Source organism: Procambarus clarkii, chromosome 70, assembly GCF_040958095.1.
Source record: "Procambarus clarkii isolate CNS0578487 chromosome 70, FALCON_Pclarkii_2.0, whole genome shotgun sequence".
Taxonomy (NCBI): domain Eukaryota; kingdom Metazoa; phylum Arthropoda; class Malacostraca; order Decapoda; family Cambaridae; genus Procambarus; species Procambarus clarkii.
In genome coordinates this window covers 12,392,555-12,464,643 of record NC_091219.1, presented here as the reverse complement: position 1 = coordinate 12,464,643, position 72,089 = coordinate 12,392,555, and positions in this window count along the sequence as shown.

Below are 72,089 nucleotides of genomic sequence, written 5' to 3'. Positions count from 1 at the left end.
TTATTTTCCCGTGTTGGTTCCTTAATGTGTTGCGTAAGAAAGCAATCGTCAATTAATTCTAGAAAATCTTCTGCTTCACTATTCCCTGTTTTGTTCAACCAGTTTATTCCACTAAAATTAAAGTCACCCATGACATAAATACTGATAGATCTAGATGCTCTAGATATTTCATCCCATAGATGCTTTGCTTCCATTCTGTCTAAATTTGGTGGCCTATATATAATTCCTATTATAATATTATTAACTTTTTCGTTTAATTCTATCCAAATAGTTTCTGTGTGTGGCTCAGTTTTGATTTCCTCTTTGAGACTACATTTCAAATTGTTCCTAACATATATGGCTACTCCACCTCCTCGTCTAATATATCTATCTGTGTGAAATAGTTTAAATCCATTTATTTGATATTCAGCTATGATCGGGATTCCTCCCTTGCTCCTAACTAATTCAATGGCTGTCCTGAATCTCTGTATTAGTTCCTCACTCCTAACTCGCCCAACATCATTACCCCCTGCACTAATACAAATAATGGGTTTGTTCCCATTTCCCGTCATAATATCATTCATGTTTCCAACAATATCACCAATTCCAGCTCCCGGATAGCAAACCCTTAATCGGTTCCCCCTATCTCTGGCACAAAACGTTCTGTCTAAATACCTCACCTGGGAATCTCCCACAACCAAAATTCGCTTCGATTCTCCCTTTTCCTTAAGGGAAAGTTTGAGGGACCTGCGCTTCAACGCTCCTCGTTGCTTTGCCTCCTTATTTATTTTCCTCTATCTCTAGGTTAAGAACATAAGAACAAAGGCAACTGCAGAAGGCTAACCCAAAGGAAACAGAGTTAGTATAAATGGGGTTAAGTCAGAGTGGGATAATGTTGTTAGTGGAGTACCTCAGGGCTCTGTCCTGGGACCTCTGTTGTTTATAATATATAAACAACTAAATGTTTATAATATATAAACAACTAAATGTTTATAATATATAAACAACTTGTTGTTTATATTTGATTTAGATTAAGTCTAGAGTACCAACATCTGCAAATTTGCAGATGACACAAAAATCGGTAGGGAAATTAACACGGAAGAAGACTCACTATCGCTTCAAGTTGATCTAAATAGGGTTTTGAAATGGTCAAAAGATTGGTAGATGCAGTTTAATGCTGATAAATGTAAATTTCTGTGGCTAGGTAAGAACATAAGAACAAAGGTAACTGCAGAAGGCCTATTGGCCCATACGAGGCAGCTCCTATTCTATAACCACCCAATCCCACTCATATACTTGTCCAACCCGTGCTTGAAACAATCGAGGGACCCCACCTCCACAATGTTACGCGGCAATTGGTTCCACAAATCAACAACCCTGTTACTGAACCAGTATTTACCCAAGTCTTTCCTAAATCTAAACTTATCCAATTTATATCCATTGTTTCGTGTTCTGTCCTGTGTTGATACTTTTAATACCCTATTAATATCCCCCCGGTTATGTCCATTCATCCACTTGTAAACCTCTATCATGTCACCCCTAACTCTTCGCCTTTCCAGTGAATGCAACTTAAGCTTTGTTAATCTTTCTTTATATGAAAGATTTCTAATTTGGGGAATTAACTTAGTCATCCTACGCTGGACACGTTCAAGTGAATTTATATCCATTCTATAATATGGCGACCAAAACTGAACTGCATAATCTAAATGGGGCCTAACTAGAGCAAGATATAGCTTGAGAACCACACCAGGTGTCTTGTTACTAACGCTGCGATTAATAAATCCAAGTGTCCGATTTGCCTTATTACGAACATTTATGCATTGATCCTTTTGTTTTAAATTCTTACTAATCATAACTCCCAGATCCCTTTCGCAATCCGACTTCGCAATCACAACACCATCTAGCTCGTATCTTGTAACTCTATCATCATTACCTAACCTCAGAACTTTACATTTATCAGCATTAAACTGCATCTGCCAATCCTTTGACCATTTCAAAACCCTATCTAGATCAACTTGAAGTGATAGTGAGTCCTCCTCCGAATTAATTTCCCTACCGATTTTCGTATCATCGGCAAATTTGCAAATGTTGCTACTCAAACCTGAATCTAAATCATTTATATATATTATAAACAACAGAGGTCCCAAGACAGAGCCTTGAGGCACTCCACTTACAACATTTTCCCACTCTGACTTGATTCCATTTATACTAACTCTCTGTTTCCTTTGGTATAGCCATGCCCTAATCCAGCTTAATATAGCACCCCCAATACCATGAGACTCTATTTTTTTTAATCAGTCTTTCATGTGGCACTGTATCAAAAGCTTTGCTAAAGTCAAGGTATACAACATCGCAATCCTTACCACTATCAACTGCCTCAACAATGCTAGAATAAAAAGATAACAAATTTGTTAAACATGAACGGCCATTTATAAAACCATGTTGCGACTCAATTATTAATTTATGTTTTTCAAGATGAAGACGAATTTTATTTGCTATTATAGATTCGAGTAACTTTCCCGCAATAGACGTTAGGCTAATTGGTCGATAGTTAGACGCAAGTGATCTATCTCCTTTCTTAAAAACTGGTATCACATTAGCAACTTTCCAAAACTCTGGCACTCTGCCTGACTCTATTGATTTATTAAATATGGTTGACAGTGGGTCACAAAGCTCCTCTTTGCATTCTTTAAGCACCCTAGCAAACACTTCATCCGGCCCTGGGGATTTGTTTGGTTTGAGTTTTACTATTTGTTTAAGAACATCCTCCCTGGTAACTGCTAAACTCGTCAACCTGTCCTCGTCCCCACCCACATAGACTTGTTCGGCTGAAGGCATATTGTTAAGTTCCTCTTTAGTAAATACAGATACAAAATATTTATTAAAAATACTACTCATCTCTTCATCACTATCTGTTATTTGACCTGTCTCAGTTTTTAATGGACCTATCCTTTCCCTAGTCTTAGTACGATATAACTGAAAAAACCCTTTAGGATTTGTCTTTGCTTGCCCTGCTATGCGAACTTCATAGTTTCTTTTTGCTTTCCTTATCTCTTTTTTAACATTTCTAACCACTTGTACGAATTCCTGTTCGAAAGTGACCTCCCCATTTTTAATCCTTTTGTACCAAGCTCTCTTTTTACCTATAAGGTTCTTCAAATTCTTTGTTATCCACTTTGGGTCATTAGTATACGATCTATTCAATTTGTATGGTATACTACGTTCCTGTGCTTTGTTTAGAATATTCTTAAATAAGTTATATATTGAATCCACATCGAAATCCCCATTTAAGTCACCTATCGCTGGGTTCATGTCTCGCTCCAAGACCGGCCCACACCCCATACCCAAGCCTTTCCAATCAATTTGACCCAAAAAATTTCTTAGGCTATTAAAATCAGCTTTTCGAAAATCTGGCACTTTAACAGAATTTTCTCCTACTGGTCTATTCCATTCTATGCTAAATCTGATTTCTTTGTGATCACTGCTCCCTAGCTCACTCCCTATTTCGATGTCATTAATTTGCGTTTCCCTGTTAGTTAACACTAAATCTAAAATATTATTTTCCCGTGTTGGTTCCTTAATGTGTTGCGTAAGAAAGCAATCGTCAATTAATTCTAGAAAATCTTCTGCTTCACTATTCCCTGTTTTGTTCAACCAGTTTATTCCGCTAAAATTAAAGTCACCCATGACATAAATACTGTTAGATCTAGATGCTCTAGATATTTCATCCCATAGATGCTTTGCTTCCATTCTGTCTAAATTTGGTGGCCTATATATTACTCCTATTATAATATTATTAGCTTTTTCGTTTAATTCAATCCAAATAGTTTCTGTGTGTGGCTCTGTTTTTGCAAATTTGCCGATGATACGAAAATCGGTAGGGTAATTAATTCGGAGGAGGACTCACTATCACTTCAAGTTGATCTAGATAGGGTTTTGAAATGGTCAAAGGATTGGCAGATGCAGTTTAATGCTGATAAATGTAAAGTTCTGAGGTTAGGTAATGATGATAGAGTTACAAGATACGAGCTAGATGGTGTTGTGATTGCGAAGTCGGATTGCGAAAGGGATCTGGGAGTTATGATTAGTAAGAATTTAAAACAAAAGGATCAATGCATAAATGTTCGTAATAAGGCAAATCGGACACTTGGATTTATTTTCGCAGCGTTAGTAACAAGACACCTGGTGTGGTTCTCAAGCTATATCTTGCTCTTGTTAGGCCCCATTTAGATTATGCAGTTCAGTTTTGGTCGCCATATTATAGAATGGATATAAATTCACTTGAACATGTCCAGCGTAGGATGACTAAGTTAATTCCCCAAATTAGAAATCTTTCATATGAAGAAAGATTAACAAAGCTTAAGTTGCATTCACTGGAAAGGCGAAGAGTTAGGGGTGACATGATAGAGGTTTACAAGTGGATGAATGGACATAACCGGGGGGATATTAATAGGGTATTAAAAGTATCAACACAGGACAGAACACGAAACAATGGATATAAATTGGATAAGTTTAGATTTAGGAAAGACTTGGGTAAATACTGGTTCAGTAACAGGGTTGTTGATTTGTGGAACCAATTGCCGCGTAACATTGTGGAGGTGGGGTCCCTCGATTGTTTCAAGCACGGGTTGGACAAGTATATGAGTGGGATTGGGTGGTTATAGAATAGGAGCTGCCTCGTATGGGCCAATAGGCCTTCTGAAGTTACCTTTGTTCTTATGTTCTTATGTTCTGTTTTGATTCCCTCTTTGAGACTACATTTCAAATTGTCCCTAACATATATGGCTACTCCACCTCCTCGTCTAATATATCTATCTGTGTGAAATAGTTTAAATCCATATATTTGATATTCAGCTAATAGTTCTCTATTTTCTACATTCATCCACGTTTCGGTAAGTGCAATAATATCTATTTTTTCTGTGCAGACAAGAGCATTTAATTCGTTAATTTTATTTCTTAGACTTCTACTGTTAGTGTAATATACCCTAAGTGAATTGTTATTTTGCGGACCTTCTCTTTCCCTGATCGTTTTGCCAATTCCTTTCTCCCACAAACACATACTTTTATTACCTCCTTCCTCCAAATCAATTCCCATACCTCTATCTACTAACAGTTTAAACCCAAACAAACACCTCTAACCACTTCTTCTAGCGAGTTCGCAACAGCAACAACCCCAGCTCTCGATAGATGCACCCCATCACGAGCATACATTTCATTTCTTCCATAGAAGTGTTCCCAGTTGTCTATGAAAGATATTGCATTTGATTTGCAATATCTTTCCAGCCGGCAATTGACACCAAGTGCCCTCGATATCCATTCATTTCCCACTCCCTTTCTTGGAAGAATGCCACATATGATCGGGATTCCTCCCTTGCTCCTAACTAACTCTATGGCTGTTTTATACCTCTGAATCAGTTCCTCACTCCTAACTCGACCAACATCATTTCCTCCCACGCTAATGCAAATAATGGGATTGTTCCCATTACCAGCCATAATATCATTCATGTTGTTTATAATATCACCAATGCCAGCTCCGGGATAGCAAACCCTTAACCTGTTCCCCCTATCTCTAGCACAAAACGTTCTATCCAAATACCTTATCTGGGAATCTCCCACAACTAATGTTTGCTTAGGTACTTCCTTTACTTTCTGAGGGGCCTGCGCTTCCTTTCTCTTCGTTGCTTTCCCTTTTGCGCGATCCACAGTCTCTCCACAGCACTCGTCCTCCAAAACGTCAGATGAATTTGAAGTTGCTATGGCGTTTGAAGGCGGCTTTATCAAAGTCTTCTTAAGGCCCCTGTCTTTCGCAACTCTCCAAGACGAGGTCCCTTTACTGCTGGTCTCCTCCTTCGTTACTTCTCGTTGTTTTTTAAGCTGACGCACCTCCTCCCGCAGAGAGTCCAACTCTGTCCTCAGGGCTCCCACTAGAGTCACCAGGTCCTTCACTACAACTTCCATATTGCTATGATAATATAACAACACTCCAAATAATATAACAACACTGATAATATAACAACACTGGATAATATAACAACACTGTGATGATAGAGTTACAAGATACGAGCTTAACGTAATGATGATAGAGTTACAAGATACGAGCTTAACGGTGTTGAGATTGCGAAAGGGATCTGGGAGTTATGATTAGTAAAAATTTAAAACAAACGGATCAATGCCTGAATGTTTTAATAAGGCAATTAGTACACTGGGATTTATTCTTCGAAGCGTTAGTAACAAGACACCTGGTGTTGCTCTTCAGCTATATCTTGCTCTTTTTAGGCCCCATTTAGATTATGCAGTTCAGTTTTGGTCGCCATACTATAGAATGGATATAAATTCACCTCAATATGTCCAGCGTAGGATGACTAAGTTAATTCCCCAAATTAGAAATCTCATATGAAGAAAGATTAACAAAGCTTGACTTGCATTCACTGGAAAGAGTTAGGGGTGACATGGTAGAGGTTTACCATAACAAAGGGGATATTAATAGGGTATTAAAAGTATCAACTCAGGACAGAACACGAAACAATGGGTATAAATTGGATAAGTTTAGATTTTGGAAAGACTTGGGTAAATACTGGTTCGGTAACAGGGTTGTTGATTTTTGGAACCAATTACCAATTGTGGAATTAACGTGGTGGAGGTGGGGTCCCTCGATTGTTTCAAGCGCGGGTTGGACATGTATATGAGTGGGATTGGGGGTTATAGATAGGAGCTGCCTCGTATGGGCCAATAGGCCTTCTGCAGTTGCCTTTGTTCTTCTGTTAACCCAAAGTACCGGAAGAAAGATCCACTGCGATATGGTATGAACAAGCCACTGGTTACTCCTCTTTCAAGCCTGACAAAAAGATATTCAGAGACATTGTTGTAGCCATACATAGACTCAGGCTTGGTTAAAAGTGCTTTTTAGGGGTAATGAGCCAAAGAGTGTCACATCTGAAGCTACTGAATCTGAAGCAACATTAATCCAACGACAGAAGCTGCATTAGATGCCGCATCTACAATGATCAGAAAATTCTATTCACTCACTAGTGAGCATTCTGCATCTACATCCGCCACCAAGATAATGTTAATAAACTAAAATCAGTGCACTAAAACAGAAGCGATAAACAAACGGGGAAAAAGGATGAATCCCCTCCTCCATTTTAAACCTAGACCCATATATCAAATTCTAGACCCATATATCAAGTGCTTTTTGGGGGTAATGAGCCAAAGAGTGTCACATCTGAAGCTACTGAATCTGAAGCAACATTAATCCAACGACAGAAGCTGCATTAGATGCCGCATCTACAATGATCAGAAAATTCTATTCACTCACTAGTGAGCATTCTGCATCTACATCCGCCACCAAGATAATGTTAATAAACTAAAATCAGTACACTAAAACAGAAGCGATAAACAAACAGGGAAAAAGGATGAATCCCCTCCTCCATTTTAAACCTAGACCCATATATCATAGAAAGAAGGTTATCGCGAATAACCGAACTCAATTACGGGCTCACCATAGCCCGTGCTACATGGACACTTCGTTCTGATCTGAGCAGCTAAATCTGAAACAACAACAGCTTAGCAAATTTAGGCTTTATTAATCTTTCTTCAATAATTGATCATTAATCTTCATTTATTTTTTTTTGGTTTTAAATTCTTAATCATACCTCCCAGATCCATTTCGCAATCTCAACACCATCTAGCTCGTTTCTTGTAACTATCATCATTACCTACCTTCAACCTTACATTTGTAATCATTAAACTGCATCTGTCAATCTTTTGACCATTTCAAAACCTTATTTAGATCGTCTTGAAGTGATAGTGAATCTAATGAAAAAATCTACAAGGGCCGTGACGAGAATTTGAACCTGCTTCCGGAAGCATCCCAGACGCTGCCTTAATCGACTGAGCTACGGCATGGTAAAAGAGTTGAAACCGGAGTTCTTCTGAACTTACTGCCTCACCGAGACACAAACCAGGGTTTTACACAACTCTATGCACTCCAGCTGTAAATAGGAGGGAAGAAATATGGGGGAGTTGTGAAAAACCCTGGTTTGTGTCTCAGAGACACGCTGCAGGATCCAGTAAGTTCAGTAGAACTTCGGTTTCAACTCTTTTACCATGTCGTAGCTCAGTCGATTAAGGCAGTATCTGGGATGCTTTTGGACGCATGTTCCAATCATCGTCACGGGCCTTGTGGATTTGTTCATATGATACATCACGCTATTGTGATTTCTGTGTGTGATAGTGAGTCTTTTTCGTGATTATTTACCTCCTGATTTTTGTATCGACAAAAATTGCCGATTTTTGCGACAAATTTGCAGCTCAAACATGATTCTAAATCATTTATATGTATTATGAATATATATATATATATTATGAATATATATAAATGAATATATATATATATTATGAATATATATAAATATATATATAAATGAATATATATAAATGAATATATATAAATGAATATATATATATTATGAATATATATAAATGAATATGCAAACAAGCCTGAATGGTCCCCAGGACTATATACAACTGAAAACTCACACCCCAGAAGTGACTCGAACCCATACTGCCAGGAGCAACGCAACTGGTATGTACAGGGACGCCTTAATCCGCTTGACCATCACTACTTGGAAACTACTAAACTAGCCAACCTGTCCTCTTCCCCACCCACATAGACTTGTCCGGCTGAAGGCATATTGTTAAGTTCCTCTTTAGTAAATACAGATATAAAATTTTTATTACAAATACTACTCTTCTCGTCATTATCTATTGTTCGACCTGTCTCAGTTTTTTATGGACCCAATCTTTCCCAAATCTTAGTTCGATATAACTGAAAAATAAACTTTAGGATTTGTCTTCGCTTGCCATGCTACGCGAACTTCATAGTTTCTTTTTGCTTTCTTATCTCTTTTTTTTTTAATTTCTAACCAATTTTACGAATTCCTGTTCTAAACTGACTTCCCCATTCTTAATCCTTTTGTACCACTCTCTCATTTTACCTATAAGGTTTTTCAAATCCTTTGTTATCCACTTTGGGTCATTAGCATTCGATGTATTCAATTTGTATGGTATACTACGTTCCTGTACTTTGCATAGAATATTCCTAAATAAGTTATATTTTAAATCCACATCGAAATCCCCTTTTACGTGACCTATCGCTGGGTTCATGTCCCGCTCCAAGACCGGCCCACCCCCCATGCCCAAGACTTTCCAATCTATTTGACCCAAAAAAATTATTAAGCTATTGATATCAGCTTTTCGAAAATTTGGCCATTTAACGGAGTTTTCTCTTACAAGTCTACTCTATTCTATGCTAAATCTAATTTCTTTGTGATCAATGTTCCCTAGTTCACTCCCTATTTCGATGCCATTAATTTGTGTTTCCCTGTGAGTTATCAACAATAAATCACAAGTATTATTTTCCCCGAGTTGGTTCCGTAATGTGTTGGCTTAGAAAGTAATGGTCAATTAAATCTAGAAAATCTGCTTCATTATTCCCTGTTCTGTTAGACCAATTTATTTCACTGAAATTATAGTCACACAACAACTGCAAGGCCTAGATGCTCTAGATATTTCCTCCCATAGGTGCTTTGCTTCCATTCTGTTTAAATTTGGTGGCCTGTATATAACTCATATTTTTAGATTATTTGCTCTTTCGTTTAAGTATGTGGCTCAGTTTTGATTCCTTCTTTGAGACTACATTTCAAATTTTCCCTAACATATATGGCTACTCCCCCTCCTCGTCTAATATATCTATCTGTGTAAAATAGTTTAAATCCATTTATTTGATATTCAACTAATAGATCTCTATTTTCTACATTCATCCAAGTTTCGGTAAGTGCAATAATATCAATTTGTTCTCTGCAGACAAGAGCATTTAACTCGTTTATTTTGTTTCTTAGACTTCTACTGTTAGTGTAATATACCCTAAGTGAATTATTATTTTGAGGCCTTTTTCTTTCTCCTAATCATTTTGTCAATTTGTTTCTCCAACAAACACTTACTTTTATTACCTCCTTTCTTCAAATCAATTCCCATACCACTATCTACTAACAGTTTAAACCCAAACAAACACCTCTAACCACTGGTTCCAACGAGTTCGCAACAGCAGCAACCCCAGCCCTCGAACAACAACCCCATGGATATGTTCTAACTCGTCACGAGAAACAATTAAGTATTTCAGATAGCATTCATTTAGAATGTTAACAGTAAAGAAAACTTTAAAGATTCTTATAATGTTAAGGAATACTTAACAACAAGCATTAATTAACATTATAAAACAGCCGTAAATGAAAAGACTGTTGAATTTCGAAATTAAACTGGAAAAGATCATTTATCAAGATCAAACTGGAAAGTCAAGGTAAATCAAGAACATCTGACAAGCTGCTAGCTTATTTTTATCGTCAAACCCATCATGTAAATCAGGAAACGATATGTCCCAATTCGTCACGAAAAAGAATTATGATATAAAATATAATTTATTTAAAATATTAACAGTAAACATAACCTAAAATATTCCTTATAATCTTAAGGATTGCTTAACAATAAGCATTTCATAACATTATAATTAAAATATTGCTTTATCGACAATATAAAAAGAAAAAGAGGTAGGTAAACAGTAATTAAAAGAGATAAGAAGAGGCACTGGCATTAACTCCGGCCTTAGGTAAGTATGAGTTAATATGCGCATTAATTATAATATATAAATTCCTTATTTCTGCCATATCGTGCAGTAATATTACTGTGTTGAAATCGTGCAGTGAAATTATTTCACGACTCTTCTCTTTCCATGGTGTTCTCAATCTGATGAAAATAATTGCGATATCCCAGACTATATACAGACTAAATGAGGTGTACAGAGGTCATACGACTCTTCTTTTTCTATGGTGTTCTCTATCTGATGAAAATAATGGTGAGATCCCAGACTAAATGAGGTGTACAGAGGTCATACGGATATGGTCATAAGATCCTCTTTCTCCTAATAATAAGCATTCATAAGATTATACAAACATAAGATATCTGAAAGGTTTAGAAGGTCTGCTGACCAGTTGGAGCCAGCTTCAAAAGATATTTACCATACTCATTCATTAATATAAAACCACAAGAGCTTAAGAATGATGGTAAAGGCAAAACGTAAGAAACATATGAATGAATGTAAATGCAGAAGGCCCATTGTCCAATACAATGCTGCTCCAATTTATATAACCTAATCGCATGCATATATATGTCTAACCTGCGCTTGAAACAATCAAGCGATCTTACTTGTATTATGTTATGTGATAGTTGGTTCCACAAAACAAAACCCCTTTTATCGAACTCGTATTTACCCAGGTCTTTATTGAAATCTTTCAGGAAAGATTTCTTTCCGAAATCTAAACTTATCCAATGTATAAATATTGTTTCGTGTTCTGTCTTGTGTTGATACTTTTAGTATCGCCTTTGTTATATCCATTCTTCCACTCATAAACCTCTATTATGTCACCACGAACTCTTCGCCTTTCCAGCAAATGTAATTTACTCATTGTCAAGCTTTCTTAATACGATAGGTTTCTAATTTGGGGGATTAACTTTGTCATTCTAAGGTGGAGGCGTTCTAGTGAATTTATATCCATTCTGTAGTACGGCGACCAAATCGGAACTGCATAATCTAAATGGTGCCTCACCAGAGCAAGAAATAGCTAAAGAAGAGCAACACCAGGTGTCTTATTAGTAACACTTCGATTAATAAATCCCAAATGATGAAAAAGAATGTGCAAATGATGAAAAAGAATGTGCAAATAAAGCTAGTCGAACATCTGGAGCAAAAAAAACTTTTTAAAACAGCATCAGCATGGGTTTAGGGATGGCAATTCCTACGTTAAGGGATTAATTGAATTATGAGACAAGGCAAGAAACAAAAAATTGGGCAGACTGCATATTTCTGGGTTGCAAAACCCTTTGATACAGTACCATACATGAGGCTAATGCAAAAGCGAGAGATTCAGGCAGGAGTGAAAGGAAGGGTACTCGATTGGATAAAAGAGTGCTTAAGCAAATAGAACTGCTACAATGAGTAACAGAAGAGTCACTGTGAGGGTTGAGGTCTCAGATTGGCGAGGCGTCACCAGTGGAGTGTCTTATAGTTCAATCAATGAATGGTCCAACAAACGGCTACTAAAGTTCAACCCGAGTAAATGTAAGGTAAGTAAACCAAGCGTTGCAAACTGGAGGCCACACACAGGAAACTGAATAGGAGATAAAGTCCTTCATGAAAAGGACAGAGAAAGATCAAAGACTTAATATCTCAACAAACATGTCTCATGAAATCCACCTAAAAAAAATAACTGCTGCGGCGTATGCAAGGTTTGCTAATATCAGAACTGCTTTCAGGAACCTGTGTAAGGAATCATTCAGAACCTTGTGTACCACAAAGGGAAGACCAATCCCGGAGTATGCATCCCCAGCATGGATCCTCGTATCCACAAGCACAAGACGCTTGACTGAAAAGCTGGAAAAAAAATCAGCTTCTGTATGCCACTAGGCAAGTCCCGGAACTAAGAGGCATGACTTACGAGGAAATGATGCGTGAGATGAACCTCGCGACACCGGAAGAGAGACACCAAAGAGCCAGAGCTCTACCTCGTCTTGCACAACTAGGTTCCTACAAACAAAGAGCAACGTTTTCTAGCTCGAGAAGCCACAATTTTCTCATAATAGGAGAGAGAACAGGTTATGCTTTTTTCGCCACACGGCTACAAACCAACGGAACTGCTTAGTCGCCGAAGCCGTTAGTTCAAAGAATATAAAGTTTCAAAATCAAACTAAAATAAAGTGTAAAGACGTATCGGGGACCGCTGGCTTACTTTTATCGTCAAAACTATCATGTAAATGAGGGAACGATATGCTCCTATTCGTAAAGAAAAGGAATTATGAAATCAAATAAGCATTCATATAAAATATTAGCAGTAAAAAAATACTTAATATTAACCGCAAAGAATACTTAAAATATTCCATACAATGTTCAGGAATGCTTAACAATAAGCATTCCTTAACATTATAATTAAAATATTACTTTAACTATAATGTAAAAAAAAATCAGGTTGTTAAATTGTAATTCAATGAGTTATGAAGAGGCGTAGGAATTAACACCAGCCTTACTCAAATATGAGTTGATATGCACATTTTATAAAATATATAAATACCTTACAACTGCCATATCAGTGTTAAAAACGTTCAGTCCATTGTATGACTTTTCTTTCCCTGGTGTTCTCAATTTCATGCAAGAAGCCACAATGTTTGTTGCATTGTTTTCTAATCATAGAACTGAGAACAGACGAAGCTTTTTTTCCACAAGGCTATAAACATATAGAACCGCTTAGCCGCCGAAGCCGTAAATAGAAAGAGTTGAATTTCAAAAACAAACTGGAAAAGATCAAAGATCAAATTGGAAAGTCAAGGTAAATCACGAACCTCTGACAAGTCGCTAGCTTATTTTTATCGCCAAGCCCATCATGTAAATCAGGAAACGATATGTTCCAATTCGTCACGAAAAAGAATTATGATATAAAATATAATTAATTTAATATATTAACAGTAAAGATAACCTGTTGTTCACCTGAACCTGTTGTTCAACGAGGTGGCAAAGACAAAGTAACGAGGAGCATTGAAGCGCAGGTCCCTCAAACTGCTCGAAAGGAAAAAGAGAGAATCGAAGCGAATTTTGGTTGTGGGAGATTCCCAGGTGAGGTATTTAGACAGAATGTTTTGTGCCAGAGATAGGGGGAACAGATTAAGGGTTTGCTATCCGGGAGCTGGAATTGGTGATATTGTTGGAAACATGAATGATATTATGACAGGAAATGGAAACAAACCCATTATTTGTATTAGTGCAGGGGGTAATGATGTTGGTCGAGTTAGGAGTGAGGAACTAATACAGAGATTCAGGACAGCCATTGAATTAGTTAGGAGCAAGGGAGGAATCCCGATCATATGTGGCATTCTTCCAAGAAAGGGAGTAGGAAATGAATGGATATCGAGGGCACTTGGTGTCAATTGCCGGCTGGAAAGATATTGCAAATCAAATGCAATATCTTTCATAGACAACTGGGAACACTTCTATGGAAGAAATGAAATGTATGCTCTTGATGGGGTGCATCTATCGAGAGCTGGGGTTGTTGCTGTTGCGAACTCGTTGGAAGAAGTGGTTAGAGGTGTTTGTTTGGGTTTAAACTGTTAGTAGAAAGAGGTATGGGAATTGATTTGGAAGAAGGAGGTAATAAAAGTATGTGTTTGTGGGAGAAAGGAATTGGCAAAATGATCAGGGAAAGAGAAGGGCCTCAAAATAACAATTCACTTAGGGTATATTACACCAGTAGAAGTCTAAGAAATAAAATTAACGAATTAAATGCTCTTGTCTGCACAGAAAAAATAGATATTATTGCACTTACCGAAACGTGGATGAATGTTGAAAATAGAGAACTATTAGCTGAATATCAAATAAATGGATTTAAACTATTTCACACAGATATATTAGACGATGAGGGGGAGTAGCCATATGTTAGGGACAATTTGAAATGTAGTCTCAAAGAGGGAATCAAAACTGAGCCACACACAGAAACTTTTTGGATAGAATTATACGAAAAAGCAAATAATATTATAATACGAGTTATATATAGGCCACCAAATTTAGACAGAATGGAAGCAAAGCATCTATGGGATGAAATATCTAGGGCATCTAGATCTAACAGTATTTACGTCATGGGTGACTTTAATTTTAGTGGAATAAACTGGTTGAACAAAACAGGGAATAGTGAAGCAGAAGATTTTCTAGAATTAATTGACGATTGCTTTCTTACGCAACACATTAAGGAACCAACACGGGAAAATAATATTTTAGATTTAGTGTTAACTAACAGGGAAACACAAATTAATGACATCGAAATAGGGAGTGAGCTAGGGAACAGTGATCACAAAGAAATCAGATTTAGCATAGAATGGAATAGACCTGTAGGAGAAAATTCTGTTAAAGTGCCAGATTTTCGAAAAGCTGATTTTAATAGCCTTAGAAATTTTTTGGGTCAAATTGATTGGAAAGTCTTGGGTATGGGGTGGGGGCCGGTCTTGGAACGAGACATGAACCCAGCGATAGGTGACGTAAATGGGGATTTCGATGTGGATTCAATATATAACTTATTTAAGAATATTCTAAACAAAGCACAGGAACGTAGTAAACCATACAAATTGAATAGATCGAATACCAATGACCCAAAGTGGATAACAAAGAATTTGAAGAACCTTATAGGTAAAAAGAGAGCTTGGTACAAAAGGATTAAAAATGGGGAGGTCACTTTAGAACAGGAATTCGTACAACTGGTTAGAAATGTTAAAAAAGAGATAAGGAAAGCAAAAAGAAACAATGAAGTTCGCATAGCAGGGCAAGCAAAGACAAATCCTAAAGGTTTTTTCAGTTATATCGTACTAAGACAGGTAAAATAACAGATAGTGATGAAGAGATGAGTAGTATTTTTAATAAATATTTTGTATCTGTATACTAAAGAGGAACTTAACAATATGCCTTCAGCCGAACAAGTCTATGTGGGTGGGGACGAGGACAGGTAGACAAGTTTAACAGTTACCAGGGAGGATGTTCTTAAACAAATAGTAAAACTCAAACCAAACAAATCCCCAGGGCCGGATGAAGTGTTTGCCAGGGTGCTTAAAGAATGCAAAAAGGAGCTTTGTGACCTCCTGTCAACCATATTTAATAAATCAATAGAGTCAGGCAGAGTGCCAGAGTTTTGGAAAGTTGCTAATGTGATACCAGTTTTTAAGACAGGAGATAGATCACTTGCGTCTAACTATCGACCAATTAGCCTAACGTCTATTGTGGGAAAGTTACTCGAATCTATAATAGCAAATAAAATTCGTCTTCATCTTGAAAAACATAAATTAATAATTGAGTCGCAACATGGTTTTATAAATGGCCGTTCATGTTTAACAAATTTGTTATCTTTTTATTCTAGCATTGTTGAGGCAGTTGATAGTGGTAAGGATTGCGATGTTGTGTACCTTGACTTTAGCAAAGCTTTTGATACAGTGCCACATGAAAGACTGATTAAAAAGATAGAGTCTCATGGTATTGGGGGTGCTATATTAAGCTGGATTAGGGCATGGCTATACCAAAGGAAACAGAGTTAGTATAAATGGAGTCAAGTCAGAGTGGGAAAATGTTGTAAGTGGGGTGCCTCAGGGCTCTGTCCTGGGACCTCTGTTGTTTATAATATATATAAGTGATTTAGATTCAGGTTTGAGTAGCAACATTTGCAAATTTGCCGATGATACGAAAATCGGTAGGGAAATTAATTCGGAACAAACCGAGAACAAACACCTTGCATTAAGGGAAAATACTGGAGCCAAAAAACGAAAATTGAAACATTTGCTCCTTTTCTCTCGAAACAACGAGACACTATGTCGACAATTCGTCAATACTCGTCTGTAGGCTCCTTCGCATGTTCTCTAAAACAGCATATTACCCATGAGGAATGTGCAAAAAACACCTATATGAGTCTACCCGATATGTATCGATTACGTTAAGGTCATGTCATTAAATCGTTCATTTGAGTTTCAAATGTTCGGCCAGTAAGCACCCTGCTCAGAACATATAACGAAAAAGTGTGATGTACCACATTCGATTTCTAGAGAAAGGTAAATTTTTCGGTTCGATTTCCTCCAGAATAAGCACATCTAAGTGAGGTGCGCACATGATGGCGACCGCACCGGAAACGAGAACTAGCACCTTGCATTGAGGGAAAAGACTGGAGCATAAAAACAAAATAATGGGAAACATTTGCTCCTTTTCTCTAGCAACAACGAGACACTATGTCGACAATTCGTCAATACTCGTCTGTAGGCTCCTTCACATTGTTCTCAAAAACATCAGATTACCCATGAGGAATGTGCAAAAAACACCGAGTCTAACCTATATGAATCGATTACGTTAAGGTCATGTCATTAAATCGTTAATTTGAGTTTCAAATGTTCGGCCAGTATGGGATGCAAACATAGTGTATAATATAGTTTATGTTTGAATTGAGATTCCCACCAAAGTTTACCACAACGAAACAAATGTTGCCAATACGCCAGTATCTGTCTGAAGGCTACCTCTCATGGTTCTCTCAGACAGCAGGTTACCCGTGCGGAAAATGGCAGCGACACCGAGTCTACCCTATATATATCTAATACGTTAAGGTGATGTCGTTACATCGTTCAAATTAGTTTCAAATGGTCCGTCAGAAGGCTCTCAGTCAGCAGGTTACCCGTGCGGAAAATGACAGCGACACCGAGTCTACCCTATATATATCTAATACGTTAAGGTGATGTCGTTACATCGTTCAAATTAGTTTCAAATGGTCCGTCAGAAGGCTCCCTCGCATGGTTCTCTCAGACAGCAGGTTACCCGTGCGGAAAATGACAGCGACACCGAGTCTACCCTATATATATCTAATACGTTAAGGTGATGTCGTTACATCGTTCAAATTAGTTTCAAATGGTCCGTCAGAAGGCTCCCTCGCATGGTTCTCTCAGACAGCAGGTTACCCGTGCGGAAAATGACAGCGACCCCGAGTCTACCCTATATATATCTAATACGTTAAGGTGATGTCGTTACATCGTTCAAATTAGTTTCAAATGGTCCGTCAGAAGGCTCCCTCGCATGGTTCTCTCAGACAGCAGGTTACCCGTGCGGAAAATGACAGCGACCCCGAGTCTACCCTATATATATCTAATACGTTAAGGTGATGTCGTTACATCGTTCAAATTAGTTTCAAATGGTCCGTCAGAAGGCTCCCTCGCATGGTTCTCTCAGACAGCAGGTTACCCGTGCGGAAAATGACAGCGACACCGAGTCTACCCTATATATATCTAATACGTTAAGGTGATGTCGTTACATCGTTCAAATTAGTTTCAAATGGTCCGTCAGAAGGCTCTCAGTCAGCAGGTTACCCGTGCGGAAAATGACAGCGACACCGAGTCTACCCTATATATATCTAATACGTTAAGGTGATGTCGTTACATCGTTCAAATTAGTTTCAAATGGTCCGTCAGAAGGCTCCCTCGCATGGTTCTCTCAGACAGCAGGTTACCCGTGCGGAAAATGACAGCGACACCGAGTCTACCCTATATATATCTAATACGTTAAGGTGATGTCGTTACATCGTTCAAATTAGTTTCAAATGGTCCGTCAGAAGGCTCCCTCGCATGGTTCTCTCAGACAGCAGGTTACCCGTGCGGAAAATGACAGCGACACCGAGTCTACCCTATATATATCTAATACGTTAAGGTGATGTCGTTACATCGTTCAAATTAGTTTCAAATGGTCCGTCAGAAGGCTCCCTTGCATGGTTCTCTCAGACAGCAGGTTACCCGTGCGGAAAATGACAGCGACACCGAGTCTACCCAATATATATCTAATACGTTAAGGTGATGTCGTTACATCGTTCAAATGAGTTTCAAATGGTCGCCCAATAAGCACCCTGCTCTGAACATATAAAGAACACTTAGTAAGCCAACCAGAGGCTTAGGGCCCGCGCAGGAATATCCCTCCTAAAAAAATTCTTTTAATAAAGCACAGTACTTCAGCTTTGCAGCTTACATGTGCATACCTCACCGATTGCAATTCATCCACTTTTCATGATGTTGTATTCAGTGTATTTTGAACTTTGTATTTGAAGTCTTTAAATCTTTGCGCTGCATAAAATTTGAGGCATTAATGATTCAACAAATTTTACTCCATTAAACATTGGATGAGGGAAGTTTTTACTCAGTCTAAGCATACTCCATTGTGAATTGTGTTAAGAACATTTATATTGCGACATGGAATTGATAAGCTCTTTATTTTGAGGATGGGATGCAAACAGTGTATAATATAGTTAATGTTTGAATTGAGATTCCCACCAAAGTTTCCCACAACGAGACAAATGTTACCAATACGCCAATATCCGTCAGAAGGCTCCCTCGCATGGTTCTCTCAGACAGCAGGTTACCCGTGCGGAAAATGGCAGCGACACCGAGTCTACCCTATATATATCTAATACGTTAAGGTGATGTCGTTACATCGTTCAAATTAGTTTCAAATGGTCCGTCAGAAGGCTCTCAGTCAGCAGGTTACCCGTGCGGAAAATGACAGCGACACCGAGTCTACCCTATATATATCTAATACGTTAAGGTGATGTCGTTACATCGTTCAAATTAGTTTCAAATGGTCGCCCAATAAGCACCCTGCTCTGAACATATAAAGAAAAAGTCTGATGTACCACACCCGATTTCTGCAGAAAGGTAAATTTTTCGGCTCGATTTTCTCCAGAATATGCACATCTAAGTGAGGTGAGCACATGAACGCGAATGCACCGTAACCGAGAACAAACACCTTGCATTAAGGGAAAATACTGGAGCCAAAAAACGAAAATTGAAACATTTGCTCCTTTTCTCTCGAAACAACGAGACACTATGTCGACAATTCGTCAATACTCGTCTGTAGGCTCCTTCGCATGTTCTCTAAAACAGCATATTACCCATGAGGAATGTGCAAAAAACACCTATATGAGTCTACCCGATATGTATCGATTACGTTAAGGTCATGTCATTAAATCGTTCATTTGAGTTTCAAATGTTCGGCCAGTAAGCACCCTGCTCAGAACATATAACGAAAAAGTGTGACGTACCACATTCGATTTCTAGAGAAAGGTAAATTTTTCGGTTCGATTTCCTCCAGAATAAGCACATCTAAGTGAGGTGCGCACATGATGGCGACCGCACCGGAAACGAGAACTAGCACCTTGCATTGAGGGAAAAGACTGGAGCATAAAAACAAAATAATGGGAAACATTTGCTCCTTTTCTCTAGCAACAACGAGACACTATGTCGACAATTCGTCAATACTCGTCTGTAGGCTCCTTCACATTGTTCTCAAAAACATCAGATTACCCATGAGGAATGTGCAAAAAACACCGAGTCTAACCTATATGAATCGATTACGTTAAGGTCATGTCATTAAATCGTTAATTTGAGTTTCAAATGTTCGGCCAGTATGGGATGCAAACATAGTGTATAATATAGTTTATGTTTGAATTGAGATTCCCACCAAAGTTTACCACAACGAAACAAATGTTGCCAATACGCCAGTATCTGTCTGAAGGCTACCTCTCATGGTTCTCTCAGACAGCAGGTTACCCGTGCGGAAAATGGCAGCGACACCGAGTCTACCCTATATATATCTAATACGTTAAGGTGATGTCGTTACATCGTTCAAATTAGTTTCAAATGGTCCGTCAGAAGGCTCCCTCGCATGGTTCTCTCAGACAGCAGGTTACCCGTGCGGAAAATGACAGCGACACCGAGTCTACCCTATATATATCTAATACGTTAAGGTGATGTCGTTACATCGTTCAAATTAGTTTCAAATGGTCCGTCAGAAGGCTCCCTCGCATGGTTCTCTCAGACAGCAGGTTACCCGTGCGGAAAATGACAGCGACACCGAGTCTACCCTATATATATCTAATACGTTAAGGTGATGTCGTTACATCGTTCAAATTAGTTTCAAATGGTCCGTCAGAAGGCTCCCTCGCATGGTTCTCTCAGACAGCAGGTTACCCGTGCGGAAAATGACAGCGACCCCGAGTCTACCCTATATATATCTAATACGTTAAGGTGATGTCGTTACATCGTTCAAATTAGTTTCAAATGGTCCGTCAGAAGGCTCCCTCGCATGGTTCTCTCAGACAGCAGGTTACCCGTGCAGAAAATGACAGCGACCCCGAGTCTACCCTATATATATCTAATACGTTAAGGTGATGTCGTTACATCGTTCAAATTAGTTTCAAATGGTCCGTCAGAAGGCTCCCTCGCATGGTTCTCTCAGACAGCAGGTTACCCGTGCGGAAAATGACAGCGACACCGAGTCTACCCTATATATATCTAATACGTTAAGGTGATGTCGTTACATCGTTCAAATTAGTTTCAAATGGTCCGTCAGAAGGCTCTCAGTCAGCAGGTTACCCGTGCGGAAAATGACAGCGACACCGAGTCTACCCTATATATATCTAATACGTTAAGGTGATGTCGTTACATCGTTCAAATTAGTTTCAAATGGTCCGTCAGAAGGCTCCCTCGCATGGTTCTCTCAGACAGCAGGTTACCCGTGCGGAAAATGACAGCGACACCGAGTCTACCCTATATATATCTAATACGTTAAGGTGATGTCGTTACATCGTTCAAATTAGTTTCAAATGGTCCGTCAGAAGGCTCCCTCGCATGGTTCTCTCAGACAGCAGGTTACCCGTGCGGAAAATGACAGCGACCCCGAGTCTACCCTATATATATCTAATACGTTAAGGTGATGTCGTTACATCGTTCAAATTAGTTTCAAATGGTCCGTCAGAAGGCTCCCTCGCATGGTTCTCTCAGACAGCAGGTTACCCGTGCGGAAAATGACAGCGACCCCGAGTCTACCCTATATATATCTAATACGTTAAGGTGATGTCGTTACATCGTTCAAATTAGTTTCAAATGGTCCGTCAGAAGGCTCTCAGTCAGCAGGTTACCCGTGCGGAAAATGACAGCGACACCGAGTCTACCCTATATATATCTAATACGTTAAGGTGATGTCGTTACATCGTTCAAATTAGTTTCAAATGGTCCGTCAGAAGGCTCCCTCGCATGGTTCTCTCAGACAGCAGGTTACCCGTGCGGAAAATGACAGCGACACCGAGTCTACCCTATATATATCTAATACGTTAAGGTGATGTCGTTACATCGTTCAAATTAGTTTCAAATGGTCCGTCAGAAGGCTCCCTCGCATGGTTCTCTCAGACAGCAGGTTACCCGTGCGGAAAATGACAGCGACACCGAGTCTACCCTATATATATCTAATACGTTAAGGTGATGTCGTTACATCGTTCAAATTAGTTTCAAATGGTCCGTCAGAAGGCTCCCTCGCATGGTTCTCTCAGACAGCAGGTTACCCGTGCGGAAAATGACAGCGACACCGAGTCTACCCTATATATATCTAATACGTTAAGGTGATGTCGTTACATCGTTCAAATTAGTTTCAAATGGTCCGTCAGAAGGCTCCCTTGCATGGTTCTCTCAGACAGCAGGTTACCCGTGCGGAAAATGACAGCGACACCGAGTCTACCCAATATATATCTAATACGTTAAGGTGATGTCGTTACATCGTTCAAATGAGTTTCAAATGGTCGCCCAATAATCACCCTGCTCTGAACATATAAAGAACACTTAGTAAGCCAACCAGAGGCTTAGGGCCCGCGCAGGAATATCCCTCCTAAAAAAATTCTTTTAATAAAGCACAGTACTTCAGCTTTGCTGCTTACATGTGCATACCTCACCGATTGCAATTCATCCACTTTTCATGATGTTGTATTCAGTGTATTTTGAACTTTGTATTTGAAGTCTTTAAATCTTTGCGCTGCATAAGATTTAATGAGGCATTAATGATTCAACAAATTTTTCTCCATTAAAAATTGGATGAGGGAAGTTTTTACTCAGTCTAAGCATACTCCATTGTGAATTGTGTTAAGAACATTTATATTGCGACATGGAATTGATAAGCTCTTTATTTTGAGGATGGGATGCAAACAGTGTATAATATAGTTAATGTTTGAATTGAGATTCCCACCAAAGTTTCCCACAACGAGACAAATGTTGCCAATACGCCAATATCCGTCAGAAGGCTCCCTCGCATGGTTCTCTCAGACAGCAGGTTACCCGTGCGGAAAATGACAGCGACACCGAGTCTACCCTATATATATCTAATACGTTAAGGTGATGTCGTTACATCGTTCAAATTAGTTTCAAATGGTCCGTCAGAAGGCTCCCTCGCATGGTTCTCTCAGACAGCAGGTTACCCGTGCGGAAAATGACAGCGACACCGAGTCTACCCTATATATATCTAATACGTTAAGGTGATGTCGTTACATCGTTCAAATTAGTTTCAAATGGTCCGTCAGAAGGCTCTCAGTCAGCAGGTTACCCGTGCGGAAAATGACAGCGACACCGAGTCTACCCTATATATATCTAATACGTTAAGGTGATGTCGTTACATCGTTCAAATTAGTTTCAAATGGTCCGTCAGAAGGCTCCCTCGCATGGTTCTCTCAGACAGCAGGTTACCCGTGCGGAAAATGACAGCGACACCGAGTCTACCCTATATATATCTAATACGTTAAGGTTATGTCGTTACATCGTTAAATTAGTTTCAAATGGTCCGTCAGAAGGCTCCCTCGCATGGTTCTCTCAGACAGCAGGTTACCCGTGCGGAAAATGACAGCGACACCGAGTCTACCCTATATATATCTAATACGTTAAGGTGATGTCGTTACTTCGTTCAAATTAGTTTCAAATGGTCCGTCAGAAGGCTCCCTCGCATGGTTCTCTCAGACAGCAGGTTACCCGTGCGGAAAATGACAGCGACACCGAGTCTACCCTATATATATCTAATACGTTAAGGTGATGTCGTTACATCGTTCAAATGAGTTTCAAATGGTCGCCCAATAAGCACCCTGCTCTGAACATATAAAGAACACTTAGTAAGCCAACCAGAGGCTTAGGGCCCGCGCAGGAATATCCCTCCTAAAAAAATTCTTTTAATAAAGCACAGTACTTCAGCTTTGCAGCTTACATGTGCATACCTCACCGATTGCAATTCATCCACTTTTCATGATGTTGTATTCAGTGTATTTTGAACTTTGTATTTGAAGTGTTTAAATCTTTGCGCTGCATAAGATTTAATGAGGCATTAATGATTCAACAAATTTTACTCCATTAAACATTGGATGAGGGAAGTTTTTACTCAGTCTAAGCATACTCCATTGTGAATTGTGTTAAGAACATTTATATTGCGACATGGAATTGATAAGCTCTTTATTTTGAGGATGGGATGCAAACAGTGTATAATATAGTTAATGTTTGAATTGAGATTCCCACCAAAGTTTCCCACAACGAGACAAATGTTACCAATACGCCAATATCCGTCAGAAGGCTCCCTCGCATGGTTCTCTCAGACAGCAGGTTACCCGTGCGGAAAATGGCAGCGACACCGAGTCTACCCTATATATATCTAATACGTTAAGGTGATGTCGTTACATCGTTGTCAGCAGGTTACCCGTGCGGAAAATGACAGCGACACCGAGTCTACCCTATATATATCTAATACGTTAAGGTGATGTCGTTACATCGTTCAAATTAGTTTCAAATGGTCGCCCAATAAGCACCCTGCTCTGAACATATAAAGAAAAAGTCTGATGTACCACACCCGATTTCTGCAGAAAGGTAAATTTTTCGGCTCGATTTTCTCCAGAATATGCACATCTAAGTGAGGTGAGCACATGAACGCGAATGCACCGTAACCGAGAACAAACACCTTGCATTAAGGGAAAATACTGGAGCCAAAAAACGAAAATTGAAACATTTGCTCCTTTTCTCTCGAAACAACGAGACACTATGTCGACAATTCGTCAATACTCGTCTGTAGGCTCCTTCGCATGTTCTCTAAAACAGCATATTACCCATGAGGAATGTGCAAAAAACACCTATATGAGTCTACCCGATATGTATCGATTACGTTAAGGTCATGTCATTAAATCGTTCATTTGAGTTTCAAATGTTCGGCCAGTAAGCACCCTGCTCAGAACATATAACGAAAAAGTGTGATGTACCACATTCGATTTCTAGAGAAAGGTAAATTTTTCGGTTCGATTTCCTCCAGAATAAGCACATCTAAGTGAGGTGCGCACATGATGGCGACCGCACCGGAAACGAGAACTAGCACCTTGCATTGAGGGAAAAGACTGGAGCATAAAAACAAAATAATGGGAAACATTTGCTCCTTTTCTCTAGCAACAACGAGACACTATGTCGACAATTCGTCAATACTCGTCTGTAGGCTCCTTCACATTGTTCTCAAAAACATCAGATTACCCATGAGGAATGTGCAAAAAACACCGAGTCTAACCTATATGAATCGATTACGTTAAGGTCATGTCATTAAATCGTTAATTTGAGTTTCAAATGTTCGGCCAGTATGGGATGCAAACATAGTGTATAATATAGTTTATGTTTGAATTGAGATTCCCACCAAAGTTTACCACAACGAAACAAATGTTGCCAATACGCCAGTATCTGTCTGAAGGCTACCTCTCATGGTTCTCTCAGACAGCAGGTTACCCGTGCGGAAAATGGCAGCGACACCGAGTCTACCCTATATATATCTAATACGTTAAGGTGATGTCGTTACATCGTTCAAATTAGTTTCAAATGGTCCGTCAGAAGGCTCTCAGTCAGCAGGTTACCCGTGCGGAAAATGACAGCGACACCGAGTCTACCCTATATATATCTAATACGTTAAGGTGATGTCGTTACATCGTTCAAATTAGTTTCAAATGGTCCGTCAGAAGGCTCCCTCGCATGGTTCTCTCAGACAGCAGGTTACCCGTGCGGAAAATGACAGCGACACCGAGTCTACCCTATATATATCTAATACGTTAAGGTGATGTCGTTACATCGTTCAAATTAGTTTCAAATGGTCCGTCAGAAGGCTCCCTCGCATGGTTCTCTCAGACAGCAGGTTACCCGTGCGGAAAATGACAGCGACCCCGAGTCTACCCTATATATATCTAATACGTTAAGGTGATGTCGTTACATCGTTCAAATTAGTTTCAAATGGTCCGTCAGAAGGCTCCCTCGCATGGTTCTCTCAGACAGCAGGTTACCCGTGCGGAAAATGACAGCGACCCCGAGTCTACCCTATATATATCTAATACGTTAAGGTGATGTCGTTTCATCGTTCAAATTAGTTTCAAATGGTCCGTCAGAAGGCTCCCTCGCATGGTTCTCTCAGACAGCAGGTTACCCGTGCGGAAAATGACAGCGACACCGAGTCTACCCTATATATATCTAATACGTTAAGGTGATGTCGTTACATCGTTCAAATTAGTTTCAAATGGTCCGTCAGAAGGCTCTCAGTCAGCAGGTTACCCGTGCGGAAAATGACAGCGACACCGAGTCTACCCTATATATATCTAATACGTTAAGGTGATGTCGTTACATCGTTCAAATTAGTTTCAAATGGTCCGTCAGAAGGCTCCCTCGCATGGTTCTCTCAGACAGCAGGTTACCCGTGCGGAAAATGACAGCGACACCGAGTCTACCCTATATATATCTAATACGTTAAGGTGATGTCGTTACATCGTTCAAATTAGTTTCAAATGGTCCGTCAGAAGGCTCCCTCGCATGGTTCTCTCAGACAGCAGGTTACCCGTGCGGAAAATGACAGCGACACCGAGTCTACCCTATATATATCTAATACGTTAAGGTGATGTCGTTACATCGTTCAAATTAGTTTCAAATGGTCCGTCAGAAGGCTCCCTTGCATGGTTCTCTCAGACAGCAGGTTACCCGTGCGGAAAATGACAGCGACACCGAGTCTACCCAATATATATCTAATACGTTAAGGTGATGTCGTTACATCGTTCAAATGAGTTTCAAATGGTCGCCCAATAAGCACCCTGCTCTGAACATATAAAGAACACTTAGTAAGCCAACCAGAGGCTTAGGGCCCGCGCAGGAATATCCCTCCTAAAAAAATTCTTTTAATAAAGCACAGTACTTCAGCTTTGCAGCTTACATGTGCATACCTCACCGATTGCAATTCATCCACTTTTCATGATGTTGTATTCAGTGTATTTTGAACTTTGTATTTGAAGTCTTTAAATCTTTGCGCTGCATAAAATTTGAGGCATTAATGATTCAACAAATTTTACTCCATTAAACATTGGATGAGGGAAGTTTTTACTCAGTCTAAGCATACTCCATTGTGAATTGTGTTAAGAACATTTATATTGCGACATGGAATTGATAAGCTCTTTATTTTGAGGATGGGATGCAAACAGTGTATAATATAGTTAATGTTTGAATTGAGATTCCCACCAAAGTTTCCCACAACGAGACAAATGTTACCAATACGCCAATATCCGTCAGAAGGCTCCCTCGCATGGTTCTCTCAGACAGCAGGTTACCCGTGCGGAAAATGGCAGCGACACCGAGTCTACCCTATATATATCTAATACGTTAAGGTGATGTCGTTACATCGTTCAAATTAGTTTCAAATGGTCCGTCAGAAGGCTCTCAGTCAGCAGGTTACCCGTGCGGAAAATGACAGCGACACCGAGTCTACCCTATATATATCTAATACGTTAAGGTGATGTCGTTACATCGTTCAAATTAGTTTCAAATGGTCGCCCAATAAGCACCCTGCTCTGAACATATAAAGAAAAAGTCTGATGTACCACACCCGATTTCTGCAGAAAGGTAAATTTTTCGGCTCGATTTTCTCCAGAATATGCACATCTAAGTGAGGTGAGCACATGAACGCGAATGCACCGTAACCGAGAACAAACACCTTGCATTAAGGGAAAATACTGGAGCCAAAAAACGAAAATTGAAACATTTGCTCCTTTTCTCTCGAAACAACGAGACACTATGTCGACAATTCGTCAATACTCGTCTGTAGGCTCCTTCGCATGTTCTCTAAAACAGCATATTACCCATGAGGAATGTGCAAAAAACACCTATATGAGTCTACCCGATATGTATCGATTACGTTAAGGTCATGTCATTAAATCGTTCATTTGAGTTTCAAATGTTCGGCCAGTAAGCACCCTGCTCAGAACATATAACGAAAAAGTGTGATGTACCACATTCGATTTCTAGAGAAAGGTAAATTTTTCGGTTCGATTTCCTCCAGAATAAGCACATCTAAGTGAGGTGCGCACATGATGGCGACCGCACCGGAAACGAGAACTAGCACCTTGCATTGAGGGAAAAGACTGGAGCATAAAAACAAAATAATGGGAAACATTTGCTCCTTTTCTCTAGCAACAACGAGACACTATGTCGACAATTCGTCAATACTCGTCTGTAGGCTCCTTCGCATTGTTCTCAAAAACATCAGATTACCCATGAGGAATGTGCAAAAAACACCGAGTCTAACCTATATGAATCGATTACGTTAAGGTCATGTCATTAAATCGTTAATTTGAGTTTCAAATGTTCGGCCAGTATGGGATGCAAACATAGTGTATAATATAGTTTATGTTTGAATTGAGATTCCCACCAAAGTTTACCACAACGAAACAAATGTTGCCAATACGCCAGTATCTGTCTGAAGGCTACCTCTCATGGTTCTCTCAGACAGCAGGTTACCCGTGCGGAAAATGACAGCGACACCGAGTCTACCCTATATATATCTAATACGTTAAGGTGATGTCGTTACATCGTTCAAATGAGTTTCAAATGGTCGCCCAATAAGCACCCTGCTCTGAACATATAAAGAACACTTAGTAAGCCAACCAGAGGCTTAGGGCCCGCGCAGGAATATCCCTCCTAAAAAAATTCTTTTAATAAAGCACAGTACTTCAGCTTTGCTGCTTACATGTGCATACCTCACCGATTGCAATTCATCCACTTTTCATGATGTTGTATTCAGTGTATTTTGAACTTTGTATTTGAAGTCTTTAAATCTTTGCGCTGCATAAGATTTAATGAGGCATTAATGATTCAACAAATTTTTCTCCATTAAAAATTGGATGAGGGAAGTTTTTACTCAGTCTAAGCATACTCCATTGTGAATTGTGTTAAGAACATTTATATTGCGACATGGAATTGATAAGCTCTTTATTTTGAGGATGGGATGCAAACAGTGTATAATATAGTTAATGTTTGAATTGAGATTCCCACCAAAGTTTCCCACAACGAGACAAATGTTGCCAATACGCCAATATCCGTCAGAAGGCTCCCTCGCATGGTTCTCTCAGACAGCAGGTTACCCGTGCGGAAAATGACAGCGACACCGAGTCTACCCTATATATATCTAATACGTTAAGGTGATGTCGTTACATCGTTCAAATTAGTTTCAAATGGTCCGTCAGAAGGCTCTCAGTCAGCAGGTTACCCGTGCGGAAAATGACAGCGACACCGAGTCTACCCTATATATATCTAATACGTTAAGGTGATGTCGTTACATCGTTCAAATTAGTTTCAAATGGTCCGTCAGAAGGCTCCCTCGCATGGTTCTCTCAGACAGCAGGTTACCCGTGCGGAAAATGACAGCGACACCGAGTCTACCCTATATATATCTAATACGTTAAGGTGATGTCGTTACATCGTTCAAATTAGTTTCAAATGGTCCGTCAGAAGGCTCTCAGTCAGCAGGTTACCCGTGCGGAAAATGACAGCGACACCGAGTCTACCCTATATATATCTAATACGTTAAGGTGATGTCGTTACATCGTTCAAATTAGTTTCAAATGGTCCGTCAGAAGGCTCCCTCGCATGGTTCTCTCAGACAGCAGGTTACCCGTGCGGAAAATGACAGCGACACCGAGTCTACCCTATATATATCTAATACGTTAAGGTGATGTCGTTACATCGTTCAAATTAGTTTCAAATGGTCCGTCAGAAGGCTCTCAGTCAGCAGGTTACCCGTGCGGAAAATGACAGCGACACCGAGTCTACCCTATATATATCTAATACGTTAAGGTGATGTCGTTACATCGTTCAAATTAGTTTCAAATGGTCCGTCAGAAGGCTCCCTCGCATGGTTCTCTCAGACAGCAGGTTACCCGTGCGGAAAATGACAGCGACCCCGAGTCTACCCTATATATATCTAATACGTTAAGGTGATGTCGTTACATCGTTCAAATTAGTTTCAAATGGTCCGTCAGAAGGCTCCCTCGCATGGTTCTCTCAGACAGCAGGTTACCCGTGCGGAAAATGACAGCGACACCGAGTCTACCCTATATATATCTAATACGTTAAGGTGATGTCGTTACATCGTTCAAATTAGTTTCAAATGGTCCGTCAGAAGGCTCTCAGTCAGCAGGTTACCCGTGCGGAAAATGACAGCGACACCGAGTCTACCCTATATATATCTAATACGTTAAGGTGATGTCGTTACATCGTTCAAATTAGTTTCAAATGGTCCGTCAGAAGGCTCCCTCGCATGGTTCTCTCAGACAGCAGGTTACCCGTGCGGAAAATGACAGCGACACCGAGTCTACCCTATATATATCTAATACGTTAAGGTGATGTCGTTACATCGTTCAAATTAGTTTCAAATGGTCCGTCAGAAGGCTCCCTCGCATGGTTCTCTCAGACAGCAGGTTACCCGTGCGGAAAATGACAGCGACACCGAGTCTACCCTATATATATCTAATACGTTAAGGTGATGTCGTTACATCGTTCAAATTAGTTTCAAATGGTCCGTCAGAAGGCTCCCTCGCATGGTTCTCTCAGACAGCAGGTTACCCGTGCGGAAAATGACAGCGACACCGAGTCTACCCTATATATATCTAATACGTTAAGGTGATGTCGTTACATCGTTCAAATTAGTTTCAAATGGTCCGTCAGAAGGCTCCCTTGCATGGTTCTCTCAGACAGCAGGTTACCCGTGCGGAAAATGACAGCGACACCGAGTCTACCCAATATATATCTAATACGTTAAGGTGATGTCGTTACATCGTTCAAATGAGTTTCAAATGGTCGCCCAATAAGCACCCTGCTCTGAACATATAAAGAACACTTAGTAAGCCAACCAGAGGCTTAGGGCCCGCGCAGGAATATCCCTCCTAAAAAAATTCTTTTAATAAAGCACAGTACTTCAGCTTTGCAGCTTACATGTGCATACCTCACCGATTGCAATTCATCCACTTTTCATGATGTTGTATTCAGTGTATTTTGAACTTTGTATTTGAAGTCTTTAAATCTTTGCGCTGCATAAAATTTATGAGGCATTAATGATTCAACAAATTTTACTCCATTAAACATTGGATGAGGGAAGTTTTTACTCAGTCTAAGCATACTCCATTGTGAATTGTGTTAAGAACATTTATATTGCGACATGGAATTGATAAGCTCTTTATTTTGAGGATGGGATGCAAACAGTGTATAATATAGTTAATGTTTGAATTGAGATTCCCACCAAAGTTTCCCACAACGAGACAAATGTTGCCAATACGCCAATATCCGTCAGAAGGCTCCCTCGCATGGTTCTCTCAGACAGCAGGTTACCCGTGCGGAAAATGGCAGCGACACCGAGTCTACCCTATATATATCTAATATGTTAAGGTGATGTCGTTACATCGTTCAAATTAGTTTCAAATGGTCCGTCAGAAGGCTCTCAGTCAGCAGGTTACCCGTGCGGAAAATGACAGCGACCCCGAGTCTACCCTATATATATCTAATACGTTAAGGTGATGTCGTTACATCGTTCAAATTAGTTTCAAATGGTCCGTCAGAAGGCTCCCTCGCATGGTTCTCTCAGACAGCAGGTTACCCGTGCGGAAAATGACAGCGACACCGAGTCTACCCTATATATATCTAATACGTTAAGGTGATGTCGTTACATCGTTCAAATTAGTTTCAAATGGTCCGTCAGAAGGCTCCCTCGCATGGTTCTCTCAGACAGCAGGTTACCCGTGCGGAAAATGACAGCGACACCGAGTCTACCCTATATATATCTAATACGTTAAGGTGATGTCGTTACATCGTTCAAATTAGTTTCAAATGGTCCGTCAGAAGGCTCCCTCGCATGGTTCTCTCGGACAGCAGGTTACCCGTGCGGAAAATGACAGCGACACCGAGTCTACCCTATATATATCTAATACGTTAAGGTGATGTCGTTACATCGTTCAAATTAGTTTCAAATGGTCCGTCAGAAGGCTCCCTCGCATGGTTCTCTCAGACAGCAGGTTACCCGTGCGGAAAATGACAGCGACACCGAGTCTACCCTATATATATCTAATACGTTAAGGTGATGTCGTTACATCGTTCAAATTAGTTTCAAATGGTCCGTCAGAAGGCTCCCTCGCATGGTTCTCTCAGACAGCAGGTTACCCGTGCGGAAAATGACAGCGACACCGAGTCTACCCTATATATATCTAATACGTTAAGGTGATGTCGTTACATCGTTCAAATTAGTTTCAAATGGTCCGTCAGAAGGCTCCCTTGCATGGTTCTCTCAGACAGCAGGTTACCCGTGCGGAAAATGACAGCGACACCGAGTCTACCCAATATATATCTAATACGTTAAGGTGATGTCGTTACATCGTTCAAATGAGTTTCAAATGGTCGCCCAATAAGCACCCTGCTCTGAACATATAAAGAACACTTAGTAAGCCAACCAGAGGCTTAGGGCCCGCGCAGGAATATCCCTCCTAAAAAAATTCTTTTAATAAAGCACAGTACTTCAGCTTTGCAGCTTACATGTGCATACCTCACCGATTGCAATTCATCCACTTTTCATGATGTTGTATTCAGTGTATTTTGAACTTTGTATTTGAAGTCTTTAAATCTTTGCGCTGCATAAAATTTATGAGGCATTAATGATTCAACAAATTTTACTCCATTAAACATTGGATGAGGGAAGTTTTTACTCAGTCTAAGCATACTCCATTGTGAATTGTGTTAAGAACATTTATATTGCGACATGGAATTGATAAGCTCTTTATTTTGAGGATGGGATGCAAACAGTGTATAATATAGTTAATGTTTGAATTGAGATTCCCACCAAAGTTTCCCACAACGAGACAAATGTTGCCAATACGCCAATATCCGTCAGAAGGCTCCCTCGCATGGTTCTCTCAGACAGCAGGTTACCCGTGCGGAAAATGGCAGCGACACCGAGTCTACCCTATATATATCTAATACGTTAAGGTGATGTCGTTACATCGTTCAAATTAGTTTCAAATGGTCCGTCAGAAGGCTCTCAGTCAGCAGGTTACCCGTGCGGAAAATGACAGCGACACCGAGTCTACCCTATATATATCTAATACGTTAAGGTGATGTCGTTACATCGTTCAAATTAGTTTCAAATGGTCCGTCAGAAGGCTCCCTCGCATGGTTCTCTCAGACAGCAGGTTACCCGTGCGGAAAATGACAGCGACACCGAGTCTACCCTATATATATCTAATACGTTAAGGTGATGTCGTTACATCGTTCAAATTAGTTTCAAATGGTCCGTCAGAAGGCTCCCTCGCATGGTTCTCTCAGACAGCAGGTTACCCGTGCGGAAAATGACAGCGACCCCGAGTCTACCCTATATATATCTAATACGTTAAGGTGATGTCGTTACATCGTTCAAATTAGTTTCAAATGGTCCGTCAGAAGGCTCCCTCGCATGGTTCTCTCAGACAGCAGGTTACCCGTGCGGAAAATGACAGCGACCCCGAGTCTACCCTATATATATCTAATACGTTAAGGTGATGTCGTTACATCGTTCAAATTAGTTTCAAATGGTCCGTCAGAAGGCTCCCTCGCATGGTTCTCTCAGACAGCAGGTTACCCGTGCGGAAAATGACAGCGACACCGAGTCTACCCTATATATATCTAATACGTTAAGGTGATGTCGTTACATCGTTCAAATTAGTTTCAAATGGTCCGTCAGAAGGCTCCCTCGCATGGTTCTCTCAGACAGCAGGTTACCCGTGCGGAAAATGACAGCGACACCGAGTCTACCCTATATATATCTAATACGTTAAGGTGATGTCGTTACATCGTTCAAATTAGTTTCAAATGGTCCGTCAGAAGGCTCCCTCGCATGGTTCTCTCGGACAGCAGGTTACCCGTGCGGAAAATGACAGCGACACCGAGTCTACCCTATATATATCTAATACGTTAAGGTGATGTCGTTACATCGTTCAAATTAGTTTCAAATGGTCCGTCAGAAGGCTCCCTCGCATGGTTCTCTCAGACAGCAGGTTACCCGTGCGGAAAATGACAGCGACACCGAGTCTACCCTATATATATCTAATACGTTAAGGTGATGTCGTTACATCGTTCAAATTAGTTTCAAATGGTCCGTCAGAAGGCTCCCTCGCATGGTTCTCTCAGACAGCAGGTTACCCGTGCGGAAAATGACAGCGACACCGAGTCTACCCTATATATATCTAATACGTTAAGGTGATGTCGTTACATCGTTCAAATTAGTTTCAAATGGTCCGTCAGAAGGCTCCCTTGCATGGTTCTCTCAGACAGCAGGTTACCCGTGCGGAAAATGACAGCGACACCGAGTCTACCCAATATATATCTAATACGTTAAGGTGATGTCGTTACATCGTTCAAATGAGTTTCAAATGGTCGCCCAATAAGCACCCTGCTCTGAACATATAAAGAACACTTAGTAAGCCAACCAGAGGCTTAGGGCCCGCGCAGGAATATCCCTCCTAAAAAAATTCTTTTAATAAAGCACAGTACTTCAGCTTTGCAGCTTACATGTGCATACCTCACCGATTGCAATTCATCCACTTTTCATGATGTTGTATTCAGTGTATTTTGAACTTTGTATTTGAAGTCTTTAAATCTTTGCGCTGCATAAAATTTATGAGGCATTAATGATTCAACAAATTTTACTCCATTAAACATTGGATGAGGGAAGTTTTTACTCAGTCTAAGCATACTCCATTGTGAATTGTGTTAAGAACATTTATATTGCGACATGGAATTGATAAGCTCTTTATTTTGAGGATGGGATGCAAACAGTGTATAATATAGTTAATGTTTGAATTGAGATTCCCACCAAAGTTTCCCACAACGAGACAAATGTTGCCAATACGCCAATATCCGTCAGAAGGCTCCCTCGCATGGTTCTCTCAGACAGCAGGTTACCCGTGCGGAAAATGACAGCGACACCGAGTCTACCCTATATATATCTAATACGTTAAGGTGATGTCGTTACATCGTTCAAATTAGTTTCAAATGGTCGCCCAATAAGCACCCTGCTCTGAACATATAAAGAAAAAGTCTGATGTACCACACCCGATTTCTGCAGAAAGGTAAATTTTTCGGCTCGATTTTCTCCAGAATATGCACATCTAAGTGAGGTGAGCACATGAACGCGAATGCACCGTAACCGAGAACAAACACCTTGCATTAAGGGAAAATACTGGAGCCAAAAAACGAAAATTGAAACATTTGCTCCTTTTCTCTCGAAACAACGAGACACTATGTCGACAATTCGTCAATACTCGTCTGTAGGCTCCTTCGCATGTTCTCTAAAACAGCATATTACCCATGAGGAATGTGCAAAAAAACACCTATATGAGTCTACCCGATATGTATCGATTACGTTAAGGTCATGTCATTAAATCGTTCATTTGAGTTTCAAATGTTCGGCCAGTAAGCACCCTGCTCAGAACATATAACGAAAAAGTGTGATGTACCACATTCGATTTCTAGAGAAAGGTAAATTTTTCGGTTCGATTTCCTCCAGAATAAGCACATCTAAGTGAGGTGCGCACATGATGGCGACCGCACCGGAAACGAGAACTAGCACCTTGCATTGAGGGAAAAGACTGGAGCATAAAAACAAAATAATGGGAAACATTTGCTCCTTTTCTCTAGCAACAACGAGACACTATGTCGACAATTCGTCAATACTCGTCTGTAGGCTCCTTCGCATTGTTCTCAAAAACATCAGATTACCCATGAGGAATGTGCAAAAAACACCGAGTCTAACCTATATGAATCGATTACGTTAAGGTCATGTCATTAAATCGTTAATTTGAGTTTCAAATGTTCGGCCAGTATGGGATGCAAACATAGTGTATAATATAGTTTATGTTTGAATTGAGATTCCCACCAAAGTTTACCACAACGAAACAAATGTTGCCAATACGCCAGTATCTGTCTGAAGGCTACCTCTCATGGTTCTCTCAGACAGCAGGTTACCCGTGCGGAAAATGACAGCGACACCGAGTCTACCCTATATATATCTAATACGTTAAGGTGATGTCGTTACATCGTTAAATTAGTTTCAAATGGTCCGTCAGAAGGCTCCCTCGCATGGTTCTCTCAGACAGCAGGTTACCCGTGCGGAAAATGACAGCGACAACGAGTCTACCCTATATATATCTAATACGTTAAGGTGATGTCGTTACATCGTTCAAATGAGTTTCAAATGGTCGCCCAATAAGCACCCTGCTCTGAACATATAAAGAACACTTAGTAAGCCAACCAGAGGCTTAGGGCCCGCGCAGGAATATCCCTCCTAAAAAAATTCTTTTAATAAAGCACAGTACTTCAGCTTTGCTGCTTACATGTGCATACCTCACCGATTGCAATTCATCCACTTTTCATGATGTTGTATTCAGTGTATTTTGAACTTTGTATTTGAAGTCTTTAAATCTTTGCGCTGCATAAGATTTAATGAGGCATTAATGATTCAACAAATTTTTCTCCATTAAAAATTGGATGAGGGAAGTTTTTAATCAGTCTAAGCATACTCCATTGTGAATTGTGTTAAGAACATTTATATTGCGACATGGAATTGATAAGCTCTTTATTTTGAGGATGGGATGCAAACAGTGTATAATATAGTTAATGTTTGAATTGAGATTCCCACCAAAGTTTCCCACAACGAGACAAATGTTGCCAATACGCCAATATCCGTCAGAAGGCTCCCTCGCATGGTTCTCTCAGACAGCAGGTTACCCGTGCGGAAAATGACAGCGACACCGAGTCTACCCTATATATATCTAATACGTTAAGGTGATGTCGTTACATCGTTCAAATTAGTTTCAAATGGTCCGTCAGAAGGCTCTCAGTCAGCAGGTTACCCGTGCGGAAAATGACAGCGACACCGAGTCTACCCTATATATATCTAATACGTTAAGGTGATGTCGTTACATCGTTCAAATTAGTTTCAAATGGTCCGTCAGAAGGCTCCCTCGCATGGTTCTCTCAGACAGCAGGTTACCCGTGCGGAAAATGACAGCGACACCGAGTCTACCCTATATATATCTAATACGTTAAGGTGATGTCGTTACATCGTTAAATTAGTTTCAAATGGTCCGTCAGAAGGCTCCCTCGCATGGTTCTCTCAGACAGCAGGTTACCCGTGCGGAAAATGACAGCGACACCGAGTCTACCCTATATATATCTAATACGTTAAGGTGATGTCGTTACTTCGTTCAAATTAGTTTCAAATGGTCCGTCAGAAGGCTCCCTCGCATGGTTCTCTCAGACAGCAGGTTACCCGTGCGGAAAATGACAGCGACACCGAGTCTACCCTATATATATCTAATACGTTAAGGTGATGTCGTTACATCGTTCAAATGAGTTTCAAATGGTCGCCCAATAAGCACCCTGCTCTGAACATATAAAGAACACTTAGTAAACCAACCAGAGGCTTAGGGCCCGCGCAGGAATATCCCTCCTAAAAAAAATCTTTTAATAAAGCACAGTACTTCAGCTTTGCAGCTTACATGTGCATACCTCACCGATTGCAATTCATCCACTTTTCATGATGTTGTATTCAGTGTATTTTGAACTTTGTATTTGAAGTGTTTAAATCTTTGCGCTGCATAAGATTTAATGAGGCATTAATGATTCAACAAATTTTACTCCATTAAACATTGGATGAGGGAAGTTTTTACTCAGTCTAAGCATACTCCATTGTGAATTGTGTTAAGAACATTTATATTGCGACATGGAATTGATAAGCTCTTTATTTGAGGATGGGATGCAAACAGTGTATAATATAGTTAATGTTTGAATTGAGATTCCCACCAAAGTTTCCCACAACGATACAAATGTTACCAATACGCCAATATCCGTCAGAAGGCTCCCTCGCATGGTTCTCTCAGACAGCAGGTTACCCGTGCGGAAAATGACAGCGACACCGAGTCTACCCTATATATATCTAATACGTTAAGGTGATGTCGTTACATCGTTCAAATTAGTGTCAAATGGTCCGTCAGAAGGCTCCCTCGCATGGTTCTCTCAGACAGCAGGTTACCCGTGCGGAAAATGACAGCGACACCGAGTCAACCCTATATATATCTAATACGTTAAGGTGATGTCGTTACATCGTTCAAATTAGTTTCAAATGGTCCGTCAGAAGGCTCCCTCGCATGGTTCTCTCAGACAGCAGGTTACCCGTGCGGAAAATGACAGCGACACCGAGTCTACCCTATATATATCTAATACGTTAAGGTGATGTCGTTACATCGTTCAAATTAGTTTCAAATGGTCGCCCAATAAGCACCCTGCTCTGAACATATAAAGAAAAAGTCTGATGTACCACACCCGATTTCTGCAGAAAGGTAAATTTTTCGGCTCGATTTTCTCCAGAATATGCACATCTAAGTGAGGTGAGCACATGATCGCGAATGCACAATAACCGAGAAAAACACCTTGCATTAAGGGAAAATACTGGAGCCAAAAAACGAAAATTGAAACATTTGCTCCTTTTCTCTCGAAACAACGAGACACTATGTCGACAATTCGTCAATACTCGTCTGTAGGCTCCTTCGCATGTTCTCTAAAACAGCATATTACCCATGAGGAATGTGCAAAAAACACCTATATGAGTCTACCCGATATGTATCGATTACGTTAAGGTCATGTCATTAAATCGTTCATTTGAGTTTCAAATGTTCGGCCAGTAAGCACCTTGCTCAGAACATATAACGAAAAAGTGTGATGTACCACATTTGATTTCTAGAGAAAGGTAAATTTTTCGGTTCGATTTCCTCCAGAATAAGCACATCTAAGTGAGGTGCGCACATGATGGCGAACGCACCGGAAACGAGAACTAGCACCTTGCATTGAGGGAAAAGACTGGAGCATAAAAACAAAATAATGGGAAACATTTGCTCCTTTTCTCTAGCAACAACGAGACACTATGTCGACAATTCGTCAATACTCGTCTGTAGGCTCCTTCGCATTGTTCTCAAAAACATCAGATTACCCATGAGGAATGTGCAAAAAACACCGAGTCTACCCCTATATGAATAGATTACGTTAAGGTCATGTCATTAAATCGTTAATTTGAGTTTCAAATGTTCGGCCAGTATGGGATGCAAACATAGTGTATAATATAGTTTATGTTTGAATTGAGATTCCCACCAAAGTTTACCACAACGAAACAAATGTTGCCAATACGCCAGTATCTGTCTGAAGGCTACCTCGCATGGTTCTCTCAGACAGCAGGTTACCCGCGCGGAAAATGACAGCGACACCGAGTCTACCCTATATATATCTAATACGTTAAGGTGATGTCGTTACATCGTTAAATTAGTTTCAAATGTTCCGTCAGAAGGCTCCCTCGCATGGTTCTCTCAGACAGCAGGTTACCCGTGCGGAAAATGACAGCGACACCGAGTCTACCCTATATATATCTAATACGTTAAGGTGATGTCGTTACTTCGTTCAAATTAGTTTCAAATGGTCCGTCAGAAGGCTCCCTTGCATGGTTCTCTCAGACAGCAGGTTACCCGTGCGGAAAATGACAGCGACACCGAGTCTACCCTATATATATCTAATACGTTAAGGTGATGTTACATCGTTCAAATTAGTTTCAAATGGTCCGTCAGAAGGCTCCCTCGCATGGTTCTCTCAGACAGCAGGTTACCCGTGCGGAAAATGACAGCGACACCGAGTCTACCCTATATATATCTAATACGTTAAGGTGATGTCGTTACATCGTTCAAATTAGTTTCAAATGGTCCGTCAGAAGGCTCCCTCGCATGGTTCTCTCAGACAGCAGGTTACCCGTGCGGAAAATGACAGCGACACCGAGTCTACCCTATATATATCTAATACGTTAAGGTGATGTCGTTACATCGTTCAAATTAGTTTCTAATGGTCGCCCAATAAGCACCCTGCTCTGAACATATAAAGAAAAAGTCTGATGTACCACACCCGATTTCTGCAGAAAGGTAAATTTTTCGGCTCGATTTTCTCTAGAATAAGCACATCTAAGTGAGGTGAGCACATGATCGCGAATGCACCGTAACCGAGAACAAACACCTTGCATTAAGGGAAAATACTGGAGCCAAAAAACGAAAATTGAAACATTTGCTCCTTTTCTCTCGAAACAACGAGACACTATGTCGACAATTCGTCTGCAGGCTCCTTCGCATGGTTCTCTAAAACAGCAGATTACCAATGAGGAATGTGAAAAAAACACCGAGTCTACCCTATATGTATCGAATACGTTAAGGTGATGCATTACATCGTTCATTTGAGTTTCAAATGTTCGGCCAGGATGGGATGCAAACATAGTGTATAATATAGTTTATGTGTGAATTGAGATTCCCACCAAAGTTTACCACAACGAGACAAATGTTGCCAATACGCCAGTCTACCCTTTATATATCGATGCCAATGTGTTGGCTTAGAAAGTAATGGTCAATTAAATCTAGAAAATCTGCTTCATTATTCCCTGTTCTGTTAGACCAATTTATTTCACTGAAATTATAGTCACACAACAACTGCAAGACCTAGATGCTCCAGATATTTCCTCCCATAGGTGCTTTGCTTCCATTCTGTTTAAATTTGGTGGCCTGTATATAACTCCTATTTTAAGATTATTTGCTCTTTCGTTTAAGTATGTGGCTCAGTTTTGATTCCTTCTTTGAGACTACATTTCAAATTTTCCCTAACATATATGGCTACTCCCCCTCCTCGTCTAATATATCTATCTGTGTAAAATAGTTTAAATCCATTTATTTGATATTCAGCTAATAGATCTCTATTTTCTACATTCATCCACTTTTCGGTAAGTGCAATAATATCAATTTGTTCTCTGCAGACAAGAGCATTTAACTCGTTTATTTTGTTTCTTAGACTTCTACTGTTAGTGTAATATACCCTAAGTGAATTATTATTTTGAGGCCTTTTTCTTTCTCCTAATCATTTTGTCAATTTGTTTCTCCAACAAACACTTACTTTTATTACCTCCTTTCTCCAAATCAATTCCCATACCACTATCTACTAACAGTTTAAACCCAAACAAACACCTCTAACCACTGGTTCCAACGAGTTCGCAACAGCAACAACCCCAGCCCTCGAACAACAACCCCATGGATATGTTCTAACTCGTCACGAGAAACAATTAAGTATTTCAGATAGCATTCATTTAGAATGTTAACAGTAAAGAAAACTTTAAAGATTCTTATAATGTTAAGGAATACTTAACAACAAGCATTAATTAACATTATAAAACAGCCGTAAATGAAAAGACTGTTGAATTTCGAAATCAAACTGGAAAAGAACAAAGATCAAACTGGAAATCAAGGTAAATCAAGAACCTCTGACAAGCTGCTAGCTTATTTTTATCGTCAAACCCATCATGTAAATCAGGAAACGATATGTCCCAATTCGTCACGAAAAAGAATTATGATATAAAATATAATTTATTTAAAATATTAACAGTAAACATAACCTAAAATATTCCTTATAATCTTAAGGATTGCTTAACAATAAGCATTTCATAACATTATAATTAAAATATTGCTTTATCGACAATATAAAAAGAAAAAGAGGTAGGTAAACAGTAATTAAAAGAGATAAGAAGAGGCACTGGCATTAACTCCGGCCTTAGTTAATATGAGTTAATATGCGCATTAATTATAATATATAAATTCCTTATTTCTGCCATATCGAGCAGTAATATTACTGTGTTGAAATCGTGCAGTGAAATTATTTCACGACTCTTCTCTTTCCATGGTGTTCTCAATCTGATGAAAATAATTGCGATATCCCAGACTATATACAGACTAAATGAGGTGTACAGAGGTCATACGACTCTTCTCTTTCTATGGTGTTCTCTATCTGATGAAAATAATGGTGATATCCCAGACTAAATGAGGTGTACAGAGGTCATACGGATATGGTCATAAGATCCTCTTTCACCTAATAATAAGCATTCATAAGATTATACAAACATAAGATATCTGAAAGGTTTAGAAGGTCTGCTGACCAGTTGGAGCCAGCTTCAAAAGATATTTACCATACTCATTCATTAATATAAAACCACAAGAGCTTAAGAATGATGGTAAAGGCAAAACGTAAGAAACATATGAATGAATGTAAATGCAGAAGGCCCATTGTCCAATACAATGCTGCTCCAATTTATATAACCTAATCGCATGCATATATATGTCTAACCTGCGCTTGAAACAATCAAGCGATCTTACTTGTATTATGTTATGTGATAGTTGGTTCCACAAAACAAAACCCCTTTTATCGAACTCGTATTTACCCAGGTCTTTATTGAAATCTTTCAGGAAAGATTTCTTTCCGAAATCTAAACTTATCCAATGTATAAATATTGTTTCGTGTTCTGTCTTGTGTTGATACTTTTAGTATCGCCTTTGTGATATCCATTCTTCCACTCGTACACCTCTATTATGTCACCACGAACTCTTCGCCTTTCCAGCAAATGTAATTTACTCCTTGTCAAGCTTTCTTAATATGATAGGTTTCTAATTTGGGGGATTAACTTTGTCATTCTAAGGTGGAGGCGTTCTAGTGAATGTATATCCATTCTGTAGTACGGCGACCAAATCGGAACTGCATAATCTAAATGGTGCCTCACCAGAGCAAGAAATAGCTAAAGTAGAGCAACACCAGGTGTCTTATTAGTAACACTTCGATTATTAAATCCCAAATGATGAAAAAGAATGTGCAAATAAAGCTAGTCGAACATCTGGAGCAAAAAAACTTTTTAAAACAGCATCAGCATGGGTTTAGGGATGGCAATTCCTACGTTAAGGGATTAATTGAATTATGAGACAAGGCAAGAAACAAAAAATTGGGCAGACTGCATATTTCTGGGTTGCAAAACCCTTTGATACAGTACCATACATGAGGTTAATGCAAAAGCGAGAGATTCAGGCAGGAGTGAAAGGAAGGGTACTCGATTGGATAAAAGAGTGCTTAAACAAATAGAACTGTTACAATGAGTAACAGAAGAGTCACTGTGAGGGTTCAGGTCTCTGATTGGCGAGGCGTCACCAGTGGAGTGTCTTATAGTTCAATCAATGAATGGTCCAACAAACGGCTACTAAAGTTCAACCCGAGTAAATGTAAGGTAATGAAACCAAGCGTTGCAAACTGGAAGCCACACACAGGAAACTGAATAGGAGATAAAGTCCTTCATGAAAAGGACAGAGAAAGATCAAAGACTTAATATCTCAACAAACATGTCTCATGAAATCCACCTAAAAAGAATAACTGCTGCGGCGTATGCAAGGTTTGCTAATATCAGAACTGCTTTCAGGAACCTGTGTAAGGAATCATTCAGAACCTTGTATACCACAAAGGGAAGACCAATCCCGGAGTATGCATCCCCAGCATGGATCCTTGTATCTGGACAAGCACAAGACGCTTGACTGAAAAGCTGGAAAAAAAATCAGCTTCTGTATGCCACTAGGCAAGTCCCGGAACTAAGAGGCATGAATTACGAGGAAATGATGCGTGAGATGAACCTCGCGACACCTGAAGAGAGACACCAAAGAGCCAGAGCTCTACCTCGTCTTGCACAACTAGGTTCCTACAAACACAGAGCAACGTTTTCTAGCTCGAGAAGCCACAATTTTCTCATAATAGGAGAGAGAACAGGTTATGCTTTTTTCGCCACACGGCTACAAACCAATGGAACTGCTTAGTCGCCGAAGCCGTTACTTCAAAGAATATAAAGTTTCAAAATCAAACTAAAATAAAGTGTTAAGACGTATCGGGGACCGCTGGCTTACTTTTATCGTCAAAACTATCATGTAAATGAGGGAACGATATGCTCCTATTCGTAAAGAAAAGGAATTATGAAATCAAATAAGCATTCATTTAAAATATTAGCAGTAAAAAAATACTTAATATTAACCGCAAAGAATACTTAAAATATTCCATACAATGTTCAGGAATGCTTAACAATAAGCATTCCTTAACATTATAATATGTTAATAAATGTATATATAATATCAAATAAATAATATATAATATCAAATAAATGGATTTAAATACAGCTGAATATCAAATAAATGGATTTAAATACAGCTGAATATCAAATAAATGGATTTAAATACAGCTGAATATCAAATAAATGGATTTAAATACAGCTGAATATCAAATAAATGGATTTCAATACAGCTGAATATCAAATAAATGGATTTCAATACAGCTGAATATCAAATAAACGGATTTCAATACAGCTGAATATCAAATAAATGGATTTAAACAATTTCACACAGATAGATATATTAGACGAGGATGGGGAGTAGCCATATATGTTAGGGACAATTTGAAATGTAGTCTCAAAGAGGGAATCAAAACTGAGCCACACATAAACTATTTGGATAGAATTATACGAAAAAGCAAATAATATGATAATAGGAGTTATATATAGGCAACCAAATTTAGACAGAATGGAAGCAAAGCTCTATGGGATAAAATATCTAGGGCATCTAGATCTAACAGTATTTACGTCATGGGTGACTTTAATTTTAGTGGAATAAACTGGTTGAACAAAACAGGGAATAGTGAAGCAGAAGATTTTCTAGAATTAATTGACGATTGCTTTCTTACGCAACACATTAAGGAACCAACACGGGAAAATAATATTTTAGATTTAGTGTTAACTAACAGGGAAACACAAATTAATGACATCGAAATAGGGAGTACGCTAGGGAACAGTGATCACAAAGAAATCAGATTTAGCATAGAATGGAATAGACCTGTAGGAGAAAATTCTGTTAAAGTGCCAGATTTTCGAAAAGCTGATTTTAATAGCCTTAGAAATTTTTTGGGTCAAATTGATTGGAAAGTCTTGGGTATGGGGTGGGGGCCGGTCTTGGAGCGAGACATGAACCCAGCGATAGGTGACGTAAATGGGGATTTCGATGTGGATTCAATATATAACTTATTTAAGAATATTCTAAACAAAGCACAGGAACGTAGTATACCATACAAATTGAATAGATCGAATACCAATGACCCAAAGTGGATAACCAAGAATTTGAAGAACCTTATAGGTAAAAAGAGAGCTTTGTACAAAAGGATTAAAAATGGGGAGGTCACTTTAGAACAGGAATTCGTACAACTGGTTAGAAATGTTAAAAAAGAGATAAGGAAAGCAAAAAGAAACTATGAAGTTCGCATAGCAGGGCAAGCAAAGACAAATCCTAAAGGTTTTTTTCAGTTATATCGTACTAAGACTAGGGAAAGGATAGGTCCATTAAAAACTGAGACAGGTCAAATAACAGATAGTGATGAAGAGATGAGTAGTATTTTTAATAAATATTTTGTATCTGTATTTACTAAAGAGGAACTTAACAATATGCCTTCAGCCGAACAAGTCTATGTGGGTGGGGACGAGGACAGGTTGACGAGTTTAACAGTTACCAGAGAGGATGTTCTTAAGCAAATAGTAAAACTCAAACCAAACAAATCCCCAGGGCCGAATGAAGTGTTTGCCAGGGTGCTTAAAGAATGCAAAGAGGAGCTTTGTGACCCACTGTCAACCATATTTAATAAATCAATAGAGTCAGGAAGAGTGCCAGAGTTTTGGAAAGTTGCTAATGTGATACCAGTTCTTAAGAAAGGAGATAGATCACTTGCGTCTAACTATCGACCAATTAGCCTAACGTCTATTGTGGGAAAGTTACTAGAATCTATAATAGCAAATAAAATTCGTCTTCATCTTGAAAAACATAAATTAATAATTGAGTCGCAGCATGGTTTTGTAAATGGCCGTTCATGTTTAACAAATTTGTTATCTTTTTATTCTAGCATAGTTGAGGCAGTTGATAGTGGTAAGGATTGTGTTGTTGTGTACCTTGACTTTAGCAAAGCGTTTGATAGTGCCACATGAAAGACTGATTAAAAAGATAAAGTCTCATGGTATTGGGGGTGCTATATTAAGCTGGATTAGGGCATGGCTATACCAAAGGAAACAGAGAGTTAGTATAAATGGAGTCAAGTCAGAGTGGGAAAATGTTGTAAGTGGGGTGCCTCAGGGCTCTGTCCTGGGACCTCTGTTATTTATAATATATATAAATGATTTAGATTCAGGTTTGAGTAGCAACATTTGCAAGTTTGCCGATGATACAAAAATCGGTAGGGAAATTAATTCGGAGGAGGACTCACTATCACTTCAAGTTGATCTAGATAGGGTTTTGAAATGGTCGAAGGATTGGCAGATGCAGTTTAATGCTGATAAATGTAAAGTTCTGAGGTTAGGTAATGATGATAGGGTTACAAGATACGAGCTAGATGGTGTTGAGATTGCGAAGTCGAATTGCGAAAGGGATCTGAGAGTTATGATTAGCAAGAATTTAAACCAAAAGGATCAATGCATAAATGTTCGTAATAAGGCAAATAGGACACTGGGATTTATTAATCGAAGCGTTAGTAACAAGACACCTGGTGTGGTTCTCAAGCTATATCTTGCTCTAGTTAGGCCCCATTTAGATTATGCAGTTCAGTTTTGGTCGCCATATTATAGAATGGATATAAATTCACTTGAACGTGTCCAGCGTAGGATGACTAAGTTAATTCCCCAAATTAGAAATCTTTCATATGAAGAAAGATTAACAAAGCTTAAGTTGCATTCACTGGAAAGGCGAAGAGTTAGGGGTGACATGATAGAGGTTTACAAGTGGGTGAATGGACATAACAAAGGGGATATTAATAGGGTATTAAAAGTATCAACACAAGACAGAACACGAAACAATGGGTATAAATTGGATAAGTTTAGATTTAGGAAAGACTCCGGTAAATACTGGTTCAGTAACAGGGTTGTTGATTTGTGGAACCAATTGCCGCGTAACATTGTAGAGGTGGGGTCCCTGGATTGTTTCAAGCATGGGATGGACATGTATATGAGTGGGACTGGGTGGTTATAGATAGGAGCTGCCTCGTATGGGCCAACTGGCCTTCTGCAGTTGCCTTTGTTCTTCTGTTAACCCAAAGTACCGGAAGATATTGGCGTTCTTAATACGCCAATATCCGTCAGAAGGCTCCCTCGCATGGTTCTCTCAGACAGCAGGTTACCCGTGCGGAAAATGACAGCGACAACGAGTCTACCCTATATATATCTAATACGTTAAGGTGATGTCGTTACATCGTTCAAATTAGTTTCAAATGGTCGCCCAATAAGCACCCTGCTCTGAACATATAAAGATATGTACATAAAGTCTGATGTACCACACCCGATTTCTGCAGAAAGGTAAATTTTTCGGCTCGATTTTCTCCGGAATATGCACATCTAAGTGAGGTGAGCACATGATCGCGAATGCACCGTAACCGAGAACAAACACCTTGCATTAAGGGAAAATACTGGAGCCAAAAAACGAAAATTGAAACATTTGCTCCTTTTCTCTCGAAACAACGAGACACTATGTCGACAATTCGTCAATTGGCTCCTTCGCATTTTTCTCTAAAACATCAGATTACCCATGAGGAATGTGCAAAAAACACCTATATGAGTCTACCCGATATGTATCGATTACGTTAAGGTCATGTCATTAAATCGTTCATTTGAGTTTCAAATGTTCGGCCAGTAAGCACCCTGCTCAGAACATATAACGAAAAAGTGTGATGTACCACATTCGATTTCTAGAGAAAGGTAAATTTTTCGGTTCGATTTCCTCCAGAATAAGCACATCTAAGTGAGGTGCGCACATGATGGCGACCGCACCGGAAACGAGAACTAGCACCTTGCATTGAGGGAAAAGACTGGAGCATAAAAACAAAATAATGGGAAACATTTGCTCCTTTTCTCTAGCAACAACGAGACACTATGTCGACAATTCGTCAATACTCGTCTGTAGGCTCCTTCACATTGTTCTCAAAAACATCAGATTACCCATGAGGAATGTGCAAAAAACACCGAGTCTAACCTATATGAATCGATTACGTTAAGGTCATGTCATTAAATCGTTAATTTGAGTTTCAAATGTTCGGCCAGTATGGGATGCAAACATAGTGTATAATATAGTTTATGTTTGAATTGAGATTCCCACCAAAGTTTACCACAACGAAACAAATGTTGCCAATACGCCAGTATCTGTCTGAAGGCTACCTCTCATGGTTCTCTCAGACAGCAGGTTACCCGTGCGGAAAATGGCAGCGACACCGAGTCTACCCTATATATATCTAATACGTTAAGGTGATGTCGTTACATCGTTCAAATTAGTTTCAAATGGTCCGTCAGAAGGCTCTCAGTCAGCAGGTTACCCGTGCGGAAAATGACAGCGACACCGAGTCTACCCTATATATATCTAATACGTTAAGGTGATGTCGTTACATCGTTCAAATTAGTTTCAAATGGTCCGTCAGAAGGCTCCCTCGCATGGTTCTCTCAGACAGCAGGTTACCCGTGCGGAAAATGACAGCGACACCGAGTCTACCCTATATATATCTAATACGTTAAGGTGATGTCGTTACATCGTTCAAATTAGTTTCAAATGGTCCGTCAGAAGGCTCCCTCGCATGGTTCTCTCAGACAGCAGGTTACCCGTGCGGAAAATGACAGCGACCCCGAGTCTACCCTATATATATCTAATACGTTAAGGTGATGTCGTTACATCGTTCAAATTAGTTTCAAATGGTCCGTCAGAAGGCTCCCTCGCATGGTTCTCTCAGACAGCAGGTTACCCGTGCGGAAAATGACAGCGACCCCGAGTCTACCCTATATATATCTAATACGTTAAGGTGATGTCGTTACATCGTTCAAATTAGTTTCAAATGGTCCGTCAGAAGGCTCCCTCGCATGGTTCTCTCAGACAGCAGGTTACCCGTGCGGAAAATGACAGCGACACCGAGTCTACCCTATATATATCTAATACGTTAAGGTGATGTCGTTACATCGTTCAAATTAGTTTCAAATGGTCCGTCAGAAGGCTCTCAGTCAGCAGGTTACCCGTGCGGAAAATGACAGCGACACCGAGTCTACCCTATATATATCTAATACGTTAAGGTGATGTCGTTACATCGTTCAAATTAGTTTCAAATGGTCCGTCAGAAGGCTCCCTCGCATGGTTCTCTCAGACAGCAGGTTACCCGTGCGGAAAATGACAGCGACACCGAGTCTACCCTATATATATCTAATACGTTAAGGTGATGTCGTTACATCGTTCAAATTAGTTTCAAATGGTCCGTCAGAAGGCTCCCTCGCATGGTTCTCTCAGACAGCAGGTTACCCGTGCGGAAAATGACAGCGACACCGAGTCTACCCTATATATATCTAATACGTTAAGGTGATGTCGTTACATCGTTCAAATTAGTTTCAAATGGTCCGTCAGAAGGCTCCCTCGCATGGTTCTCTCAGACAGCAGGTTACCCGTGCGGAAAATGACAGCGACACCGAGTCTACCCTATATATATCTAATACGTTAAGGTGATGTCGTTACATCGTTCAAATTAGTTTCAAATGGTCCGTCAGAAGGCTCCCTTGCATGGTTCTCTCAGACAGCAGGTTACCCGTGCGGAAAATGACAGCGACACCGAGTCTACCCAATATATATCTAATACGTTAAGGTGATGTCGTTACATCGTTCAAATGAGTTTCAAATGGTCGCCCAATAAGCACCCTGCTCTGAACATATAAAGAACACTTAGTAAGCCAACCAGAGGCTTAGGGCCCGCGCAGGAATATCCCTCCTAAAAAAATTCTTTTAATAAAGCACAGTACTTCAGCTTTGCAGCTTACATGTGCATACCTCACCGATTGCAATTCATCCACTTTTCATGATGTTGTATTCAGTGTATTTTGAACTTTGTATTTGAAGTCTTTAAATCTTTGCGCTGCATAAAATTTATGAGGCATTAATGATTCAACAAATTTTACTCCATTAAACATTGGATGAGGGAAGTTTTTACTCAGTCTAAGCATACTCCATTGTGAATTGTGTTAAGAACATTTATATTGCGACATGGAATTGATAAGCTCTTTATTTTGAGGATGGGATGCAAACAGTGTATAATATAGTTAATGTTTGAATTGAGATTCCCACCAAAGTTTCCCACAACGAGACAAATGTTGCCAATACGCCAATATCCGTCAGAAGGCTCCCTCGCATGGTTCTCTCAGACAGCAGGTTACCCGTGCGGAAAATGACAGCGACACCGAGTCTACCCTATATATATCTAATACGTTAAGGTGATGTCGTTACATCGTTCAAATTAGTTTCAAATGGTCGCCCAATAAGCACCCTGCTCTGAACATATAAAGAAAAAGTCTGATGTACCACACCCGATTTCTGCAGAAAGGTAAATTTTTCGGCTCGATTTTCTCCAGAATATGCACATCTAAGTGAGGTGAGCACATGAACGCGAATGCACCGTAACCGAGAACAAACACCTTGCATTAAGGGAAAATACTGGAGCCAAAAAACGAAAATTGAAACATTTGCTCCTTTTCTCTCGAAACAACGAGACACTATGTCGACAATTCGTCAATACTCGTCTGTAGGCTCCTTCGCATGTTCTCTAAAACAGCATATTACACATGAGGAATGTGCAAAAAACACCTATATGAGTCTACCCGATATGTATCGATTACGTTAAGGTCATGTCATTAAATCGTTCATTTGAGTTTCAAATGTTCGGCCAGTAAGCACCCTGCTCAGAACATATAACGAAAAAGTGTGATGTACCACATTCGATTTCTAGAGAAAGGTAAATTTTTCGGTTCGATTTCCTCCAGAATAAGCACATCTAAGTGAGGTGCGCACATGATGGCGACCGCACCGGAAACGAGAACTAGCACCTTGCATTGAGGGAAAAGACTGGAGCATAAAAACAAAATAATGGGAAACATTTGCTCCTTTTCTCTAGCAACAACGAGACACTATGTCGACAATTCGTCAATACTCGTCTGTAGGCTCCTTCGCATTGTTCTCAAAAACATCAGATTACCCATGAGGAATGTGCAAAAAACACCGAGTCTAACCTATATGAATCGATTACGTTAAGGTCATGTCATTAAATCGTTAATTTGAGTTTCAAATGTTCGGCCAGTATGGGATGCAAACATAGTGTATAATATAGTTTATGTTTGAATTGAGATTCCCACCAAAGTTTACCACAACGAAACAAATGTTGCCAATACGCCAGTATCTGTCTGAAGGCTACCTCGCATGGTTCTCTCAGACAGCAGGTTACCCGTGCGGAAAATGACAGCGACACCGAGTCTACCCTATATATATCTAATACGTTAAGGTGATGTTACATCGTTAAATTAGTTTCAAATGGTCCGTCAGAAGGCTCCCTCGCATGGTTCTCTCAGACAGCAGGTTACCCGTGCGGAAAATGACAGCGACACCGAGTCTACCCTATATATATCTAATACGTTAAGGTGATGTCGTTACATCGTTCAAATTAGTTTCAAATGGTCCGTCAGAAGGCTCCCTCGCATGGTTCTCTCAGACAGCAGGTTACCCGTGCGGAAAATGACAGCGACACCGAGTCTACCCTATATATATCTAATACGTTAAGGTGATGTCGTTACATCGTTCAAATTAGTTTCAAATGGTCCGTCAGAAGGCTCCCTCGCATGGTTCTCTCAGACAGCAGGTTACCCGTGCGGAAAATGACAGCGACACCGAGTCTACCCTATATATATCTAATACGTTAAGGTGATGTCGTTACATCGTTCAAATTAGTTTCAAATGGTCCGTCAGAAGGCTCCCTCGCATGGTTCTCTCAGACAGCAGGTTACCCGTGCGGAAAATGACAGCGACACCGAGTCTACCCTATATATATCTAATACGTTAAGGTGATGTCGTTACATCGTTCAAATTAGTTTCAAATGGTCCGTCAGAAGGCTCCCTTGCATGGTTCTCTCAGACAGCAGGTTACCCGTGCGGAAAATGACAGCGACACCGAGTCTACCCAATATATATCTAATACGTTAAGGTGATGTCGTTACATCGTTCAAATGAGTTTCAAATGGTCGCCCAATAAGCACCCTGCTCTGAACATATAAAGAACACTTAGTAAGCCAACCAGAGGCTTAGGGCCCGCGCAGGAATATCCCTCCTAAAAAAATTCTTTTAATAAAGCACAGTACTTCAGCTTTGCAGCTTACATGTGCATACCTCACCGATTGCAATTCATCCACTTTTCATGATGTTGTATTCAGTGTATTTTGAACTTTGTATTTGAAGTCTTTAAATCTTTGCGCTGCATAAAATTTATGAGGCATTAATGATTCAACAAATTTTACTCCATTAAACATTGGATGAGGGAAGTTTTTACTCAGTCTAAGCATACTCCATTGTGAATTGTGTTAAGAACATTTATATTGCGACATGGAATTGATAAGCTCTTTATTTTGAGGATGGGATGCAAACAGTGTATAATATAGTTAATGTTTGAATTGAGATTCCCACCAAAGTTTCCCACAACGAGACAAATGTTGCCAATACGCCAATATCCGTCAGAAGGCTCCCTCGCATGGTTCTCTCAGACAGCAGGTTACCCGTGCGGAAAATGACAGCGACACCGAGTCTACCCTATATATATCTAATACGTTAAGGTGATGTCGTTACATCGTTCAAATTAGTTTCAAATGGTCCGTCAGAAGGCTCCCTCGCATGGTTCTCTCAGACAGCAGGTTACCCGTGCGGAAAATGACAGCGACACCGAGTCTACCCTATATATATCTAATACGTTAAGGTGATGTCGTTACATCGTTCAAATTAGTTTCAAATGGTCCGTCAGAAGGCTCTCAGTCAGCAGGTTACCCGTGCGGAAAATGACAGCGACACCGAGTCTACCCTATATATATCTAATACGTTAAGGTGATGTCGTTACATCGTTCAAATTAGTTTCAAATGGTCCGTCAGAAGGCTCCCTCGCATGGTTCTCTCAGACAGCAGGTTACCCGTGCGGAAAATGACAGCGACACCGAGTCTACCCTATATATATCTAATACGTTAAGGTTATGTCGTTACATCGTTAAATTAGTTTCAAATGGTCCGTCAGAAGGCTCCCTCGCATGGTTCTCTCAGACAGCAGGTTACCCGTGCGGAAAATGACAGCGACACCGAGTCTACCCTATATATATCTAATACGTTAAGGTGATGTCGTTACTTCGTTCAAATTAGTTTCAAATGGTCCGTCAGAAGGCTCCCTCGCATGGTTCTCTCAGACAGCAGGTTACCCGTGCGGAAAATGACAGCGACACCGAGTCTACCCTATATATATCTAATACGTTAAGGTGATGTCGTTACATCGTTCAAATGAGTTTCAAATGGTCGCCCAATAAGCACCCTGCTCTGAACATATAAAGAACACTTAGTAAGCCAACCAGAGGCTTAGGGCCCGCGCAGGAATATCCCTCCTAAAAAAATTCTTTTAATAAAGCACAGTACTTCAGCTTTGCAGCTTACATGTGCATACCTCACCGATTGCAATTCATCCACTTTTCATGATGTTGTATTCAGTGTATTTTGAACTTTGTATTTGAAGTGTTTAAATCTTTGCGCTGCATAAGATTTAATGAGGCATTAATGATTCAACAAATTTTACTCCATTAAACATTGGATGAGGGAAGTTTTTACTCAGTCTAAGCATACTCCATTGTGAATTGTGTTAAGAACATTTATATTGCGACATGGAATTGATAAGCTCTTTATTTTGAGGATGGGATGCAAACAGTGTATAATATAGTTAATGTTTGAATTGAGATTCCCACCAAAGTTTCCCACAACGAGACAAATGTTACCAATACGCCAATATCCGTCAGAAGGCTCCCTCGCATGGTTCTCTCAGACAGCAGGTTACCCGTGCGGAAAATGGCAGCGACACCGAGTCTACCCTATATATATCTAATACGTTAAGGTGATGTCGTTACATCGTTCAAATTAGTTTCAAATGGTCCGTCAGAAGGCTCTCAGTCAGCAGGTTACCCGTGCGGAAAATGACAGCGACACCGAGTCTACCCTATATATCTAATACGTTAAGGTGATGTCGTTACATCGTTCAAATTAGTTTCAAATGGTCCGTCAGAAGGCTCCCTCGCATGGTTCTCTCAGACAGCAGGTTACCCGTGCGGAAAATGACAGCGACACCGAGTCTACCCTATATATATCTAATACGTTAAGGTGATGTCGTTACATCGTTAAATTAGTTTCAAATGGTCCGTCAGAAGGCTCCCTCGCATGGTTCTCTCAGACAGCAGGTTACCCGTGCGGAAAATGACAGCGACACCGAGTCTACCCTATATATATCTAATACGTTAAGGTGATGTCGTTACATCGTTCAAATGAGTTTCAAATGGTCGCCCAATAAGCACCCTGCTCTGAACATATAAAGAACACTTAGTAAGCCAACCAGAGGCTTAGGGCCCGCGCAGGAATATCCCTCCTAAAAAAATTCTTTTAATAAAGCACAGTACTTCAGCTTTGCAGCTTACATGTGCATACCTCACCGATTGCAATTCATCCACTTTTCATGATGTTGTATTCAGTGTATTTTGAACTTTGTATTTGAAGTGTTTAAATCTTTGCGCTGCATAAGATTTAATGAGGCATTAATGATTCAACAAATTTTACTCCATTAAACATTGGATGAGGGAAGTTTTTACTCAGTCTAAGCATACTCCATTGTGAATTGTGTTAAGAACATTTATATTGCGACATGGAATTGATAAGCTCTTTATTTTGAGGATGGGATGCAAACAGTGTATAATATAGTTAATGTTTGAATTGAGATTCCCACCAAAGTTTCCCACAACGAGACAAATGTTACCAATACGCCAATATCCGTCAGAAGGCTCCCTCGCATGGTTCTCTCAGACAGCAGGTTACCCGTGCGGAAAATGGCAGCGACACCGAGTCTACCCTATATATATCTAATACGTTAAGGTGATGTCGTTACATCGTTCAAATTAGTTTCAAATGGTCCGTCAGAAGGCTCTCAGTCAGCAGGTTACCCGTGCGGAAAATGACAGCGACACCGAGTCTACCCTATATATATCTAATACGTTAAGGTGATGTCGTTACATCGTTCAAATTAGTTTCAAATGGTCGCCCAATAAGCACCCTGCTCTGAACATATAAAGAAAAAGTCTGATGTACCACACCCGATTTCTGCAGAAAGGTAAATTTTTCGGCTCGATTTTCTCCAGAATATGCACATCTAAGTGAGGTGAGCACATGAACGCGAATGCACCGTAACCGAGAACAAACACCTTGCATTAAGGGAAAATACTGGAGCCAAAAAACGAAAATTGAAACATTTGCTCCTTTTCTCTCGAAACAACGAGACACTATGTCGACAATTCGTCAATACTCGTCTGTAGGCTCCTTCGCATGTTCTCTAAAACAGCATATTACCCATGAGGAATGTGCAAAAAACACCTATATGAGTCTACCCGATATGTATCGATTACGTTAAGGTCATGTCATTAAATCGTTCATTTGAGTTTCAAATGTTCGGCCAGTAAGCACCCTGCTCAGAACATATAACGAAAAAGTGTGACGTACCACATTCGATTTCTAGAGAAAGGTAAATTTTTCGGTTCGATTTCCTCCAGAATAAGCACATCTAAGTGAGGTGCGCACATGAAGACGACCGCACCGGAAACGAGAACTAGCACCTTGCATTGAGGGAAAAGACTGGAGCATAAAAACAAAATAATGGGAAACATTTGCTCCTTTTCTCTAGCAACAACGAGACACTATGTCGACAATTCGTCAATACTCGTCTGTAGGCTCCTTCACATTGTTCTCAAAAACATCAGATTACCCATGAGGAATGTGCAAAAAACACCGAGTCTAACCTATATGAATCGATTACGTTAAGGTCATGTCATTAAATCGTTAATTTGAGTTTCAAATGTTCGGCCAGTATGGGATGCAAACATAGTGTATAATATAGTTTATGTTTGAATTGAGATTCCCACCAAAGTTTACCACAACGAAACAAATGTTGCCAATACGCCAGTATCTGTCTGAAGGCTACCTCTCATGGTTCTCTCAGACAGCAGGTTACCCGTGCGGAAAATGGCAGCGACACCGAGTCTACCCTATATATATCTAATACGTTAAGGTGATGTCGTTACATCGTTCAAATTAGTTTCAAATGGTCCGTCAGAAGGCTCTCAGTCAGCAGGTTACCCGTGCGGAAAATGACAGCGACACCGAGTCTACCCTATATATATCTAATACGTTAAGGTGATGTCGTTACATCGTTCAAATTAGTTTCAAATGGTCCGTCAGAAGGCTCCCTCGCATGGTTCTCTCAGACAGCAGGTTACCCGTGCGGAAAATGACAGCGACACCGAGTCTACCCTATATATATCTAATACGTTAAGGTGATGTCGTTACATCGTTCAAATTAGTTTCAAATGGTCCGTCAGAAGGCTCCCTCGCATGGTTCTCTCAGACAGCAGGTTACCCGTGCGGAAAATGACAGCGACCCCGAGTCTACCCTATATATATCTAATACGTTAAGGTGATGTCGTTACATCGTTCAAATTAGTTTCAAATGGTCCGTCAGAAGGCTCCCTCGCATGGTTCTCTCAGACAGCAGGTTACCCGTGCGGAAAATGACAGCGACCCCGAGTCTACCCTATATATATCTAATACGTTAAGGTGATGTCGTTACATCGTTCAAATTAGTTTCAAATGGTCCGTCAGAAGGCTCCCTCGCATGGTTCTCTCAGACAGCAGGTTACCCGTGCGGAAAATGACAGCGACACCGAGTCTACCCTATATATATCTAATACGTTAAGGTGATGTCGTTACATCGTTCAAATTAGTTTCAAATGGTCCGTCAGAAGGCTCTCAGTCAGCAGGTTACCCGTGCGGAAAATGACAGCGACACCGAGTCTACCCTATATATATCTAATACGTTAAGGTGATGTCGTTACATCGTTCAAATTAGTTTCAAATGGTCCGTCAGAAGGCTCCCTCGCATGGTTCTCTCAGACAGCAGGTTACCCGTGCGGAAAATGACAGCGACACCGAGTCTACCCTATATATATCTAATACGTTAAGGTGATGTCGTTACATCGTTCAAATTAGTTTCAAATGGTCCGTCAGAAGGCTCCCTCGCATGGTTCTCTCAGACAGCAGGTTACCCGTGCGGAAAATGACAGCGACACCGAGTCTACCCTATATATATCTAATACGTTAAGGTGATGTCGTTACATCGTTCAAATTAGTTTCAAATGGTCCGTCAGAAGGCTCTCAGTCAGCAGGTTACCCGTGCGGAAAATGACAGCGACACCGAGTCTACCCTATATATATCTAATACGTTAAGGTGATGTCGTTACATCGTTCAAATTAGTTTCAAATGGTCGCCCAATAAGCACCCTGCTCTGAACATATAAAGAAAAAGTCTGATGTACCACACCCGATTTCTGCAGAAAGGTAAATTTTTCGGCTCGATTTTCTCCAGAATATGCACATCTAAGTGAGGTGAGCACATGAACGCGAATGCACCGTAACCGAGAACAAACACCTTGCATTAAGGGAAAATACTGGAGCCAAAAAACGAAAATTGAAACATTTGCTCCTTTTCTCTCGAAACAACGAGACACTATGTCGACAATTCGTCAATACTCGTCTGTAGGCTCCTTCGCATGTTCTCTAAAACAGCATATTACCCATGAGGAATGTGCAAAAAACACCTATATGAGTCTACCCGATATGTATCGATTACGTTAAGGTCATGTCATTAAATCGTTCATTTGAGTTTCAAATGTTCGGCCAGTAAGCACCCTGCTCAGAACATATAACGAAAAAGTGTGACGTACCACATTCGATTTCTAGAGAAAGGTAAATTTTTCGGTTCGATTTCCTCCAGAATAAGCACATCTAAGTGAGGTGCGCACATGATGGCGACCGCACCGGAAACGAGAACTAGCACCTTGCATTGAGGGAAAAGACTGGAGCATAAAAACAAAATAATGGGAAACATTTGCTCCTTTTCTCTAGCAACAACGAGACACTATGTCGACAATTCGTCAATACTCGTCTGTAGGCTCCTTCACATTGTTCTCAAAAACATCAGATTACCCATGAGGAATGTGCAAAAAACACCGAGTCTAACCTATATGAATCGATTACGTTAAGGTCATGTCATTAAATCGTTAATTTGAGTTTCAAATGTTCGGCCAGTATGGGATGCAAACATAGTGTATAATATAGTTTATGTTTGAATTGAGATTCCCACCAAAGTTTACCACAACGAAACAAATGTTGCCAATACGCCAGTATCTGTCTGAAGGCTACCTCTCATGGTTCTCTCAGACAGCAGGTTACCCGTGCGGAAAATGGCAGCGACACCGAGTCTACCCTATATATATCTAATACGTTAAGGTGATGTCGTTACATCGTTCAAATTAGTTTCAAATGGTCCGTCAGAAGGCTCTCAGTCAGCAGGTTACCCGTGCGGAAAATGACAGCGACACCGAGTCTACCCTATATATATCTAATACGTTAAGGTGATGTCGTTACATCGTTCAAATTAGTTTCAAATGGTCCGTCAGAAGGCTCCCTCGCATGGTTCTCTCAGACAGCAGGTTACCCGTGCGGAAAATGACAGCGACCCCGAGTCTACCCTATATATATCTAATACGTTAAGGTGATGTCGTTACATCGTTCAAATTAGTTTCAAATGGTCCGTCAGAAGGCTCCCTCGCATGGTTCTCTCAGACAGCAGGTTACCCGTGCGGAAAATGACAGCGACACCGAGTCTACCCTATATATATCTAATACGTTAAGGTGATGTCGTTACATCGTTCAAATTAGTTTCAAATGGTCCGTCAGAAGGCTCCCTCGCATGGTTCTCTCAGACAGCAGGTTACCCGTGCGGAAAATGACAGCGACCCCGAGTCTACCCTATATATATCTAATACGTTAAGGTGATGTCGTTACATCGTTCAAATTAGTTTCAAATGGTCCGTCAGAAGGCTCCCTCGCATGGTTCTCTCAGACAGCAGGTTACCCGTGCGGAAAATGACAGCGACCCCGAGTCTACCCTATATATATCTAATACGTTAAGGTGATGTCGTTACATCGTTCAAATTAGTTTCAAATGGTCCGTCAGAAGGCTCCCTCGCATGGTTCTCTCAGACAGCAGGTTACCCGTGCGGAAAATGACAGCGACACCGAGTCTACCCTATATATATCTAATACGTTAAGGTGATGTCGTTACATCGTTCAAATTAGTTTCAAATGGTCCGTCAGAAGGCTCTCAGTCAGCAGGTTACCCGTGCGGAAAATGACAGCGACACCGAGTCTACCCTATATATATCTAATACGTTAAGGTGATGTCGTTACATCGTTCAAATTAGTTTCAAATGGTCCGTCAGAAGGCTCCCTCGCATGGTTCTCTCAGACAGCAGGTTACCCGTGCGGAAAATGACAGCGACACCGAGTCTACCCTATATATATCTAATACGTTAAGGTGATGTCGTTACATCGTTCAAATTAGTTTCAAATGGTCCGTCAGAAGGCTCCCTCGCATGGTTCTCTCAGACAGCAGGTTACCTGTGCGGAAAATGACAGCGACACCGAGTCTACCCTATATATATCTAATACGTTAAGGTGATGTCGTTACATCGTTCAAATTAGTTTCAAATGGTCCGTCAGAAGGCTCCCTCGCATGGTTCTCTCAGACAGCAGGTTTCCCGTGCGGAAAATGACAGCGACACCGAGTCTACCCTATATATATCTAATACGTTAAGGTGATGTCGTTACATCGTTCAAATTAGTTTCAAATGGTCGCCCAATAAGCACCCTGCTCTGAACATATAAAGAAAAAGTCTGATGTACCACACCCGATTTCTGCAGAAAGGTAAATTTTTCGGCTCGATTTTCTCCAGAATATGCACATCTAAGTGAGGTGAGCACATGAACGCGAATGCACCGTAACCGAGAACAAACACCTTGCATTAAGGGAAAATACTGGAGCCAAAAAACGAAAATTGAAACATTTGCTCCTTTTCTCTCGAAACAACGAGACACTATGTCGACAATTCGTCAATACTCGTCTGTAGGCTCCTTCGCATGTTCTCTAAAACAGCATATTACCCATGAGGAATGTGCAAAAAACACCTATATGAGTCTACCCGATATGTATCGATTACGTTAAGGTCATGTCATTAAATCGTTCATTTGAGTTTCAAATGTTCGGCCAGTAAGCACCCTGCTCAGAACATATAACGAAAAAGTGTGATGTACCACATTCGATTTCTAGAGAAAGGTAAATTTTTCGGTTCGATTTCCTCCAGAATAAGCACATCTAAGTGAGGTGCGCACATGATGGCGACCGCACCGGAAACGAGAACTAGCACCTTGCATTGAGGGAAAAGACTGGAGCATAAAAACAAAATAATGGGAAACATTTGCTCCTTTTCTCTAGCAACAACGAGACACTATGTCGACAATTCGTCAATACTCGTCTGTAGGCTCCTTCGCATTGTTCTCAAAAACATCAGATTACCCATGAGGAATGTGCAAAAAACACCGAGTCTAACCTATATGAATCGATTACGTTAAGGTCATGTCATTAAATCGTTAATTTGAGTTTCAAATGTTCGGCCAGTATGGGATGCAAACATAGTGTATAATATAGTTTATGTTTGAATTGAGATTCCCACCAAAGTTTACCACAACGAAACAAATGTTGCCAATACGCCAGTATCTGTCTGAAGGCTACCTCTCATGGTTCTCTCAGACAGCAGGTTACCCGTGCGGAAAATGACAGCGACAACGAGTCTACCCTATATATATCTAATACGTTAAGGTGATGTCGTTACATCGTTCAAATGAGTTTCAAATGGTCGCCCAATAAGCACCCTGCTCTGAACATATAAAGAACACTTAGTAAGCCAACCAGAGGCTTAGGGCCCGCGCAGGAATATCCCTCCTAAAAAAATTCTTTTAATAAAGCACAGTACTTCAGCTTTGCTGCTTACATGTGCATACCTCACCGATTGCAATTCATCCACTTTTCATGATGTTGTATTCAGTGTATTTTGAACTTTGTATTTGAAGTCTTTAAATCTTTGCGCTGCATAAGATTTAATGAGGCATTAATGATTCAACAAATTTTTCTCCATTAAAAATTGGATGAGGGAAGTTTTTACTCAGTCTAAGCATACTCCATTGTGAATTGTGTTAAGAACATTTATATTGCGACATGGAATTGATAAGCTCTTTATTTTGAGGATGGGATGCAAACAGTGTATAATATAGTTAATGTTTGAATTGAGATTCCCACCAAAGTTTCCCACAACGAGACAAATGTTGCCAATACGCCAATATCCGTCAGAAGGCTCCCTCGCATGGTTCTCTCAGACAGCAGGTTACCCGTGCGGAAAATGACAGCGACACCGAGTCTACCCTATATATATCTAATACGTTAAGGTGATGTCGTTACATCGTTCAAATTAGTTTCAAATGGTCCGTCAGAAGGCTCTCAGTCAGCAGGTTACCCGTGCGGAAAATGACAGCGACACCGAGTCTACCCTATATATATCTAATACGTTAAGGTGATGTCGTTACATCGTTCAAATTAGTTTCAAATGGTCCGTCAGAAGGCTCCCTCGCATGGTTCTCTCAGACAGCAGGTTACCCGTGCGGAAAATGACAGCGACACCGAGTCTACCCTATATATATCTAATACGTTAAGGTGATGTCGTTACATCGTTAAATTAGTTTCAAATGGTCCGTCAGAAGGCTCCCTCGCATGGTTCTCTCAGACAGCAGGTTACCCGTGCGGAAAATGACAGCGACACCGAGTCTACCCTATATATATCTAATACGTTAAGGTGATGTCGTTACTTCGTTCAAATTAGTTTCAAATGGTCCGTCAGAAGGCTCCCTCGCATGGTTCTCTCAGACAGCAGGTTACCCGTGCGGAAAATGACAGCGACACCGAGTCTACCCTATATATATCTAATACGTTAAGGTGATGTCGTTACATCGTTCAAATGAGTTTCAAATGGTCGCCCAATAAGCACCCTGCTCTGAACATATAAAGAACACTTAGTAAGCCAACCAGAGGCTTAGGGCCCGCGCAGGAATATCCCTCCTAAAAAAATTCTTTTAATAAAGCACAGTACTTCAGCTTTGCAGCTTACATGTGCATACCTCACCGATTGCAATTCATCCACTTTTCATGATGTTGTATTCAGTGTATTTTGAACTTTGTATTTGAAGTGTTTAAATCTTTGCGCTGCATAAGATTTAATGAGGCATTAATGATTCAACAAATTTTACTCCATTAAACATTGGATGAGGGAAGTTTTTACTCAGTCTAAGCATACTCCATTGTGAATTGTGTTAAGAACATTTATATTGCGACATGGAATTGATAAGCTCTTTATTTTGAGGATGGGATGCAAACAGTGTATAATATAGTTAATGTTTGAATTGAGATTCCCACCAAGGTTTCCCACAACGAGACAAATGTTACCAATACGCCAATATCCGTCAGAAGGCTCCCTCGCATGGTTCTCTCAGACAGCAGGTTACCCGTGCGGAAAATGACAGCGACACCGAGTCTACCCTATATATATCTAATACGTTAAGGTGATGTCGTTACATCGTTCAAATTAGTGTCAAATGGTCCGTCAGAAGGCTCCCTCGCATGGTTCTCTCAGACAGCAGGTTACCCGTGCGGAAAATGACAGCGACACCGAGTCTACCCTATATATATCTAATACGTTAAGGTGATGTCGTTACATCGTTCAAATTAGTTTCAAATGGTCCGTCAGAAGGCTCCCTCGCATGGTTCTCTCAGACAGCAGGTTACCCGTGCGGAAAATGACAGCGACACCGAGTCTACCCTATATATATCTAATACGTTAAGGTGATGTCGTTACATCGTTCAAATTAGTTTCAAATGGTCCGTCAGAAGGCTCCCTCGCATGGTTCTCTCAGACAGCAGGTTACCCGTGCGGAAAATGACAGCGACACCGAGTCTACCCTATATATATCTAATACGTTAAGGTGATGTCGTTACATCGTTCAAATGAGTTTCAAATGGTCGCCCAATAAGCACCCTGCTCTGAACATATAAAGAACACTTAGTAAGCCAACCAGAGGCTTAGGGCCCGCGCAGGAATATCCCTCCTAAAAAAATTCTTTTAATAAAGCACAGTACTTCAGCTTTGCAGCTTACATGTGCATACCTCACCGATTGCAATTCATCCACTTTTCATGATGTTGTATTCAGTGTATTTTGAACTTTGTATTTGAAGTCTTTAAATCTTTGCGCTGCATAAGATTTAATGAGGCATTAATGATTCAACAAATTTTTCTCCATTAAACATTGGATGAGGGAAGTTTTTACTCAGTCTAAGCATACTCCATTGTGAATTGTGTTAAGAACATTTATATTGCGACATGGAATTGATAAGCTCTTTATTTTGAGGATGGGATGCAAACAGTGTATAATATAGTTAATGTTTGAATTGAGATTCCCACCAAAGTTTCCCACAACGAGACAAATGTTACCAATACGCCAATATCCGTCAGAAGGCTCCCTCGCATGGTTCTCTCAGACAGCAGGTTACCCGTGCGGAAAATGACAGCGACACCGAGTCTACCCTATATATATCTAATACGTTAAGGTGATGTCGTTACATCGTTCAAATTAGTTTCAAATGGTCGCCCAATAAGCACCCTGCTCTGAACATATAAAGAAAAAGTCTGATGTACCACACCCGATTTCTGCAGAAAGGTAAATTTTTCGGCTCGATTTTCTCCAGAATATGCACATCTAAGTGAGGTGAGCACATGATCGCGAATGCACAATAACCGAGAAAAACACCTTGCATTAAGGGAAAATACTGGAGCCAAAAAACGAAAATTGAAACATTTGCTCCTTTTCTCTCGAAACAACGAGACACTATGTCGACAATTCGTCAATACTCGTCTGTAGGCTCCTTCGCATGTTCTCTAAAACAGCATATTACCCATGAGGAATGTGCAAAAAACACCTATATGAGTCTACCCGATATGTATCGATTACGTTAAGGTCATGTCATTAAATCGTTCATTTGAGTTTCAAATGTTCGGCCAGTAAGCACCTTGCTCAGAACATATAACGAAAAAGTGTGATGTACCACATTTGATTTCTAGAGAAAGGTAAATTTTTCGGTTCGATTTCCTCCAGAATAAGCACATCTAAGTGAGGTGCGCACATGATGGCGAACGCACCGGAAACGAGAACTAGCACCTTGCATTGAGGGAAAAGACTGGAGCATAAAAACAAAATAATGGGAAACATTTGCTCCTTTTCTCTAGCAACAACGAGACACTATGTCGACAATTCGTCAATACTCGTCTGTAGGCTCCTTCGCATTGTTCTCAAAAACATCAGATTACCCATGAGGAATGTGCAAAAAACACCGAGTCTACCCCTATATGAATAGATTACGTTAAGGTCATGTCATTAAATCGTTAATTTGAGTTTCAAATGTTCGGCCAGTATGGGATGCAAACATAGTGTATAATATAGTTTATGTTTGAATTGAGATTCCCACCAAAGTTTACCACAACGAAACAAATGTTGCCAATACGCCAGTATCTGTCTGAAGGCAACCTCGCATGGTTCTCTCAGACAGCAGGTTACCCGCGCGGAAAATGACAGCGACACCGAGTCTACCCTATATATATCTAATACGTTAAGGTGATGTCGTTACATCGTTAAATTAGTTTCAAATGTTCCGTCAGAAGGCTCCCTCGCATGGTTCTCTCAGACAGCAGGTTACTCGTGCGGAAAATGACAGCGACACCGAGTCTACCCTATATATATCTAATACGTTAAGGTGATGTCGTTACTTCGTTCAAATTAGTTTCAAATGGTCCGTCAGAAGGCTCCCTTGCATGGTTCTCTCAGACAGCAGGTTACCCGTGCGGAAAATGACAGCGACACCGAGTCTACCCTATATATATCTAATACGTTAAGGTGATGTTACATCGTTCAAATTAGTTTCAAATGGTCCGTCAGAAGGCTCCCTCGCATGGTTCTCTCAGACAGCAGGTTACCCGTGCGGAAAATGACAGCGACACCGAGTCTACCCTATATATATCTAATACGTTAAGGTGATGTCGTTACATCGTTCAAATTAGTTTCAAATGGTCCGTCAGAAGGCTCCCTCGCATGGTTCTCTCAGACAGCAGGTTACCCGTGCGGAAAATGACAGCGACACCGAGTCTACCCTATATATATCTAATACGTTAAGGTGATGTCGTTACATCGTTCAAATGAGTTTCAAATGGTCGCCCAATAAGCACCCTGCTCTGAACATATAAAGAACACTTAGTAAGCCAACCAGAGGCTTAGGGCCCGCGCAGGAATATCCCTCCTAAAAAAATTCTTTTAATAAAGCACAGTACTTCAGCTTTGCAGCTTACATGTGCATACCTCACCGATTGCAATTCATCCACTTTTCATGATGTTGTATTCAGTGTATTTTGAACTTTGTATTTGAAGTGTTTAAATCTTTGCGCTGCATAAGATTTAATGAGGCATTAATGATTCAACAAATTTTACTCCATTAAACATTGGATGAGGGAAGTTTTTACTCAGTCTAAGCATACTCCATTGTGAATTGTGTTAAGAACATTTATATTGCGACATGGAATTGATAAGCTCTTTATTTTGAGGATGGGATGCAAACAGTGTATAATATAGTTAATGTTTGAATTGAGATTCCCACCAAAGTTTCCCACAACGAGACAAATGTTACCAATACGCCAATATCCGTCAGAAGGCTCCCTCGCATGGTTCTCTCAGACAGCAGGTTACCCGTGCGGAAAATGGCAGCGACACCGAGTCTACCCTATATATATCTAATACGTTAAGGTGATGTCGTTACATCGTTCAAATTAGTTTCAAATGGTCCGTCAGAAGGCTCTCAGTCAGCAGGTTACCCGTGCGGAAAATGACAGCGACACCGAGTCTACCCTATATATATCTAATACGTTAAGGTGATGTCGTTACATCGTTCAAATTAGTTTCAAATGGTCCGTCAGAAGGCTCCCTCGCATGGTTCTCTCAGACAGCAGGTTACCCGTGCGGAAAATGACAGCGACACCGAGTCTACCCTATATATATCTAATACGTTAAGGTGATGTCGTTACATCGTTAAATTAGTTTCAAATGGTCCGTCAGAAGGCTCCCTCGCATGGTTCTCTCAGACAGCAGGTTACCCGTGCGGAAAATGACAGCGACACCGAGTCTACCCTATATATATCTAATACGTTAAGGTGATGTCGTTACATCGTTCAAATGAGTTTCAAATGGTCGCCCAATAAGCACCCTGCTCTGAACATATAAAGAACACTTAGTAAGCCAACCAGAGGCTTAGGGCCCGCGCAGGAATATCCCTCCTAAAAAAATTCTTTTAATAAAGCACAGTACTTCAGCTTTGCAGCTTACATGTGCATACCTCACCGATTGCAATTCATCCACTTTTCATGATGTTGTATTCAGTGTATTTTGAACTTTGTATTTGAAGTGTTTAAATCTTTGCGCTGCATAAGATTTAATGAGGCATTAATGATTCAACAAATTTTACTCCATTAAACATTGGATGAGGGAAGTTTTTACTCAGTCTAAGCATACTCCATTGTGAATTGTGTTAAGAACATTTATATTGCGACATGGAATTGATAAGCTCTTTATTTTGAGGATGGGATGCAAACAGTGTATAATATAGTTAATGTTTGAATTGAGATTCCCACCAAAGTTTCCCACAACGAGACAAATGTTACCAATACGCCAATATCCGTCAGAAGGCTCCCTCGCATGGTTCTCTCAGACAGCAGGTTACCCGTGCGGAAAATGGCAGCGACACCGAGTCTACCCTATATATATCTAATACGTTAAGGTGATGTCGTTACATCGTTCAAATTAGTTTCAAATGGTCCGTCAGAAGGCTCTCAGTCAGCAGGTTACCCGTGCGGAAAATGACAGCGACACCGAGTCTACCCTATATATATCTAATACGTTAAGGTGATGTCGTTACATCGTTCAAATTAGTTTCAAATGGTCGCCCAATAAGCACCCTGCTCTGAACATATAAAGAAAAAGTCTGATGTACCACACCCGATTTCTGCAGAAAGGTAAATTTTTCGGCTCGATTTTCTCCAGAATATGCACATCTAAGTGAGGTGAGCACATGAACGCGAATGCACCGTAACCGAGAACAAACACCTTGCATTAAGGGAAAATACTGGAGCCAAAAAACGAAAATTGAAACATTTGCTCCTTTTCTCTCGAAACAACGAGACACTATGTCGACAATTCGTCAATACTCGTCTGTAGGCTCCTTCGCATGTTCTCTAAAACAGCATATTACCCATGAGGAATGTGCAAAAAACACCTATATGAGTCTACCCGATATGTATCGATTACGTTAAGGTCATGTCATTAAATCGTTCATTTGAGTTTCAAATGTTCGGCCAGTAAGCACCCTGCTCAGAACATATAACGAAAAAGTGTGACGTACCACATTCGATTTCTAGAGAAAGGTAAATTTTTCGGTTCGATTTCCTCCAGAATAAGCACATCTAAGTGAGGTGCGCACATGAAGACGACCGCACCGGAAACGAGAACTAGCACCTTGCATTGAGGGAAAAGACTGGAGCATAAAAACAAAATAATGGGAAACATTTGCTCCTTTTCTCTAGCAACAACGAGACACTATGTCGACAATTCGTCAATACTCGTCTGTAGGCTCCTTCACATTGTTCTCAAAAACATCAGATTACCCATGAGGAATGTGCAAAAAACACCGAGTCTAACCTATATGAATCGATTACGTTAAGGTCATGTCATTAAATCGTTAATTTGAGTTTCAAATGTTCGGCCAGTATGGGATGCAAACATAGTGTATAATATAGTTTATGTTTGAATTGAGATTCCCACCAAAGTTTACCACAACGAAACAAATGTTGCCAATACGCCAGTATCTGTCTGAAGGCTACCTCTCATGGTTCTCTCAGACAGCAGGTTACCCGTGCGGAAAATGGCAGCGACACCGAGTCTACCCTATATATATCTAATACGTTAAGGTGATGTCGTTACATCGTTCAAATTAGTTTCAAATGGTCCGTCAGAAGGCTCTCAGTCAGCAGGTTACCCGTGCGGAAAATGACAGCGACACCGAGTCTACCCTATATATATCTAATACGTTAAGGTGATGTCGTTACATCGTTCAAATTAGTTTCAAATGGTCCGTCAGAAGGCTCCCTCGCATGGTTCTCTCAGACAGCAGGTTACCCGTGCGGAAAATGACAGCGACACCGAGTCTACCCTATATATATCTAATACGTTAAGGTGATGTCGTTACATCGTTCAAATTAGTTTCAAATGGTCCGTCAGAAGGCTCCCTCGCATGGTTCTCTCAGACAGCAGGTTACCCGTGCGGAAAATGACAGCGACCCCGAGTCTACCCTATATATATCTAATACGTTAAGGTGATGTCGTTACATCGTTCAAATTAGTTTCAAATGGTCCGTCAGAAGGCTCCCTCGCATGGTTCTCTCAGACAGCAGGTTACCCGTGCGGAAAATGACAGCGACCCCGAGTCTACCCTATATATATCTAATACGTTAAGGTGATGTCGTTACATCGTTCAAATTAGTTTCAAATGGTCCGTCAGAAGGCTCCCTCGCATGGTTCTCTCAGACAGCAGGTTACCCGTGCGGAAAATGACAGCGACACCGAGTCTACCCTATATATATCTAATACGTTAAGGTGATGTCGTTACATCGTTCAAATTAGTTTCAAATGGTCCGTCAGAAGGCTCTCAGTCAGCAGGTTACCCGTGCGGAAAATGACAGCGACACCGAGTCTACCCTATATATATCTAATACGTTAAGGTGATGTCGTTACATCGTTCAAATTAGTTTCAAATGGTCCGTCAGAAGGCTCCCTCGCATGGTTCTCTCAGACAGCAGGTTACCCGTGCGGAAAATGACAGCGACACCGAGTCTACCCTATATATATCTAATACGTTAAGGTGATGTCGTTACATCGTTCAAATTAGTTTCAAATGGTCCGTCAGAAGGCTCCCTCGCATGGTTCTCTCAGACAGCAGGTTACCCGTGCGGAAAATGACAGCGACACCGAGTCTACCCTATATATATCTAATACGTTAAGGTGATGTCGTTACATCGTTCAAATTAGTTTCAATTGGTCCGTCAGAAGGCTCTCAGTCAGCAGGTTACCCGTGCGGAAAATGACAGCGACACCGAGTCTACCCTATATATATCTAATACGTTAAGGTGATGTCGTTACATCGTTCAAATTAGTTTCAAATGGTCGCCCAATAAGCACCCTGCTCTGAACATATAAAGAAAAAGTCTGATGTACCACACCCGATTTCTGCAGAAAGGTAAATTTTTCGGCTCGATTTTCTCCAGAATATGCACATCTAAGTGAGGTGAGCACATGAACGCGAATGCACCGTAACCGAGAACAAACACCTTGCATTAAGGGAAAATACTGGAGCCAAAAAACGAAAATTGAAACATTTGCTCCTTTTCTCTCGAAACAACGAGACACTATGTCGACAATTCGTCAATACTCGTCTGTAGGCTCCTTCGCATGTTCTCTAAAACAGCATATTACCCATGAGGAATGTGCAAAAAACACCTATATGAGTCTACCCGATATGTATCGATTACGTTAAGGTCATGTCATTAAATCGTTCATTTGAGTTTCAAATGTTCGGCCAGTAAGCACCCTGCTCAGAACATATAACGAAAAAGTGTGACGTACCACATTCGATTTCTAGAGAAAGGTAAATTTTTCGGTTCGATTTCCTCCAGAATAAGCACATCTAAGTGAGGTGCGCACATGATGGCGACCGCACCGGAAACGAGAACTAGCACCTTGCATTGAGGGAAAAGACTGGAGCATAAAAACAAAATAATGGGAAACATTTGCTCCTTTTCTCTAGCAACAACGAGACACTATGTCGACAATTCGTCAATACTCGTCTGTAGGCTCCTTCACATTGTTCTCAAAAACATCAGATTACCCATGAGGAATGTGCAAAAAACACCGAGTCTAACCTATATGAATCGATTACGTTAAGGTCATGTCATTAAATCGTTAATTTGAGTTTCAAATGTTCGGCCAGTATGGGATGCAAACATAGTGTATAATATAGTTTATGTTTGAATTGAGATTCCCACCAAAGTTTACCACAACGAAACAAATGTTGCCAATACGCCAGTATCTGTCTGAAGGCTACCTCTCATGGTTCTCTCAGACAGCAGGTTACCCGTGCGGAAAATGGCAGCGACACCGAGTCTACCCTATATATATCTAATACGTTAAGGTGATGTCGTTACATCGTTCAAATTAGTTTCAAATGGTCCGTCAGAAGGCTCTCAGTCAGCAGGTTACCCGTGCGGAAAATGACAGCGACACCGAGTCTACCCTATATATATCTAATACGTTAAGGTGATGTCGTTACATCGTTCAAATTAGTTTCAAATGGTCCGTCAGAAGGCTCCCTCGCATGGTTCTCTCAGACAGCAGGTTACCCGTGCGGAAAATGACAGCGACACCGAGTCTACCCTATATATATCTAATACGTTAAGGTGATGTCGTTACATCGTTCAAATTAGTTTCAAATGGTCCGTCAGAAGGCTCCCTCGCATGGTTCTCTCAGACAGCAGGTTACCCGTGCGGAAAATGACAGCGACCCCGAGTCTACCCTATATATATCTAATACGTTAAGGTGATGTCGTTACATCGTTCAAATTAGTTTCAAATGGTCCGTCAGAAGGCTCCCTCGCATGGTTCTCTCAGACAGCAGGTTACCCGTGCGGAAAATGACAGCGACACCGAGTCTACCCTATATATATCTAATACGTTAAGGTGATGTCGTTACATCGTTCAAATTAGTTTCAAATGGTCCGTCAGAAGGCTCCCTCGCATGGTTCTCTCAGACAGCAGGTTACCCGTGCGGAAAATGACAGCGACCCCGAGTCTACCCTATATATATCTAATACGTTAAGGTGATGTCGTTACATCGTTCAAATTAGTTTCAAATGGTCCGTCAGAAGGCTCCCTCGCATGGTTCTCTCAGACAGCAGGTTACCCGTGCGGAAAATGACAGCGACCCCGAGTCTACCCTATATATATCTAATACGTTAAGGTGATGTCGTTACATCGTTCAAATTAGTTTCAAATGGTCCGTCAGAAGGCTCCCTCGCATGGTTCTCTCAGACAGCAGGTTACCCGTGCGGAAAATGACAGCGACACCGAGTCTACCCTATATATATCTAATACGTTAAGGTGATGTCGTTACATCGTTCAAATTAGTTTCAAATGGTCCGTCAGAAGGCTCTCAGTCAGCAGGTTACCCGTGCGGAAAATGACAGCGACACCGAGTCTACCCTATATATATCTAATACGTTAAGGTGATGTCGTTACATCGTTCAAATTAGTTTCAAATGGTCCGTCAGAAGGCTCCCTCGCATGGTTCTCTCAGACAGCAGGTTACCCGTGCGGAAAATGACAGCGACACCGAGTCTACCCTATATATATCTAATACGTTAAGGTGATGTCGTTACATCGTTCAAATTAGTTTCAAATGGTCCGTCAGAAGGCTCCCTCGCATGGTTCTCTCAGACAGCAGGTTACCTGTGCGGAAAATGACAGCGACACCGAGTCTACCCTATATATATCTAATACGTTAAGGTGATGTCGTTACATCGTTCAAATTAGTTTCAAATGGTCCGTCAGAAGGCTCCCTCGCATGGTTCTCTCAGACAGCAGGTTTCCCGTGCGGAAAATGACAGCGACACCGAGTCTACCCTATATATATCTAATACGTTAAGGTGATGTCGTTACATCGTTCAAATTAGTTTCAAATGGTCGCCCAATAAGCACCCTGCTCTGAACATATAAAGAAAAAGTCTGATGTACCACACCCGATTTCTGCAGAAAGGTAAATTTTTCGGCTCGATTTTCTCCAGAATATGCACATCTAAGTGAGGTGAGCACATGAACGCGAATGCACCGTAACCGAGAACAAACACCTTGCATTAAGGGAAAATACTGGAGCCAAAAAACGAAAATTGAAACATTTGCTCCTTTTCTCTCGAAACAACGAGACACTATGTCGACAATTCGTCAATACTCGTCTGTAGGCTCCTTCGCATGTTCTCTAAAACAGCATATTACCCATGAGGAATGTGCAAAAAACACCTATATGAGTCTACCCGATATGTATCGATTACGTTAAGGTCATGTCATTAAATCGTTCATTTGAGTTTCAAATGTTCGGC